The 72,089-nt window shown below is 41.5% G+C and overlaps 2 protein-coding genes across 6 annotated transcripts; one reads left to right on the forward strand and one right to left on the reverse strand.

The window, feature by feature from the left end:
* The first annotated feature begins 14,038 nt into the window (after positions 1 to 14,038).
* On the forward strand, positions 14,039 to 25,083 carry LOC108699629. 3 transcript variants are annotated; one of them, XM_041573808.1, is made up of 5 exons: positions 14,039 to 14,281; positions 15,985 to 16,551; positions 20,815 to 21,387; positions 22,061 to 22,621; positions 24,302 to 25,083. In XM_041573808.1, exons 2-5 carry the CDS (start codon positions 15,987 to 15,989, stop codon positions 24,847 to 24,849), a joined length of 2,247 nt encoding a protein of 748 aa, XP_041429742.1. In that variant the 5' UTR covers positions 14,039 to 14,281; positions 15,985 to 15,986; the 3' UTR covers positions 24,850 to 25,083. The 3 variants fall into 3 exon arrangements, with proteins under 3 accessions (XP_041429742.1, XP_041429743.1, XP_018087207.1); XM_041573809.1 differs by lacking the exon at positions 14,039 to 14,281 and adding an exon at positions 14,307 to 14,461; XM_018231718.2 differs by lacking the exon at positions 14,039 to 14,281 and having other exon boundaries at positions 15,689 to 16,551.
* A 32,829-nt stretch (positions 25,084 to 57,912) lies between these two features.
* LOC108699634 (proline-rich extensin-like protein EPR1) lies at positions 57,913 to 63,187 on the reverse strand. 3 transcript variants are annotated; one of them, XM_041573812.1, is made up of 4 exons: positions 63,106 to 63,187; positions 60,682 to 60,838; positions 59,579 to 60,265; positions 57,913 to 59,503 (listed from the first exon to the last, which is right to left on the reverse strand). In XM_041573812.1, exons 2-4 carry the CDS (start codon positions 60,817 to 60,819, stop codon positions 58,034 to 58,036), a joined length of 2,295 nt encoding a protein of 764 aa, XP_041429746.1. In that variant the 5' UTR covers positions 60,820 to 60,838; positions 63,106 to 63,187; the 3' UTR covers positions 57,913 to 58,033. The 3 variants fall into 3 exon arrangements, with proteins under 3 accessions (XP_041429746.1, XP_041429747.1, XP_041429745.1); XM_041573813.1 differs by having other exon boundaries at positions 57,913 to 58,087; positions 58,223 to 60,265; positions 63,106 to 63,186; XM_041573811.1 differs by having other exon boundaries at positions 57,913 to 60,265.
* Positions 63,188 to 72,089: the final 8,902 nt, after the last annotated feature.

Genomic DNA, 72,089 nt, shown 5'->3' on the forward strand with positions numbered 1-72,089 from the left:
CTTATTCCTGAACAGAAAAATGAAATTTTTTAGCTGTAATATTGATGAGTAGGTGCATCTCAGGTAAGTGTGCCTGGTCATGTGCTTTTACAAAGAGCCAGAACTGCTTTCAGATAAGCATTGTTCCTCCTAATGTAATTGGAGAAGTCAAGATTTGGGTTAGCTGGACTTGGATTTTACTATTGAGTGCTGATCTACCATGGGTGGGGGGAAGAGAGGGGATGATATCACTTCAACTTGCAGCACAGCAGTAAAGAGTGACTGAAGCTTATCAGAGAAGAAATCACATGACACCAGGGCACCTGGGAAACTAAGATGTCTAGCCCCAGGTCAGATTTCAAAATTAAGTTTAAAAAAATCTGTTTGCTCTTTTCAAAAGCGGAGTTCAGTAGCAGTAGCACTATTAACTGATGCGTTTTGAAAAAAACATGTTTTCCCATGACAATATCCCTTTAAGGAAACAGTCACCAATATCCAATCACAATGCTTCTATTGAACTATTCAGATAGGTGTTGGCTGAAACTCACAGAGGTGTGAAAGTGGTATCTAGTCACAATGGTTCCATAATGACTGCCACACTTTTTGGCAGTTTCAGCTAAAACCTACCTGAATAGTTCAATGGAACTACAATTGACCACTGATGGTCTTTCTTTTTTTGTACCATTAACCCCTTGCAATAACTCCTGCCAAAACCACTTATCCAGGATGAGTTGAGATGCAATGTAAGTCGCACATACCAGACAAACAGGCAAATAGGTTTGGGGATGCTTAGCCTTAGTTGTGAGTCCCTCCAAAAACAGTCAAGATTTTTTTAAAAAAATGCAAAAATATTTATTAGGACATAGTATAAACCGGCCTAACGCGTTTCTGTTTTTGATGCTTAGCCTTACCAAGCCTTAATGAAAATCCGCACATGACACCGAGGGGCTGATTCACTAAGGGTCGAATATCGAGGGTTAATTAACCCTCGATATTCGACTAGGAATTAAAATCCTTCGACTTCGAATATCGAAGTCGAAGGATTTAGCGCAAATACTGCGATCGTACGATCGAAGGATTATTCCTTCGATCGAACAATTAAATCCAACGATTTTAATCCAACGATCGAAGGAATATCCTTCGTTCAAAGGGAGTGGGTCTATAAGGGGAGACATTACAGGGTGACACAGGGGAGAGGTGGGAGTGGATCAGTCTATAAGGGGAGACATTACAGGGTGACACAGGGGAGAGGAGGTGGGAGTGGATCAGTCTATAAGGGGAGACATTACAGGGTGACACAGGGGAGAGGAGGTGGGAGTGGGTCAGTCTATAAGGGGAGACATTACAGGGTGACACAGGGGAGAGGAGGTGGGAGTGGGTCTATAAGGGGAGACATTACAGGGTGACACAGGGGAGAGGAGGTGGGAGTGGGTCTATAAGGGGAGACATTACAGGGTGACACAGGGGAGAGGAGGTGGGAGTGGGTCTATAAGGGGAGACATTACAGGGTGACACAGGGGAGAGGAGGTGGGAGTGGGTCTATAAGGGGAGACAGACATTACAGGGTGACACAGGGGAGAGGAGGTGGGAGTGGAACAGTCTATAAGGGGAGACATTACAGAGTGGCACAGGGGAGAGGAGGTGGGAGTGGGTCAGTCTATAAGGGGAGACATTACAGGGTGACACAGGCGAGAGGTGGGAGTGGGTCAGTCTATAAGGGGAGACATTACAGGGTGACACAGGGGAGAGGAGGTGGGAGTGGGTCAGTCTATAAGGGGAGACATTACAGGGTGACACAGGCGAGAGGTGGGAGTGGGTCAGTCTATAAGGGGAGACATTACAGGGTGACACAGGGGAGAGGAGGTGGGAGTGGGTCAGTCTATAAGGGGAGACATTACAGAGTGGCACAGGGGAGAGGAGGTGGGAGTGGATCAGTCTATAAGGGGAGACATTACAGGGTGACACAGGGGAGAGGAGGTGGGAGTGGGTCTATAAGGGGAGACATTACAGGGTGACACAGGGGAGAGGAGGTGGGAGTGGATCAGTCTATAAGGGGAGACATTACAGGGTGACACAGGGGAGAGGTGGGAGTGGATCAGTCTATAAGGGGAGACATTACAGGGTGACACAGGGGAGAGGAGGTGGGAGTGGGTCAGTCTATAAGGGGAGACATTACAGGGTGACACGGGAGAGGAGGTGGGAGTGGGTCTATAAGGGGAGACATTTCAGGGTGACACAGGGGAGAGGTGGGAGTGGGTCTATAAGGGGAGACATTACAGGGTGACACAGGCGAGAGGTGGGAGTGGGTCAGTCTATAAGGGGAGACATTACAGGGTGACACAGGCGAGAGGAGGTGGGAGTGGGTCTATAAGGGGAGACATTACAGGGTGACACAGGGGAGAGGAGGTGGGAGTGGGTCAGTCTATAAGGGGAGACATTACAGGGTGACACAGGGGAGAGAGGGGAGAAGAGGTGGGAGTGGGTCTATAAGGGGAGACATTACAGGGTGACACAGGGGAGAGGAGGTGGGAGTGGGTCTATAAGGGGAGACATTACAGGGTGACACAGGGGAGAGGAGGTGGGAGTGGGTCAGTCTATAAGGGGAGACATTACAGGGTGACACAGGGGAGAGGAGGTGGGAGTGGATCAGTCTATAAGGGGAGACATTACAGGGTGACACAGGGGAGAGGAGGTGGGAGTGGATCAGTCTATAAGGGGAGACATTACAGGGTGACACAGGGGAGAGGAGGTGGGAGCTATGAGCATAATGCTGCACAGAAACCTATAGTATAAAAATGAATCAGATACTGTAGAATCTCAGCACAGTTACATAGTTACATAGTTACACAGTTATATAGTTAAATTGGGTTGAAAAAAGACAAAGTCCATCAAGTTCAACCCCTCCAAAACCCAGCCCCATACACACACCCCTCCCTACTGTCACATAAATGATATATATGTCAGCATGTCCTCTCCCGGTTTTCAAGATGGCAGCACCCATTCAGGCGACGTGGGTGCTGGGACGCCGTTGCAATTAAGCCGGCGCGGATGCCGGCACAGACACCGTTGCGACAATGTCTGCGCGGACACAGGTGTAATGATGCCGACGCGATGATGTCACCGGTTGGCGCGGAAATTCGTAACAAAAGGGCGTCCTGAACCCCGAGACGCTGCCCATTTATTGGTATCAATTCCTGCATTGTACCTGGGTGTTTTCCTGTTTGATGCCTGATCTTGATCCCTGCTTGTCCTGGACTTTGACCCTTCGCTGCCTGCCTTAAGAACTTTGCCTGTGACCTGACTATTCTCTTGTTTTATCCCTCCGATACCTCGATCTTGGACCCTTGCTCCTAGTTTCCTCCTTGGTCCGGACTACTCCCTTTGGGAGCCACTAGGCCCCCTGAGAATATACCATATCTATACTAACTATAGAGTTTAGTATCACAATAGCCTTTGTATTATGTCTGTCCAAGAAATCATCCAAGTCCCTCTTATAGTCATTAACTGAATCATCACCCGGCAGTGCATTCCCCAACCTCACTGTCCTCACTGTGATGAACCCCCTACTCTGTTCCTTTAAATGAAACTTCTTTTCCTCTAGTCTGAAGGGGAGGCCTCTGGTACGTGATTCTCTTTATGGGTAAAAAGGTCCCCTGCTATTTGTCTATAATGTCCTCTAATGTACTTGTAAAGTCTAATCATGTCCCCTCACAAGCGCCTTTTTTCCCCCAGAGAAAACAACCCCAACCTTGTCAGTCTCCCCTCATAATTTAACTCTTCCCTCCCTCTAACCAGTTTAGTTGCACTTAGTCTCTGCACTCTCTCCAGCTCATTTATATCCCTCTTAAGGACTGGAGTCCAAAACTGCCCCCATACTCCAGATGAGGCCTCACCAGGGACCTATAAAGAGACACAATTATGTTTCATCCCTTGAGTTAATGCCCTTTTTTATACAAGAACTTTATTTGCTTTAGTAGCCACAGAATGACACTGCCCAGAATTAGACAACTTGTTATCTACAAAGACCCCAAGATCCTTCTCATTTAAGGAAACTCCCAACACACTGCCATTTAGTGTAGAACTTGCATTTATATTATTTTTGCCAAAGTGCATAACCTGCATTTATCAACATTGAACCTCACTGTTATATAAATAAATACACTGACCCTGCTGTGCCCATAAATCCTCATTGTTGAAATGTTTCTGTATCTGCTGATATGGGATAAACTGGTGTTTTGGGGACAGGAGAGGCGCCTGATATTATTATTAGAGTATCACCTTTATCTGGCGGCATCCAGGAACGCACCTCTAGTCAGTAAGTAATAAATATTCACTATCCTGTAAGATGCCATCTTTGTAAATCCTCGCACTCTCTCCCTGGCCTCTGGAACCTTCTCTCTCCATTTCCTGGCTTCTCTGCCACATTCTCCAACTTCCTTCCCTTTGCTCCCAGGATGCTTTGCAACTTCCTGCAACCCTTTGATTGATAAGCTGCTGGTTGCTAGGTAACTACTGGCTCCTTGCCTGCTTAGCTACAGAGAAACTGCTGCAGTTCCCCAGCACAACATCTTACATTCTGCTACTGTCTGAAAGGTCAATGTCCCCCATTTCTTTTCCCCATCATTCCTATCACTATCCTCTGCATCTCAGGGGGAATCTTCCAGCAGGTGGTTGTTCCTCCAGTCAGGATTCCTCAGAAAACATCAGACTTTCCAGTCTCAGCTTTGTACCAAGGGATCATTTCTGCTGGGGCCTTCCAGCTCTCTGGGCTCAAATGCAGCTTCTTTGTCTCTGGAACCTTTGTCAGCCTTTCCAGCTTCCACTTCCTTCTTATTTCTCCCATGCTGCTTTGCAACTTCCTGCAGTCTAGACCTGGTGTTTGCTAGTTGCTAGGCAACCAATGACCATAAATATATTGGCACCGGTAGGAAGACAGTGGCTGTTCCATTACAGGGGATTAGAGTTCCAATCTTTTCTGGGCAACACTTGAAATCTCAAGGCTGAAACTGCACAAAATGGAAACACGTTAGGGCTCATTCACAAAGTGGCCACAAAATGGCATTTTTGTAGTTTTTCACCCTGGAGGGCAGATCTTTGTGAAATGTGCTTCTCCTGTATATCGACTAATCTGTATATTTCAGTGCTGTGTGTTCATGAGGGGCAGGGTAGGGTGAGACATTTAGACACACAAGAAGTGCCAGTGAAAGTAAGTCTAGCAAAAGGGTTTCAGGGCAAAAATTTACTTTATGTTTTGTTTTCTCTCCTCTCAGTGCTACGACATTCAGATCTGAAATACCACCTGACCTGCTCCGTGTGCCGGGAGATTTATACAGAGCCTGTAATACTGCTGTGTGGCCATAACTTCTGCCTGACATGTATTGAGAGAACATGGGACTGGGAGAAGGGAATAAAGAAAGATCCTTCCTGCCTTGAATACAGACGGACACACAGGAGACACCCTAATCTGAATTAAAACCTAATCTGATCTTCAGGTTGACAAAGCCAAAGGTCACTTCTCCGTCTTTCTCCTCCTTGACCTATCATCTGCATTTGATATAGTTGATCACTCTCTCCTGATGCAGGTTCTCTATTCGCTTGGCATCCGTAAACAGGCTGCACCTTGTCTCTCTTCTTACCTTTCTAACCGATCATTCACTGTCTCCTATGATAACAAAACCTCATCTCCAGTTCCACTTAATGTGGGGGTGCCGCAAGGCTCTGTACTTGGTCCACTGTTGTTCTCCCTGTACACTCTGTCTTTGGGAGATCTCATCCGATCATTTGGCTTTAATTATCATCTGTATACCCAAATCTATTTATCCACCCCTTCATTAACAGCTGAAACAGAGGCTCAGATCTCTAACTGCCTCCTGGTTATCTCAAATTGGATGAACCAGCGCCACCTCAAACTCAACCTAACAAACACTGAACTTATCATCTTTCCACCTAAGCCTGGTCCTACTCCCCTATTTACTATCTCTATTGATGGCTCATTAATCCTGTCAACTCAGCTCGCTGTCTGGGAGAATCTTTGACTCCTCTCTCTCCTTCTCTGATCATATTAACACCACTGTCAAAACCTGTCACTTTTTCTTACGTAATATTGCCAAAATCCATCCCTTCCTTTCACCTGATACATCTAAGACACTCATGCATGCTCTCATCCTATCCAGACATAGAGGTGAGTGTGGGGTAACTCAGCAGAATGAGAAAGGAAAGGGTAAAAGATGAGAGTGAGGACATGGATAGGTGGGGGATTCAATGGAGCAGCAGGGCAAGGAACAGTAGGGGTTAATGTGCTTTGTGGCAAATTATCCATTATTTGAAGGGGTGCTGACCATAAGATTTAAGCCTTTTATAAGCTTATTGCAGGTTCTTAATAGTAATTTTAAGAAATGTCTTCATATAAAAAAGAACAAAACAATATATGTATACATATGGCAAGAGAGTATCCTTTATTATAAAGTACAAGTCCAGTGCCCCACCTTGCCCCATCTGTGGATGTCCATGATGAGAATCTTTTACAGACTATTTCTCTTTATTTTTCTATTTAGAATTTGAATCTGCATTTCTCCAGGTTGGAATTTCAGCAGCTATATGGTTGCTAGGGCCCAATTTAACTTACCAACCAGGCAGTGGTTTGAAAATAAAGACAGATATATGTCTAGAGGAGGGTCTAAATAGAAAGATAAGAAATACAAAGTAACAATACAATTATAGCCTTACAGAGCATTTGTTTTTAGATGGTGCCAGTAACCACCATTTGAAAGCTGGAAAGAGTCAGAAGAAGAAGGCAAATAATTCAAAAACTATAAACATAAAATGTGCAGACCAACTGTAAATTTACTAGGAATTGGCAATTTTATACCATACTGAAAGTTACCTGAAGGTGGACTACCCCTTTAAAAGACACGTGGGAAGGGACATATTGCATACAGAATGATGGAAATGCAGGTCGTTCGCTCCCTCACCTGATGGGATTTTTAAAACGACCTGTGTTTTACCGGCCTAGCCGGTAAAACACCTGACAAGGCCAGGGCTGATATTACAAATTTACTGGCAATGTAGCTGCTGGCAATTTGTAATACCCCTAACAAAAAAAGCCCTTGGCCCACCCTCAATCAGCTCAAAATGTACCTTAACTCCGCCTTCTCGCCATCGCGCACAGTGGCCCCACCCCCTTTCCCATCACGGTCCGCTCCTTTTACTTCACAGTCTGCCCCTTTTGTTCCCCACCGCCGGCCGCTGGAAATTTTATGAAAAGGTGGCCACCCTATAGTATCTACAGGGCAGGGGTCTCATACTTACTGTCTCTCTCTTACAACATGGCACGTAAGCTCATATTTATTGTATTTATAAAGATATTTGTCCTCCCTGTGTTTACTTTTATATATATATTGTACAGGGCTGCTCTTCCTTGCAGCTGTTTATAAATAAAACTACACTGCACATCTTGCAAACTTGCAATCTGTAAGAGGGGTCATTTACAACCACAAGTTGTTGTCCTGCAAATGTTCCCCAATTAGACTATGAAGATTTTCATTCATCCAGGTCATGGTATATCTAGTATAGGTCAATCTAAAAATTAACTGGACTTGCTGAGTAATCAATGAAGACGTTTCACTACTCATCCGAGCAGCTTCTTCAGTACAACTGACTGGTGTGGGAAATTCTCGGCATATAAACTCTTAAAACTAATCCAATCACAATGGCAAGTGTAACTCTTCAAAGAGGTGACATCTGAAGAAATTCACAGAGGTGTTCATTCTGTGTAGTTACTGTGATAGGATTATCCAATACAATGCTGTTCTAACATCTGTACCCCGGTGGTTTCAGAACACGTCACACATCCATTCATGCAACTCTCACAAGTAACACCTCTTTCTAGGAGTTGCATGACACATTGGATAAAACTATCACAGTAACTACACAGAATCTACACCTCTGTGAATTTCTTCAGATGTCACCTCTTTGAAGAGTTACAATGTGCCATTGTGATTGGATTAGTGGCAGAGTTTATATGCTGAGAATTTCCCACACCAGTCAGTTGTACTGAAGAAGCGGCTCGGATGAGTAGTGAAATGTCTTCATTGATTACTCAGCAAGTCCAGTTGTTTTTTAGATTTACCTATACTAGATGTTCCCCAATTAGTTACAAATAAAACCACAGTTAACTGGCTTTATATAGACTGTAAAGATCAGTTACTCTGTTACTCATTAATATGCATGTGAATTCATACCCCCAGTGGCGTAACTACCAGGGGTGTAGAAGGTGCAACTGCACCATGGACCGTGGTCCCTGCACCCTTGGTGGGGGGCCATCTGGAAAATACGGGCTCCAGAATCTGCAGAATCGTCAGGCTATTGCACAGCCGCCTAAGGAGGTAAGAAGGACTTCAGTGTGCAAATTGGCCAATTAGGGAGCTTTAAGCAGCAACACTTTCAATTTGCTGTAAAACCTGGAGCGCCCCCTGATTGGCCAGTTTGTACATTGAAGTACTTTGTGACAGAGAAGTTTTTTTTCCCCTGGTCACTATGGCAGCCTTCACACCAAGGGTTATTTCCCACCTCTCAGGTCGATAGGACAGGTTAACACAAAACTCCTCCCCAAAAAAGAAACAACAACACCCCTTAACCCTATATACACCCCTACTTCCTTCTTACTCTTGTCTTTTTTCCTGTCCTCGCTGGAGATAGGACGAAAAAAAATTTTTTTAGGGCTTTGAATGCTCTATAGAATATTTTATTTTATGGCTCACCAGGAACCCAACATGGGATCCATTAACCTAGGGAGTTTTTGCGCCTCTCTCCCTGGAAGGGTTATGCAAAAGTGTTGCCTCACAGAGGAACAAGCTAACCATAGCCCCGTTATTAGGCAGCCCGGGGTATATATGCAAGATGGCTTTGTATTCCTGCATTTAGCAAAGAACAGGAATCTAGAAAATTACCTGCGTGTTACACCAGGTTGCGGGCGGCACCAGGGAACTGTCTCTCTTCTCTTTTGCGCATAGTAGAGTGAAGAGGCGGACGGCGCCATTTTCTTTGTGGGCACTAGCGCAGGACGTGCGCATACTTCAGGCGCTTACCGATGACGTCAGTTTCAGCGCGAAACAAACTTTCTATGCGCTGGAAAGTCAGGCGCGTCCTGTGCTGCACGCAAAGAATTTGGAGCGTTTGCTACTGAATGGGTAAGAGAATAGGCTTGTGGTTTAGTGAGCGTTTTATTTTTAAAAAACTCTCATGATTGTTTCCTTTCGTGTGTTTATTAGATTGCTCAATGATGGAGCCACAGGTGCCTAGTAGCCCAGAAAATGCTGCCCAGAGTATTAGGAGGTGAGCCATGTAAAAAGGTAGGTTTGTGTTCTAAAAAGGGTAAAAGAGTGCAGCTATTGTAATGATATTTTTTTGGTTTTTTCACTTGTCAGTGTGCCTACGCCTAGGAAGAGGAGTGGCAAGGAGAAGAACAGAGTCTGCGTAGCATGCCAGAATACAGCACAAAAACACTCAAAACTCTGTGATCGTTGCTCAAGAAGGCTGGCTGGGGATTCAGCAGCAGATACAGCAGACATCTTAAGATGGATAAAGGAAGCTGTTTCAGAAGGAGTGCAAGAAGCCAGAAAGAGATCCAGAGCTGATCTGGAAACAGAAGTAGAGAGACCTTTACATAGTGGTGAAAGGCAACACGTAAGAGAGCTGATGTCGGACGATTCATCAGAAGAGGGGTCAGAGGAGGAAGAGGTTAAGTCTTCATTTGATCTCTCACTAGTAGAACCATTGATAAAGGCAGTCAGAACGCAGTTAGAATTGCCAGAACCACAGGAGGCGCATACATCTTCATTTAATCCTTTTAAGTCTTTAAAAAAGGAAAAAGCAACTTTTCCAGTGCATGAAGTGATAAAAGAGATTATATCAAAGGAATGGGAGAAGACAGAAGGAAGATATCCAATTCCAACCAAGATATTTAAAAAATATCCTTTTTCTCTGCAAGAAGAACAAGTACTAAACAAACCCCCTAAAGTAGATGCTGCAGTAGCTCGTTTGTCAAGAAGAACAGCATTACCAGTGGAAGATGTGGTAGCTTTTCAGAATCCCATGGATAGGAAAATTGAAACATCATTACGAAAATCGCATGTGGCGTTAGGGGCGACTACAAAGCCAGCACTAGCATTAACATCGGTTTCGAGAGCATTGCAATGTTGGATTCAAAATATAGAAAAGGCTCTAAAGGAGGGAGTAAATAGAGCATATATTGTTGATTCCTTGGAGGAAGTAAAGCTTGCGACGGATTTCATCGCAGAAGCGTCAGTCGATTTGGTCAAGGCATCATCCAGAGCAATGGCGTTATCTGTAGCAGCACGAAGAGCGTTGTGGCTGAGATCGTGGACAGCGGATAAAGCGTCAAAGATAAGCCTTTGCAATTTACCTTTTGAAGGTACAATGCTGTTCGGAGAAAAATTGGAAGAAATAATCAAGAAGGTTACAGGAGGTAAGAGTGTGTTTCTTCCACAAGAGAGGGTATCAATGAGAGGAGAAGGGAATAAGAAGAAACAGTTTTTTCAGGAGAGAAAATTCCCTAGGGATCAGAGGTTTAACAGAACGACAACAAAAAACTCCACATCCAGTCAGTGGAGGGGAGGTCAGAGTTCTCTTTTTAGACAACAGAGACGAAGAGGAACAAGAGTTGCAGGACAAGACAGAAAGATGTATTGAGGATTCGGCAGTCCAAACTTCGTTGATACCCAGAAGATTAGAACGTTTTGTGGAGGTTTGGACAAAGTCTACAAAAGATCAGTGGGTATTACAGATAATAAGAAGAGGATACTACCTGGAGTTCGACAGAATGCCGAAAAACAGTTATTTTACAATATCAAATATTCCAGTGGAGAAAGAAAAGAGAGAGATTATGTTGAGTTATGTGCAACAACTATTGATGGATGGGGCCATTGTTCCAGTACCTCAGGAAGAGAGAGAGACGGGGTTTTACTCTACAATGTTCCTGTTGGAAAAGAAGACGGGGGACTACCGGCCAGTCTTGGATTTGAGGCCCATAAATGTCTACCTGAAGGTAAAGAAATTCAGGATGGAGTCAATTCAGACAATTATTGCGGAGATACAACCAACAGATTGGATGTTGTCGTTAGACCTAAAAGATGCATATTTGCACATACCGATCGCAAAAAGTCATCAGAGGTTTCTTCGATTTGCGATAGGGGCAGACAAGCATTTCCAGTTCACATGCCTGCCGTTTGGATTAGCGACGTCTCCTTGAGTGTTCACAAAAGTCTTGCAAGCTCTGATAGCAGAAATCAGAAAGAGAGGTATTCTAATATACCACTATTTAGACGACATTTTGCTAAAGGCGGAAGATTCAAGAATATTAGAAATTCATCGAGATATAGTGATAGATATCCTTCAGAGTCATGGATGGAGGCTGAATATGGAAAAGAGTCATTTTTGGCCTACACAGGATCTGGTATATCTAGGGGCAAGGTTCTTGACAGAACAAGCCTTAGTAACTTTACCAGAGGACAAGAAGATTAAGGTAAAGATGGTCATGACACAATTTCTTCAAAAATCCACTTGGCCAGCAAGGAAGATAGCCAGTGTCTTGGGGCTGTTGAATTCAACAATTCCAATGGTAAGATGGGCGAGATGGCATATAAGACCACTGCAACAAAGTTTCATTCGACAGTGGAGACGATCAAATCAGTCGTGGAGTCAAAGATTTCTGATTGCGAATCAGATTCAAGAGGAAATGAGATGGTGGCTATCACAAGAAAATCTGACCAGGGGAAAATCCCTAGTAGAGGTGCATTGGACGGTGTTGACAACAGACTCAAGCCCGTGGGGCTGGGGAGCACACCTAAATCAAATTTATGTTCAAGGGAGATGGAGCACAGAAGAAAAGCACCTATCATCCAACATTTTGGAACTAAGAGCTGTCAGGAAGGCAATCCAAACTCTAAATCAGCAATTGTACGGAACTTCTTTGATGGTGAAGATGGACAATCTAGCAGCAGTGATGCACATCAGGAAACAGGGGGGTACTCACAGCAAGGATTTGATGGAGGAACTAAAACCCATTATGAGATGGGGAGAGAAATACCTTCAAGATCTGTCAGCATTACAAATCCCAGGAAAACTCAATCAGGTAGCAGACTTTTTGAGTCGTACGACAATCAACAAGCACGAGTGGGAGCTGAGTCAGGAAATATTCCTGAAGATTGTACAGAGATGGGGGCAACCAGTTGTGGACCTAATGGCAACAGCAAAAAATCGAAAGGTAAAGCAATTTTATGCGAGGACGCATTGTTATCAAGCACTAGCGACGGATGCTCTGGTGCAAGATTGGAGTCGAGGTCTGTTATACATCTTTCCTCCATACCCATTAATTCCGAGGGTACTCAGGAAAATAAAGAGGGAGAGGGCCAATGTGATAGCAATCCTTCCAAATTGGCCCAGGAGAGTCTGGTATCCGTTGCTAATATCAATGCTGATAGACAATCCATGGACGCTTCCAATGAGGACAGACCTACTTCTTCAAGGTCCAATGATACATCCAGACCCGCAAGGATTATCTCTGAAGGCTTGGAGATTGAAAGGAGTAGGCTAAGAAAAGAAGGATTCTCAGAGGCAGTAATTGAGACAATGTTGGCCGCAAGAAAACCTTCAACTAATAAAACTTATCAAAGAGTATGGAAGGTGTTTTTGCCGTGGTTGCTTAAGAAAGGAGTCACTCCTGAACAAGTAACAGTGTCCCATGTATTGGACTTTCTCCAAGCAGGATTTGAGAAAAACCTGAGTGTGAGGACTCTAAAATTACAGACATCAGCAATTTCTGTATTAACAGAAAAGCAGTGGGCGAAAGACAAAAAGATAGTAAAGTTCTTAACAGGAGTACTACATCTGAGGCCGCCAGTTAAAAAACTCTCAGCAACATGGAGTTTACCTCTAGTCTTGAGAGCATTAACAAAGGAACCATTCGAACCACTAGACACAGTGGCAGAGATGTTGTTAACTCTAAAGACAACCTTTTTAATTGCAGTCACTTCAGCTAGAAGAGTAAGTGACCTGCAGGCACTTTCATCAGAGGAACCATATACAGTCCTGCAAGCAGATAAGGTGGTGATGAGAACGGTGCCGGAATTCTTACCAAAAGTGGTAAGAGAGCATCATTTAAACAAGGAGATCATCTTACCAGCGTTCTATCCAGAGCCAATATCTGAAAAGGAAACAGAATGGCATACTTTGGACGTAGTAAGATGTTTGTCGATATATCTTAAGAGAACAAGGATATGGAGAAAAGAGAAAAAGTTGTTAATTATTCCAGCTGGGAATAAAAAAGGCAGAGCAGCGTCCACGACTACAATAAGTAGGTGGATAGTAAATTGCATTAAAATGGCCTATCAGGAAGCCGGGGTTTGTTTTCCAAGAGGAGTAAAGGCACAATCCACAAGGGCAATCAGTGCTTCATGGGCTTTTCAGGCAGAAGCTTCAATGGGAGAAGTATGCAAGGCAGCATCATGGAGCTCTGCAAATACTTTTTTGAAGCACTATCATTTAGATGTGCGTTCCACTCAAGAGGCTAATGTTGCGTTGAAGATTTTGGAATCAGTGTGTGAATAAAGATTTTTTTCGTTCAGCAAGATAAAGAGTTTTTTGATTTTTTCCCTCCCTAAAATATTGCTCATGTATATCACCCTTGGTGTGAAGGCTGCCATAGTGACCAGGGGAAAGAAGAAAATTTAAATTTATACTTACCGAAATTTTCTTTTCCTGGTTACTATGGGCAGCCTTTACACTAACTTCAGCCAAACGAAATGCAGATGCACACCTGGTCCCTCTTTCAACGTTCACGGTGCATGGATCATAGGAGGACGGCACCCCCAACACAAGGTACGTAATAATTAATCCAGCACACGAAATTTGCTCAAGGGTTATTACCCGTGTTTAATGTCAAGCCAAACAGGTTACAACATTTTGGGGGCGTACCCCTTCGTCAGGGGTCGACCTGACGAAGGGGTACGCCCCCGAAACGTTGTAACCTGTTTGGCTTGACATTAAACACGATAATAACCCTTGAGCAAATTTCGTGTGCAGCCTTTACACTAAACCCTCCCTTACTATGAGCTCGACTATAAGACAAGAGTAAGAAGGAAGTAGGGGTGTATATAGGGTTAAGGGGTGTTGTTGTTTCTTTTTTGGGGAGGAGTTTTGTGTTAACCTGTCCTATCGACCTGAGAGGTGGGAAATAACCCTTGGTGTAAAGGCTGCCCATAGTAACCAGGAAAAGAAAATTTCGGTAAGTATGAATTTAAATTTTCTTCTTTTCTTCGTCGCTGGTTCCTGTCTGTGTCTCCTGCTGTGTAACCTGATCCCCATCACCCCCCCCCCCTCCTGCACGGAACACGCAGCTAAGGCAGCAGAGGAAAGGAATCAGCAGCGAGGAACTTGAACTTCTTACTGACCTGCTGCTTCCCCTGTAAGTTTCTCTAACTCATAATATTTTACTTAGTCAAATGTGCATCACAATGGGAATCTGTGGCTGGGGTTATTATACATGTTATATCCACATATCTTCTGGGGGTATTTATACATGGTATTACCTTTATGCCATCCCACTATTTATTGGGTATTTATACATAGAATTGCCATCGTACCATCTTGCACAATGCCTTGTAAGGCTATACGTTTACTGCTACTTTTTTTTTTATTCAGGCTCTCTACAATTCATTCAAATCAATTTATAGTTGCTAGGGGAATTTGGACCCTAGCAACAAGATTGCTAAACTGGAGAGCTGCTGAATAAAAAGCTAAATAACGCAAACCGCAAATAAAAAAATGAAAAAAACAATTGCAAAGTCTTTCAGAAAATCCCTCTCTACACCATATTAAAGTTAATGTAAAGGTGAATGACCCCTGTAATGCTGCACTGATTAACCCTTGCCATTAACACAGTAAAAATATATTTCAGACTCATGCTTAGATCCTTTGAGAACAGGCATGGGACCTGTTATGCAGAATGCTCCAGATAATGGATCTTTCTGTGATTTGGATCTTCATACGTTAAGTTTACTAGAAAATCATGTAAACATTAAATGACCCCTCAATAAGGATTAATTATATCTTAGTTGGGATCAAGTACAAGCTACTGTTTTATTATTAAGTGAAAAGGGAAATAATTTTTAAAAAGTTGGATTATTTGTTTATAATTTAGTCTATAGGAGACAACCTTTCCGTAATTCAGAGCTTTCTGGATAACAGGTTTCCGAATCCCCCTGTACTAAAAGACAAGTTATCTATCTCAGATTGATTTCTTTTTCTCTGTCCCTATAAACCAGCAGCATTATTCATATACAGTATATATGTGTGTGTGTATATTGTAGCCAGAACAGGTACATGATTCATACATATTATAGCCAGATATATTATTGTGTCATCCACGGGTGCCACTATTTACTGTCCAAAGCTGCATTCTTTTCATAAGAGTAATGTTGCTGTGGACTTAAATGATTGAGAACATACATGAACTAGTATTCTGAATTGGTATATATGTATGTCATGAGCAACCATATTGATCATATTAGTGTTAGCTTTACTGGAACAATTTAACTGCTCCTACGACATTAGGTCAGTAATGCTGTGTTCCAGCCCAATACACGTGTGTGTGTGTGTGTGGGGGGGGGGGTAGGGGGTAGGGGGGCCCACTTGTAAATTTATGTACCAGGGCCCTTAGGGGTCTAGTTACACCACTGCATACCCCCAACTATCCCGCTTTTGGTGGGACAGTTCTACTTTCGTCAGCCCACCCGCTGTCCCGGATCGACAGCTTAATGTCCTTCTGGTCTACTGTTTCTTTACACTGACACTTACCAGGAAGGTACTCGTGAGAAGAGACTATGACTCTTTTTTTTTGTCTGTTGGGAGGTATGGTTTTCCTTGTAATTCAAGAACAGACTTGGTGACAAATGACAATTCCACTTTCATTTCACTTCCTGTTCCCAGTGATGGCGGCTGCTGGAGTGAGAGAGGAGTTGACCTGCTGTGCATGCTGGGAGATTTATACAGACCCTGTAACCCTGCCATGTGGCCATAACTTCTGTCTGGTCTGTATTAGGAGAATATTGGAACGAATGAGGAATATAGAGGAAGATATTTTCTGCCCTGTGTGCCAAAGGAAATATAGCAAAAAGAATCAGCCTGAACAGAATATAAATGTTAATCTGTGTAACATAGCAGAGCGATTCCATGTGACTGACCCACATCATGGCTGGACTGGGGTCTCCTGCACTTACTGTGACTCCCCTGTACCCGCTGCTAAATCCTGTCTGTTGTGTGAGGCTTCTCTATGTGTTACACACTTGCGGGTACATAGCAAGTCACCAGAACATGTATTAACTGAACCTACAGTTTTATTTGGAGACCGAAAATGCTCCTCACACAGGGAACTGCTGAGATATCACTGCATTGATGATGGTGACCGTGTCTGTGTGTCCTGCTGTCTGGCTGGGAAGCACCGGGGACACAGGGTGGAGCTGCTGAATGAGACCCAAGAGAAGATACAAGTTCAAGGTAAATTAATCCTAAACATACATGTAGAGCAAGAGAGAAGAGGATAACAGACAGGCTGGTTTTCAGGCATCTCAGGCACCTGAGGCCCAACGTGTAGTCGGAGCCAGTAAAGTTGGTTCTACATTCCTAAGTTTTATCAGGTGGTTTGGCCGGTCTTGACCATTTTTCCTGACACCCATAGCATCTGGGGGGGGGGGGAGTTTGAACAGATGGCAGTTATGAGATATGCAGTTTGTACAGAATTTTATATAATGTGCCCCCAGTGCAGAGAATGACTTGTGATGGGAAGGAAAATGATGCATTATACAGGATTCATTCTCAGTGCCACATTACAGATACTTTCCCGGAAATTTGGGGAACAATTGGAGGAATCACAGTTTATTAAGGAAATGGAGATTGATTGGAGGTAAAATTGGTGTGACTTTGTTTTTCTTCTTTTTTTTTTTTCTTTATCCTCTCATAGGAAATATTAGGTCAGGGCCAGGGGTGTGACTGCAGAGGAATCAGACCGCCTGCAAGGGGGCCCAGTAATTAATGAGCAATTTAAATGTATCTTGGTAGAATAGGCAGGGCAGCTCCTACCTGAGGGGGTGGTGGCAGCAGACCCTGGAGTGCCACTGAGAATAGGTCAACTTACCAATGTTTTGGCACCCTAAACTGAATTTGCTGTGGGGCTCAATACCATCTAGTTACCACTGGCCAGGCTGTTATTGAAAGCATATATGTGCCTGCATGAGGTCTATGGAAATGGAAATCCACTGCACGGTACCAAATTGTTAGGAAAGCTAGTGGATCCAGTCTTCAGCTCCTTCACTAGGCATGTGCTCCTCTTTGGAATGAAATGCACAAGTCTGGGTTTCTCTCTAGCTGGGCTCTGTGCACCCATGTTACCTGCTTCTCTATAGATCTCTGTCTCCAGCAATGCAAATGAAAAATGGCAATGCAAAGTTCATATAGAAAGGGCCTTTGACTGGTTCAGGTGTCCAGCAGAAAATATAAAGATTTCTTCACTAAGGTGTGCCAAAAAATTGTTTCCTTGTCCTTGTTGGGTGTCTACATATAAAAAATCTGTCAGCATAAGTAGTACATCAAATCCCTCATATTAGCAACTTCTCCTGTCTGGATATATTAGCTTCTCACTAGATCATAACTCATCAGATATTGACACCATCACTGCTCCCACTAACAGTCACACTTGTCCAGTTAAAACCCAATTTTGGTGTCTCATCTCAGCCTTCTGTTTCAGAAGATGTTTATGATTAGGTCAATGATAGAAAGTCACTTCAAGTTCATGCTTTCCTGCTATAACCAAACTCTCTCATTGACTCAACCACTGTATCTTTTTATTTTTCTATTGTCTAAATCAGTCAACTTGTTTTTTAATAATTAACTCAGTCCTGTGCCCCGCAGGACCTCATTTACCCACTACTGTCACAGCTCAAGACCTTCATCACTTCTTTTAAGACAAATAAGACATCATTGGCCTTTGCAACTGTGACTTAGCAGGAAAATTGATTCTGTAATCAAAACAACTCCCCAATACACAGTGTATAACACATAAATATGCATAAGGCCACAATATATATATATATTATATACAGTATAATGCATAATGGCACCCAAAAGACAGTTTCCTACAGGCTTCCCAAGCAATGTTTGGCTGAGTGTTGATTATAAAGATAAGCGCTGCTGCACTGCACCCAGTAACACGTGTTCTTTGTTAAAAGATGGTGAGATATGTATTTAGGGAATAGGCGGAACCCTAAGCTTTATATAAGCTGCCAAACTTGCTGTATTTATAATGAGAGTGAGTACAGAACTCTCTGTTTTACTAAAACATGTCAATCAGAAACAGGAACAAACAAATACAAAGATTGTCAGTAAAGGACAAAGTAATCCAGTAATTAATCATTTATTAACCCCTGTGGCACAGCACATATATATATATATTGTGACAACTAGACCTGTAGGGGTACCTGGGTCAGTGTCTTGAGGCCGCTTTCCACAGTCTTTTAGGGTAAAAGCAGTCACAGTAGTCGCTCCTCTTAAAGGCAAGTGCCTGCAGTTTATTCTGTTACACAGTCTTTAGTAACAAGCACACAAAGTAATCAAAACAAGGAAAAATAAACCCTTGCACCAGAGCGCTGGCTAAACACAGTTGGCAGCCTAACTACAGTTGGGTGGCTTGCCCAACAAACTTAAAAACAAAAGAATCAAAATATAACACAAACACTGGTATTATTATTATTATTATTAACATGTATTTATATAGCGCCAACATATTGCGTTGCACTGTTACTGGTAACAGTAACTTCCCTGTGCAGTGCGGCTCCTGCTCTTTCTCACTCTCTCTCTCTCACTCTCAGGTGGGAGGGGCCCCCCCTCCCAAGTGGAGTTGCCACCCGGCCGGTATTTTACCGACCTAGCCAGTAAAACACCTGCCAAGGCCGGGGAATGCAGTTGCCGGTAATTTGTAATACCCCTTAAAAAAAAGCCCATGGCCTGCCCCCCATTCGCGCAGAACTTACCTTTTTTCCAGCGCTGTGGACTTTGCTCCGCCCCTTTTTACATCACAGACCGCCCCCTTTTTGGGCCCGCCCCCCCACTGGCCGGTAACCTTTTTCAGTAAAGGTGGCAACTATAACAAACAAGGGAAAGTTGTGCTCACCACTATTTTTTAAAAACCATTAGGCGGGGGTGCAATGAGGGTGTGACCACAAAATACATATAGACAAATACAAGATTCCTCTGCACTCAACCCATTATCAATATATTTAAGACAGAGACATTTTGTGCTACTGCTAATGAAAAATGTCTTACCCTTTAAACAACACAGGGATTGTTTGTCCATATATTGCAATATATTTAAGCTGAACAACTACGTCACACTCATCCCATATCTGGCCAGTCCTACGCTTAATTTTCATCTGATTCATTAAGAATTCAATTGCTTAATTATACATTTTACAAAGGGACTAAGTTTTACCTGCAACTTACTTGCTGCTTTCAAAGTAAAACTCCCCAGCTTAAATATATTGCAAAATATGGACAAACAATCCCTGTGTTGTTTAAAGGGTAAGGCATTTTTTAGCAGCAGTAGCACAAAATGTCTCTGTCTTAAATATATTGATAAGGGGTTGAGTGCAGAGGACCTCAGTAAAGGTGGCAACCCTACTCCCAAGGTCAGTCAGGTACTTTAGCTGCAGCAATTACCTTGCAGCTTTGGTCTGTATTAATTAATCCATGTTCCAGGGTGTTGTATTATATAACACCCTGGGAGAAACATATCGCCCATCTATAACTAACCCAGCTGCTTTGTTACAATATATAGACACACACATATATATATATACACATATACATACACATACATATACATATATACACATAAGAGTTCAGGCTGCTTGTTGTGGACACTTTACATTGGTGCCATTTATCTGTAATATATATATATACACATATACATACACATACATATACATATATACACATAAGAGTTCAGGCTGCTTGTTGTGGACACTTTACATTGGTGCCATTTATCTGTAATCTCTGGTGTTACATCCATGCAAAATGGCACACTTGTAATCCTTTTATGGATATTCATGTGGTATTCCCAGGGGCTGCAATGTCCCATAGTTAGTTCTGGTTCAGCTGGACCAGTAACTAAACTGGAGTGACTGACCCTAATGGCTGCTGGAACCTGGGGTCTAACCTACTCTGCTCAGAGAAGGGACCTGACTAATGAACCTTCTGCTTCTTATGGAACAATGAATTCGCTGAGTCCATAACTGGGCCCGAGATCTGCACCAGCTACAGTGAAGGCCTGTTGGAACCTGAGGGGACTAAATTGCAAGGAGAGGGAAGTCCTTCCATGACTGACACTTACTGACATGCTAATTGGAACTGGCAGTTGGCACAGCCTTTCCTGCACTTTCCCAACTTTATATCCCAGGGGATCTCAGTCTCCTGCTACTGCCAGACCTGTACCTGCTCTCTCCAGAAAGTGTCATCAGTGATTTTGATTTGTAAAGAAACCGAAGAACCAAGAGTAGGGTAAAACAAACACAAATCAGACATTTATGAATATGTACATTTTTATTTGTATAGTGCTCCCTGAGGGCAAAGCAATGTACAGCAGTACAATAAATTAGGAGAAGAAACAGGAGGTCACTGCAATAATAACAACAATAAGTACATTACAAAAATACAATTCACATAAATATACAAATCATCTCTGGTTTTATTCCTTATTTTTGCTTATAGTGATGGCGGCTGCTGATGTGAGATCTGAGCTGACCTGCTCCGTGTGCCGGGAGATTTATACAGACCCCGTAACCCTCCCGTGTGGCCATAACTTCTGTCTGAGATGTATTGAGAGAACATGGGATACTCAGCAGGAATTATTTCTTGAAAATCCTTCCTGTCCTGTCTGCAGACAAAGATACACAAGAAGACCTGAAGTCAGAATAGACAAGACTCTGATAAATATATTTGGAAAAGTATTTGTACCTTACCCAGAGCAGGAGGGTGCTGGGATTCTCTGCACTTATTGTGACTCCTGTGTTCCTGCTGCTAAATGCTGTCTGCACTGTGAGGCCTCTCTGTGTGACAGACATGTGAGGATGCACAGCAAGTCAGTAGGACACATATTGATAGAACCCAGCATGTTATTTAATAATAAAGTCTGTTCCACTCACCAAAAGCCCCTGGGGTATTACTGCCGGGAGGATGAAGCCTCTATCTGTGAGGTTTGTGTCCCGGAGCACAGGGGGCACAGACTGGAGAAGCTGAACAAGGGATTTGAGAAGGTTAAAGAGAAACTGAGAATTCTACAAGGTAAACTCTTCACTTTTATAACAATACAGTGAGGTACAAGGTAGGGGCAATTTACATATATTTGGTGCTATTTTGCCCAAATATGTACCTGCAACATAGATGCATAAATCATGTATAGTTATACTTGTCTCTGGTGCATCTGTCCTGCCTTCTGCTGGGGAACCTCTAAAGTGACAGTAGCTGCAATGTTCCCTCATGAGGCTCAATCAATATATAGACTCACATCTAAACAAGCATATGTCCTTCTGAAACCAGAAACCTATGGAAAATATGCCTGGATGGAACTTAAACCAATACCAATAAACCAATATATGGGGTTTACCTCAACATGATATAGTGACAGTTTTATAATCATAAATTTGCAACTAACCCCCCCCCCCAGTTTTTCAAATGTACACAGTTACACTGATACTTAATTAATAAGGGGGGGCCACGGCATATGCACTGATGAATTCCATTTTTGTATGTTTACCAATAACTAAAGGGGAGACATTACAGGGTGACACAGGGGAGATTTGCCTTTTAGTAAATTTGCCCCAATGTCTCTTCTCTATTCTTTTCATGTCTATTTGGCTCTGCACTGTTTCCCATCTCCCCGCGCCATTCCCAATGGAAACCTCCATTCTGTGCCTTTTCCTACATCTATTTGTAGCTTTGTTTCTTCTTGATCCAGTGATGCGCCATTCGAACCCGAAAGACCAACTGAGCTGCTCCGTGTGCCGGGAGATTTATACAGAGCCAGTAACCCTGCCGTGTGGCCATAACTTCTGCCTGAGATGTATTAAGAGAAGATGGGACTGGCAGGATGAGATAAAGGAGGATCTGTCCTGCCCTGAATGCAGACAGACATACATGAGACGCCCTGATCTGAATAGAAACCAGATGCTGAGTAACATTGTGCAGAGGTTTATTGTTACTCACCCAGAGCTCAGTGGCCCCAGGGACTTCTGCACTTACTGTCTCCACTCAGTTGTCCCCTCAGCTGTACCAGCAACTAAATCCTGCCTGCACTGTGCCGCCTCTCTGTGTGAGCGTCATGTGACTCAGCACAGCCAATCACCAGAACATGAATTAACTGACCCCGCCACAAGATGCTCCGCCCACCAGGAGCTGCTGAGATATTTCTGCACTGAGGACGGGGCCCGTGTCTGTGTGTCCTGCTGTCTGGCTGGGGAGCACCGGGGCCACAGGGTGGAGCTGCTGAATGAGGCCACAGAGATAAGAAATATTCAAGGTAAATAAAAGTACATAACTGTTTTTACATGTGCAAAGGTGGCCCTACACGGGCAGATTTAAGATGACAATTTGGGTCCTTTAGACTAATTCAGCATCTTATCTATCAGTGTATAGGGCCCTCCAATAGGCCCCCCAGTCCCAGATTGATATCTGGCCAAAAATTGACCATATCTTGATTGGGCAGGCTTGATCTTTCTTTCGGATCCAGGACTGTATTTCCTTCATTATTTATAGGGCTGACAGTTGCATTACCCCGATATCACCCACCCAAGGTGGGCCTGTCGGAGGAATGATTCGCTCGTTTGGGGAACCTTGGCCACCTAAACACTATTGAGGAGATGTAGTTCTCCCACTCTGAATAAACTTCCAATCTTGAACCTCACACTTGGCCAGACAACTCCCTGCAAGTATGGGGCCTATTTATCATGCTATGTTAACACAACTGCTAATGTTACCCATTGCAGCCAATCAGCAATTAGAACTGTAACCTACAAGTTAGAAAACAAAAGCAAAGATCTGTTTCGTTGCTCAGAGAATCATCCTGGTGATTTCTTTTCTCCACTGTTTTACACAGCATGATAAATATGCCCCTATGTATTGGATGGTACTTTTTCTCTCAGGTGGGCCCTTGCTATTATTCCTCACTGAATTAGTACATGGAAAAATGAGGCCTAACGCACTTCATGCCTATTGGAACACTTACTAATAAACCTATTAGTAAGAACCCCAATAGGAACAAAAAATGTTAGGCTTTTTTTTTCCATTTCCTGATAAATTATTATGTGTTTTTAATTATTTTTTTTTCTATTTGTTTTGGGGTTTCTCACATTTCATCTTCGTTGTTCATACCCTTAGATAAATTATAAATTATAAGGTCAATTATAAGATCCTCCCTTATTTCTACCTTCTGGCTTTGATGTACATATATTTTGTGTGGTGCCAATATTTTTTACTATTTTAGGCATCATTTCCCTTTTTTTAATCACTTTTTTTTTGACGGTACTGCTAGATGTTACGGTCATCACTCATTTCATAGATAGTCCAGACAGTGTTATCTAGTCTTAGCAACGCCTATAGTTCTTACCTACAGATTAGTAAACTAGTCCCTAGTCCTAAACAAAGCTCATAGTGGTGCTTCAACCCCTGCACTGGTGAGTGACACTATGGGTTACTTTTCTGGTCTCCTATGTGGAGCCTCTAGCTCCTTTTCTAACTACCCCGATCTTGCCTCTTAGTCCTAGAGTGAGATATTACAGAAACTGTCCTAACATTGTCTTATCTTACTAAGGCCTACCTCCACCTCAGGCTCATAAGCAAGTGGGATCCAAAGAGAATGAGCACATGGAACCTTCCCCTTTTATTAGGCAAGGAATCCTGAAAACCCTGGGCAACTATTGAACTATCAGGGACACCTCCTACATTTGTGTACTCACTAACTGAGGGTTCCTAAATCCCCTCTAACCAGTCCCACAGTAGATAATTAGCTAAAAGACCCTACATCGATATGGTCCTATAAAGGATCTTCATCATATAGGGGAACCCAAGCTCTTCTGTTACCTTCTAACCCTGTCATGTTGACAGCTGTAGGGGTACCTGATATGCAATGGGATTTATGAAAATGCTCTGATATAATAAGACTTTTAAGAGTTTATTTTTTTTGCATTTTTCATGCCTTTAGGGTGTTTGGGTGCAGGTCTGAGAGACAAACTTAGCTGCTCCATGTGCCGGGGGATTTATAAAGAGCCTGTAACCCTGCAGTGTGGCCATAACTTCTGCCAGGACTGTATTGAGAGAACATGGGACTATCAGGAGGGGATAGAAGAAGAAGAACCCTCTTGTCCTGAATGTGGAGTGAGATGCAGGAGAGAGATGAAACTAAGAAAGAATAACACATTGTGTGACATAGTGCAGTTACTTGTGTCTGAGCAGCATCATGGTGGCACCTCCTGTACCTACTGTATTCACTCCCTGGTACCCGCTGCCAAATCCTGTCTTATGTGTGAGGCTTCTCTGTGCCATTCTCATTTGCTCAAGCACAGCAAGTCAGCAGAACATGTCTCATCTGAACCCAGCGCTTCCCACACAAACTGCTCCGCACACAGGGAACTGCTCCGATATCTCTGCACTGAGGATGGGGCCCGTGTCTGTGTGTCCTGCTGTCTGGCTGGGGAGCACCGGGGCCACAGGGTGCAAATGTTCCATCAGGAGCAGGAGGAAAGTAGATAGTTGTCATTTGAAGCCACTGTGTATTTGTTCTAAAGAATGTAGTGAGTTGTAGGCAGATCAGTGTAATAAAGTGGCAGAAAGACGCCTGAGGGAATCAGTTGTAAAGCAACTAAAATGTAATTATAATCTTGCCAAGTGATAGAGAATGGCTTTATATTATCCTTAAAGGGCACCAATCATAACTAAAATCATTACTAAATAAAATACACTATGTGAAAGTTCAAGAAATCTGGTTTTTACAAACAGAATTATTTGTATAAAGTAAATGATCAGCTCACTATTCCTTCTGCAAGATCTCCCCTATCTCTACTGCAGTTCTAGCTCAGGCAGCCATCTTGGATTTCACTGGCTCCTCCTACCTATATCTTCCCAGCCAACTGCAGCTCTGAAATCTCGCACATGCTCAGTTGAAATTCCTTGTTGCTTATCAACCCTTCTAAGCTCTGTGTTAGCTGCTGTTCAGTAGTGCTGCCCCCTGCTGGAGGTTAGTGTGTGCCCTTCATTTGCATAATGACATCACCAGCAGGGGACAAGATAGGGAAATCTCCTGATACTTCTAGTGGAGGAGTTTACTAAAACAAGGCATTGTGGGTAGAATACTCAAAGCAGTGCTACAATCTGAGCATGCTCCTGAAATTTGCATATTATAGTCTCTGTTATAGTCTCAGTATGGCCTCCCTCAGTGAAAGAACCCATTTGACAATGTAATGGATTTTTTAAAACCTGCACTTTTTTTCAAAAAACGATATATGTAGTTTGATTAAAAGTGTTTAGCTTGTACTGGTCAGATTGTTAATATGTGTTTGATTTTGGCGGTGATAAGTGCACTTTAAATAAAAAACATATGAGGGTTTACGGTGGCCGGTCAGAGAAGATGGCCTCATTTCAGATATCTACTCAATCCTCCAATTTAAATCGGCTCCCATCAGCTACAAAAATACCCATATCAGAGGCAATCAGGTACCGGCTGTATGGTTCAGAGACTGGTGAACGCAGTGAGGTTTGAATCCCCGCTTATAAGCCCCCGGAACCCATAGCATATGAGATTAGAGTGCTATCCACAGAAGCTGAGGCCCCAGCCAATCTCGCTCCCCCACACCTACAAACTTTGTGAGCAGCCCCAGTCACTACCACTATATAAGCCGCACTACCTCTACTTCACAGTGGAACTCATAAGGCTGGACTGCGACCCCCTCAGCATCGCTGCTTACTACAGGCCACACACTACCACCTACTGTAGGCCTTGTGACCAGACTGGAACCCTAAGCCTGGAACCTCCGAGCATGAAGGACACAATGAGTACTGACCACCCCACAAGCACCAAAAGGGGGCAGAAAGAAGGAGGGGAAGAGGGCAGAGAGAGGGGGAAGGAGGGGGACAAAAAGGAAAAAAAAAAGAGAAAACCCAAGTGCTACAGCCAATCCAAGCTCTGTAACACAAAAGCCACTTAACTCCCTAGAGGCCAACAAAGAGGCAAACCAAAAGTTTAGGTCGGTAATGTTCAATCAAGTTTTAGACATTCGAGAGTTTTTTCTATTTGAGTTTCAAGGTCATTCTAGTTCAATCGAGGTAAAAAAAAACTAAAAATCAGCTCCTTAGGCTACAAGTTACAGTATCTTATTTACAAAATGCTGATGGGTCAATATATTCCTTCTGCCCTAAGTGTAAAGAAAACAACATATTACCTATGGCATTGCCCTAAAATAAGAAGCTATGTGAAAGGAAGTTGAAGAAAAAGAAAATATTCCAAATTAAAATAAAGGTCTCCCCACATTTAGGGGGTTATGTATCAAAATCAGAATTTATCTGATTATTTTCTAAAATATACTCCGACCAAATCCTTTCGGGTTACTACCCCTTATTTATTTATCCATTTTCCCAAAAAATTCCAGTTCGGAAAAAACTGTGAAAATCAGAAAGCGTACAAATTTTGGGCCCAAAAAATCTGATTCTTTTGGATTTTTGACTGAAAACCTCCGAATCTTCTGATTATTGCAAGAAACCCATCACAGATCAGGATATCTTCGGGGCTTTTCCAATTAACTTATCTACAACCTCTGCAGGTCTGAGATGCTGGATTCTGGGATTCTGACTTTTTCCATCATCAGGGAATAATAAATACCAAAAAATTTCAGGGTTTTTTTTTCACAAAAAATTCGGATTTTATAGTAAAAAAAAAACAAACTAGAATTTTTTGAGTTTTTGCCATTCGGACTTCAGAATATGGATTCATACAAAGAAGGTAAAATGAATCGTGGTTCCAAAGGAAAACACATTAAAAAAAACTCCAAGAATATTTTTTTGTGTTAGCAGCAGCTCATAAAAATCCATTATGGAAAGAAATTCTTTCATTGCTGAGATCTCTTTGCCTCCAGTGAGAGATTAGATTTAGATATGGTGATGTAAAAATGAGAAAATGCTTTTTAGATAGTCGGCCTATATACCTAGATTATCTACACCCTGCTAATAGCAAAGACATTTTAGGGGCAGATCTATCAAGGGTCGAATGTTAGTTTTTTTAAAAAAAAAAATGTTAAATTCGAATGATCTCGAAATTCAAATAGTATCTTATTTAAGAAAAAACTTGAATAGCTAAACGTCAAATGAATATTACCAACCCAAGAATTTGAATCGAATTGAATTAGACTAAACTGGAATCGATTTTTTTGTCAGGAAGGCTATTAGCATCTTCAAATGGGTCACTGGACTGGACTTCTACATGAATTCGACAGGTTTTAGGTGGCGAATAGTCAAATTCAAGTTGTTCCCAGGGTCCAGGAATGATACATTTTAATTTCAAATTTGATTTGGATTATTCTCAACTCGAATTTGTGAGTTTTGACCAAAAATCCAACTCGGAAATTGGAATTCGAATTTACAATTTGAACCTTAATAACTCTGCCCCTTAATGTACAATTTTTTATGACCTCTAGTTTTTTGTGATTATATTGCTATCCTTTCAACTTTCCACATATATAATACTCTGGTATGTTGTTTTTATTCAAAGCAGAGAGAAAAGTTATTAACTAATTAACTAATTAATTATCTAAATATGGTTACTATGTTTTTTTTTTTGTTATCATCCATTCGTTTGAATATCTGTATTGATTCTTTTGTCAATAATATTGATCTTTTGTGATATATCTAAATATCTATGTTAACACTTCAATAAAAACAATTGAAAAAAAAAGAAAAATTTTAAAAGCCTCTTACTTCTTCTACTGCTTCTTCTACCAAATAAATGTTATATTTATTTCTTATTGTTGTTTTTCTTTTTTTTCAGGACTTTTTTTTCTGCAATACAGGTATGGGATCCATTATCTGAAAACCTGTTATCCAGAAAGTTGCAAATTACGGAAAAAACTCAGTTTTAGCCACATTTTTAAAAATGATTTCCTTTTTCTGTGTAATAATAAAACAGTAGCTTGTATTTAATCCAAACTAAGAAATAACATTCTTATTGGAAGCAAAACCAGCCTATGGGTTCATTTAATGTTTATATGATTTTCTAGTAGACTTAAGGTATGAAAATCCAAGCTATGGAAAGATCTATTATCCGGAAAAACCCAGGTCCCGAACATTCTGGATAACAGGTCCCATCCCGTACACAATTCTTTATATCCATTTAGACCCGGTAGGAAGATTTATTGTACTAGATTTGACCATTGTCAGACTGGGATACCAGAAGACCTTAGGCTTAGGGTCCAAACTATTATTCCTCCTCTCCTCACTCAATCTCTTTATTCTCCTAGGGGCTGATTCACTAAGGGTCGAATATCGAGGGTTAATTAACCCTCGATATTCGACTGGGAATTGAAATCCTTCGACTTCGAATATCGAAGTCGAAGGATTTAGCGCAAATAGTGCGATCGAAGGATTATTCTTTCGATAGAACGATTAAATCCTTCGAATCGAACGATTCGAAGGATTTAAATCCAACGATCGAAGGAATATCCTTCGATCAAAAAAAGTTAGCCAAGCCTATGGGGACCTTCCCCAGAGGCTAACATTGACTTCGGTAGCTTTTAGATGGCGAACTAGGGGGTCGAAGTTTTTTTTAAAGAGACAGTACTTCGACTATCGAATGGTCGAATAGTCGAACGATTTTTAGTTCGAATCCTTCGATTCGAAGTCGTAGTCGAAGGTCGAAGTAGCCCATTCGATGGTCGTAAATTCGAAGTTTTTTTACTTCGAATCCTTCACTCGAAGTTAGTGAATCGGCCCCCTAGTCTCTTTTCTCTACGTACTATACTCTAGTCTTCCATTATTAAGCCTCATGTTCCCATAAAGAAATAGAGAATGACCATTAAATAGGCCAAATGTTTAGAAGCAAGAGGTCCACTGATACCTGGGCCCACCGGAAGTTTTCCTGGTTTTCCGGTGGGCCAGTCCGACACTGGATTTGACAATAGCTAATAGGAGCGACCCTGGCTAGATAGACTCCCCACCCTCGCATCTAGTGACATACAAAAAACAAAAAGTATAGCAACACTCCAAGAAACCCGAGAAGTTATAGACCCCTGGAGAACGCAGAACCCAGTAATCGAGAATAGATTTCTTCTTGATTCAAGAAAATGCAATCCCACGAATATTCCTCACTAAAATTCATCCAATCTTGATGTCGGACCATGTCCCAGTCCAGGTCACGCTGGGCAGGCCCGGACTGGCAATAGGTCAGTTCGGGCAATTGCCCGAAAGGCCGCATTATGGTTTGTCCAAGTGGGCCGCTTCTAATCCTGATTAGAAACTATGCTGCAGCCGCAGCGTCTCTCACTAATGACTTCCGGCTGTTTCTGGAAGGCAGCCTGACACAGTGGGACAAGGAGTCCGAATAGTTAGCTTGGGGGAGGACATTGTATCTACTTAGCCATCTCCCCCTCCTGCAGGCAGTGTGCGATCATTTCACTATCGCTCTTGTGACCTGCTGCAGCTCCCGCCTCCCACCAATACTAACTTCAAGAAGAGATCCGCAGTCGGAAGAACAAGTGCGGGAGGGAGAGGCCTCTGAATTTCTGTGCAGCTCTGGTGAGCCAACGAGGGGCGAAAGAAGGGTGGATAATGAGCAATGTCAGGGTGTGGAGGAGGAGGATGACGGAAGCAGCTAATGCAGGTGGGCCTTGCCTGCTAGCTTTGACTACCCCATAACCGACACAAACTGCATGTTCCTGACTATCCAGCTGCCTCCTTCTCTGCACCCTTCACAGGCAACTTACACATTCTCTGACAGCCCCCCCCCCCCATTACTTCATTGACTGCTGCTGAATTGGCTACTACCTCCAATCAGACACCCCCAAGAAAGTTTTTTCCATGCCCCCCCCCAAGCAATAAAGTTTGCTTGGTGTCACCAGTTACATACAGGCTATGTGGGTTATTCTCTTATTTCCCCATTTCTTTTTATTTTACTGCTGGAACTCCCCCCCCTCCTCTGCCCTCCTCACAGTCATTTATCTTGTCTGTACACTAATTTTTTTGTTGTACTTAGGCTGGGGTGCATATAGTGATTAAATTAAATAAATCAAATGCAGGCTATTGTATTATCAATAGATTCATAAAATACATTAAATATTATTATTTATTAATATTAATGAATTGATTAAATAAATTAAATGGAGTACTGGTGTTTATAAAATGTGTGTGTCTGTGTATAAAGTAGAACACCAATTTACGTTTTTCAGGGGACCAGAAAAACAAATGTAAAATCAGGGAAATGTGTTAAAGTGACTTTTTCTTCAAGTACTGGTAGCTTTTGTGAATAAAGGAAGGCCCTCAAGCTCAGGTTTTCTGGTGGGCCCCAGGTGCCCCAGTCCGACACTGGTGCCATTGGTGCAACTAGTCTTCTTGGTGGCCCTAGCATTCGTCTGCTGCGCAGGACTACAAAAAGGGATGTTAGTCCTGGGTACTTGGGCAAACACCTCTGCCTAGACTGGAAGCAGGGCAGACAAGTCACTTCTGAGCACCCCCCCCCATACTTGACCCTAAGGCTAATGTCACACTTAGGTGATTTGTGTTGTTTGAAGTACATATCCAGCACTTCTTGCTCCTGTTCTTCTCTGGTTTATGTGCTGTAAACCGTATCTTTTTTAGTACTATATGTTCAGGATCCAACTAATGACCTGCATGATTTTTTTGCAGTTTTACCCCAATATATGAGTGAATGTGTACAAGACCATTGCGTGTTTACATGTGGGCTGCTTTGATTTTTTTGCCCGGGCTGCTTTTTACCCCCAGTCCGGCCCTGACGCTGGGGCTAATCAACCTACACAAAACCTCTCACCATTGGTGCTTCCCAGATTACCTGAAAGAATCAGAAATTTTTAAAGCATTCTTAGAACAAACATGGATGAATTTTATGAATGACAATCAGTCTCATTGGGATGACGAGTTGATCCTCTGTTAACTTCAAAGCAGTGATCCTACAAAGCCAAAAAGAAAAAAGAATACCTCACTAAATACACAACACTCAATGGCAGTGCAAAAGGCATACCGGCAACACCTACAACAAAAAACCCTTCAGCAATATACAGAGAAAACATGTATTTGACTCTTTCCTACAGGTAAAAGTGAAAATGTGGGTCAATTACACAAAAGAAAAACACCATAGATAGGTCAACAAACATGGCAATCGTCTCGCTTTCATGGTGAAACCACCTTAGCGACAATCCATAATAACACAAATAAAACACTCAAGCACTGGCCACCTGTTGACCGCCGGGCAAGCGATAGCCCAACGATTTTTGCAATATTTTTAAAACTTTTACAAAGACCCAAGATTTAACGCTAAAATCACAAATGATATACTCCACCAAGGCAAACTTCCAACCCTCACAACACAACAGAGAGACATACTTAATGCCCCCATTACAATACAGAACTTAGCGCAGCAATAAAAAACCTAAAACAAAATAAAGCCTGGGGCCCAGACGGATTTACAGGGACCTACTATAAACTGCTTAGAAATCATCTAACACCCATCTTACTACCCCTATATACCAAAATTTGGACCGAACAAACCCCTTGCCTGCGATTCAATGACGCCCGAATGATTGTCCTCCCAAAACCAGGCAAAGACCCAACAAACATAGAAGCTTATCGACCAATATCACTGCTAAATGTAGACTTCAAAATGTTAATATCTATAATAGCCACGCGACTACCAATGATCTTACCCTCACTCCTGACTCAACTAGGATTCACTCGTAATTGACACTCAACTAAAGGCATTTTTACAGCCATACCGAAAACCTCTCTGTACAACACTGATTGCTCCAAATCCTCCATAATCCATTCTAGATGCTACCAAGGCATTTGACAGTGTCCTCTGGCCATAACTCAATACTCTTTAACAAGAACAACGATTTGGCTTCCACTTCATGAACTTCATTCAAAACATTTACACCAATCCACACAATGTTCTGTCCATCAATGAACTGGATCAACCTCCATTCTGCTTACAGAGGGGGACCCGCCCTGGCTGCCCCCTCTCCCAACTTATTATTTAACTGAGCACTAGATCCCCTGCTAAGAATCCAAGATTCTTCCACTTACTTCAAGGGAATCAAAGTCAGGAATATAAAAACCAAATTGATAGCCTTTGCCGATAACCTTTTAGTCTTCATAGACAAGCACAGACTACCCTCCCCCAAATTTTATAACCTTCAACCTTTGGGCAAGCATCATTATTCAATTAATTGGACCTAATCTGTAGCATTGACCCTAACACAAGAACACATCCTGAAATGGGGTACAGGTTTCCAATTTCAATGGGCCAAACACTCGGTCCCCTACCTAGGAATCCTCCTTCCAAAAACCCTCATAAATTATACAATCTCATACAGTCCCAGGTCAACAATTCATAAGGACCTCCAGAACTGTAAACGGCTCAAACTATCCTACTTGGGCAGAGACAAACTAATTAAAGTGACGCTATTCCCAAAATGATTATATCCTGCCACTACTTTTGAAACTAAAAGATGAGAAATTTCTCAGAACGCAATATATGGAGTAGCAAAAGATCAGCCATAGACCTACAGAAGTTAAGTCAACCCAGGGAAATGGAGGCAGATGTCAATTTGTACAACTTAGGCATATCAAAGATTGGCTTCACAATAATGAGACTTTCACTAACACAGCCCTGGGCTGGACCAACAACTCATACCACATATCAACTTGGCTACATTACTACACGCACTACAACATAATTTGCCAGAAGAAACACAACACAACCTCATCTACACAGCCTGGAAGACTTGGAGGCAATCCCTGGCCACGCATTTGCAGAATATATAGGCAAACGTGTCAGACAGTGTATCAGTGGCAGGTGCATTCTCTGAGGATGTAGTGAAGGCAGTGCAGCACTTCCAGGCAGAAATACTCACACATGGTCTGGATCTCACCCAGTGGAGGGGTCAGGGAGGAGAAGCTAAAGCCTGATACCCTATCCACTGTGTCCCTTCACTGTAGGCAAATCTCTAAGCAGAAGAACATCAGCCTCTTTCTTTCTCCTGACTACTTCCTTGACTACTTGCTGGTCAGACTGGTGGGAAACTGACCAGCAGGTGGCGCTGTTGTAACAAAATTCATTCATATTAACAGCACATGTATCCCTTAATATCTTGGAATAAAAACAAAATAAAAAGTGCTTAGAATAGCCCCCTCATCAATTTTACATTCACTTATTTTGAAGGTTGACTTATCCTTTAAACATAGGTGTTGCTGCGCTGCTGCTGCTGTGTATCAGGGACATCTATGTAACTATGGCAGTCAGGGGGGCACAGGGGTACTCCTGTACTGGGCCCAGGCCTAAAGGGGGGTTATTACCAGGCCCCCCTTGACAATGCCAAAGACCGTGCTGCCTCTTCCGAAATCCCAAAGAGCCGAAAAGCAGAAGTGCAGAACTGCCGATGTCCTGAAGCCGCGAAAAGACCCGAAGTCACGAAAGGAGTCAAAGTGGAAATCCTGAAGCCACAAGTTCAATTCTACTGACACCAGTTTGTGTGGTTTTTGGCCACCAATGTATTATTTTAATATTCTATAGGCCCCTGCCACCAATCTTTTTTTAAAACATTTTTTTGGGGACCCCAATTTTATGTAACTTGTAAGGGGCCCCTTGCCACTAATGCTTAAATTTTTTTATTTTAATTTTTTTTTGTTGGGGCCCCAATTTTTTTTAACCTGTAAGGGGGCCCCTGCCACCAATGTTTTGTTTTGTTTTTTCAAAAAAAAAATTTTTTTTTTAATTTTTTTTGGGGCCCCAATTTGTTTTTTACTTATAAGGGGGCCCCTGCCACCAATGTGTGTTTTTTTTAATTTTTATTGGGGCCCAAATTTTTTTTAACTTGTAAGGGGGCCCCTGCCACCAATGTTTTTTATTTATTTTTTTTCAAAAAATTTTTGGGGCCCAATTTGTTTTTAACTTATAAGGGGGCCCCTGCCACCAATGTTTTATTTTTTTGTTATTGTTTTTTTTTTTAATTTTTTTTTTGTTGGGGCCCCAAGTTTTTTAAACTTGTAAGGGGGCCACTGCCACCAATGTTTTTTCTATTTTTTTTCTATTTTTTTTGGGGCCCCAATTTGTTTTTAGCTTATAAGGGGGCCCCTGCCACCAATGTTTTATTTATTTTTTTTAAAAATTTTTTTTGTTGGGGCCCCAAGTTTTTTTAACTTATAAGGGGGCCCCTGCCACCAATGGGTTTTTTTAAAAAAAGCTTTTTATAACTTGTGTGGGGGGGTTACTTTTTTAGCGCTGATGTCTGTGTGGTCTTTTAACTGCGATGTGGAGTGGGCGGGATATGGGGTGGAGCTGGGGCGTTAGTGTGGGCGGGGCCCAGGGGGCCCCAAAAATTTTGTTGTACGGGGCCCTGTGATTTCTAATGGCGGCCCTGATGGTTGTGCTTCCATTTGCTTAATTTTTACCCCAGGCTGGCTCTGCACTGCTCAAAGAAAGAAAAATGCACCAGCCCATGGTATTTCCCATCAGATTTCTTCTTTAAGTCTCCCAGGGTGGGATCCCTTGCTGGATTCATGGCCAATCAGACAAATGACTATACTGTACATTCCCCCACCCAGGGTGACACAAGGGAGCCCGGAGAGATTGAAAGGTGGCACAGTGCACTGAATTGAGAAAAACCCTACACAGGGGTGTTTTGTAGAGAAGAAAAGCACCAGCCAGGGGCAGTAACAATTCAATTGCTGGCAGAAGAGGCAAATGTCTAGGGTGGAGGAGGCACTTGGCATGTATCACTTCTATTTGTTTCCCCCTAGTTTGGGCCCTGGGTAACCGGGTGAACCAGCAAAAGATTATTTTGTCTACTGTCTATTTTTAGGGTTGCCACCTAGTTGCTAAAATACCAGCCAAGGCCAGGGTGGGTATTATACATTTACCAGCAATTTATTACATTTATAGTAACTTGTCAGTCTTCCTCCAATTTCTTCCCTTTTTTAGCTTTCACACTCACCAAATCCTCTTGGGACTCCGAATCTGATGCTGGGATTCAGCTTTTGATGCTGAGAACTCGAGGAACCTTAAAGGGATTCTGTCATGATTTATGTGGCTTACTTTTATTTCTAAATTACACTGTTTGCAAATAATTCACTCTACTATTTAAAATGTTATTCTTGAACCAACAAATGTAATTTTTAGCTGTAATATTGGTGTGAAGGTGCATCTCAGTGCATTGTGCTGATCCGCAGCTTTGAGAAGGAGCCAGCGCTCCAGGGTGGAACTCCTTTGAGACAGCTATTGTTTCTTCCCTTCCCATTGTAGTATACAATAATTTGGGTCGTAGCTCCACCTAGTGGTTGACATGAGAATAGCACCCAAGCAGGAAAAAAGCAGGGGTTTTCCACTTTGGTGCTATTCTCATGTCTACCACTGGGGAGCAATTTTAGCAATACAAAGAAATCCTTCATCAGAGGTGATAGGGAGCTGCTATCTGGTTACCTTCCCATTGTTCTGTTGTTAAAAAGTGACTGAAGTTTATCAGAGCACAAGTCACATGACTGGGGGCACCTGGGAAACTGACAATATGTCCAGCCCTATGCCAAATTTCAAAAATAAATATAAAAAACTCTGTTTGCTCCTTTAAAAAAAGGATTTCAGTGCAGAATTTTTCTGGAGCACCACTGATGTGTTTTAAAAAAACACATAAAGTATTTTTCTAAATCTCTCTGGGTATGTAGGTAACCTTGGTCCATATCAGGAGGTAGTTTTCTCATCCCGTGATACAACTACATTAGAACCCGCTGTGTTTCTATCCAGTAACGTGCCTGTAACCTTCTGGACATGGATTGTCTTCTTCACAATGATCACAATCCCAGTAAAGTCTGCAACAATGACCTCTGAGATCAAACCCACATCTCCATCAGCCGATATAAATTATAAACCTCTCTCATTTGAGAACATTTATTGGTGTGGCTACTAAAGACCACTTTTATATTAGTCATGAAATCAACAATCAATCTGACTAAATCCCTTTGGTCCTTCCTATTACAAACTTGACATTCTGTATGGAGCTGCTCCCTGTCTTTCTGTATCTCATAAACGTTATCCTTGAGTAATTCCCTCTGGTGTAAAACAACAAGTGGATCTTTCATGCTCCACGCTCTTCTATTTGACAGATCTTTTGGGACAAGTTGTCTCTGTGAGAATATCTGGTGGGCCGGTGGGGACGCTCGCAGCTCTAGTCTCCTCTGGTTCTTGGTTTGATGCTCGTGTCTACGCTCATTCATTCTTTCTCTTTCGCGCGCCTCGTGACGTCATTGCGGTTGCCTGGAAATTCAAATATTTAAAAGGGGGAACAGGCAGTAACCCATTGCTCAATGTAGGTCTATTTCAATAGTTCCTGGATGCTATTTCTGAGTGTTCTGATCTGTTCCTGACCTTGTCTAGTCTGCTGCCTGCCCTGACCCATTGCCCGTGTATTGACTAGTCTCTTGGATCCTGCTTTGTACTATGATATTGGTGTGTTAGACCTCGACTACTCTCTCGTCTCTTGTATTTGTTCTGCTTCACCAGATTGGTATCGACCCGGTTACAACAGTCGGTTCCTTTGCCTGCCCAGAACTCTTTCCTTGGTTCTCTCACATTAAGACCTGGCGGCATCAGAGCTCCTACTGAAGTGAAAGGCGGCTGTTATAGGGGAAGAGTGAGCCATGACTGGGACCTTGCCAGACTAACTTAATTTCTTTTTATGAGAAGGTAAGTAGAGACCTTGATTCTGGGATGGCAGTGGATGTGATTTACTTAGACTTTGCTAAAGCATTTGATACAGTGCCACACAGAAGGTTACTGGTTAATGAAGGAATGTTGGCCTGGAACATAGTATTTGTACCTGGATAGAGAACTGGCTAAAAGATAGACTACAAAGAGTGGTGGTAAATGGAACATTTTCTAATTGGACCAGTGTTGTTAGTGGAGTACCGCAGGGCTCTGTACTAGGTCCCTTGCTTTTCAACTTGTTTATTAATGACCTGGAGGTGGCCATTGAAAGTACTGTTTCTATTTGTGCAGATGAGACTAAATTGTGCAGAACTATAGGTTCCATGCAGGATGCTGCCACTTTGCACAGTGATTTGTCTAAACTGGAAAACTGGGCAGCAAACTGGAAAATGAGGTTCAATGTTGATAAATGCAGGTTATGCACTTTGGCAAAAATAATATAAATGCAAGTTATACACTAAATGGCAGTGTGTTGGGAGTTTCCTTAAATGAGAAGGACCTTGGGGTCTTTGTAGATAACAAGTTGTCTAATTCTGGGCAGTGTCATTCTGTGGCTACTAAAGCAAATAAAGTTCTTGTATAAAAAAGGGCATTAACTCAAGGGATGAAACATAATTGTGTCTCTTTATAGGTCCCTGGTGAGGCCTCATCTGGAGTATGGGGGCAGTTTTGGGGTCCAGTCCTTAAGAGGGATATAAATGAGCTGGAGAGAGTGCAGAGACTAAGTGCAACTAAACTGGTTAGAGGGAGGGAAGAGTTAAATTATGAGGGGAGACTGACAAGGTTGGGGTTGTTTTCTCTGGGGGAAAAAAGGCGCTTGTGAGGGACATGATTAGACTTTACAAGTACATTAGAGGACATTATAGACAAATAGCAGGGGACCTTTTTACCCATAAAGAGAATCACGTACCAGAGGCCTCCCCTTCAGACTAGAGGAAAAGAAGTTTCATTTAAAGGAACAGAGTAGGGGGTTCATCACAGTCAGGACAGTGAGGTTGGGGAATGCACTGCCGGGTGATGATTCAGTTAATGACTATAAGAGGGACTTGGATGATTTCTTGGACAGACATAATACAAAGGCTATTGTGATACTAAACTCTATAGTTAGTATAGATATGGGGATATATCATTTATGTGACAGTAGGGAGGGGTGTGTGTATGGGGCTGGGTTTTCATTTGGAGGGGTTGGACTTGATGGACTTTGTCTTTTTTCAACCCAATTTAACTATGTAACTATGTAACTATGATAATTCTGGGTTTGGTACCCATTCGTAACAGATTTTTTTATTTTGCACAGACTATCTATTTACCCAGATTTTTATTTTTACATTGAACAATTCCTTCAAATATCAATTTTGTGTCAGAAAGAATAGATTTTTTGTCCAGTGATAACATTTATTTTTGCACTGTTGTTATGTCACTGATAAGGCATTAGCCTATAATCCAATTTTTAATAAACATAATCCATCCAAAGCCTTCAATTGCCCCTTCAATCTTCTTCTTTACGTCTTTTTCTTGCTCAGGGGACAAAAACATTTGAAGGAGAGACTTGACTTTTTCACTTGATGTTATGTATCCGCCCACTGTGGCCCCTAGAGATAAAGACATACAGATCAGTGTAGCAATTAGGGATGCACCGAACCCCCGAATCCTTCGTGAAAGATTCGGCCGAATACCGAACCGAATCTGAACCCTAATTTGCATATGCAAATTAGGGGTGGGAAGGGGGAAACATTTTTTACTTCCTTGTTTTGTGACAAAAAGTCACGAGATTTCCCTCCCACCCCTAATTTGCATATGCAAATTAGGATTCGGATTCGGTTCGGCCGGGCAGAAGGATTCGGCCGAATCCGAATCCTTCTGAAAAAGGCCGAATCCTGGCCGAATCCCGAACCGAATCCTGGATTCGGTGCATCCCTAGTAGCAATGAACATTATTTCTGCCCCAGATGTAATCCAATCAGTGTGAAGTTCAGTACTGGGTCAGCAGTTTTCATACAAGGACACTGGACTGGTCTGTCCAACATGAGATCCAATATGGCTGCTACTGGAAAATATTTGCAGGTAAAAAAGAGTGCCTGTAGTACTCTTCTCCCTTCTTGGATGATACTATAATTTGTAGCTATATGTATTTAGTAGTATGTTCTATTGCAGCATTCATTGGTCCATTGATCTTTAACAGTCAATATAAAGTTATGACCAGTACTCGTAAATATTTTACCCCAGCCACAAAGCTCCCTTATAAATATGAACATAATTCTGTATAATTCTTATAGTCCATGTACCTGTATAGTAGAACACACTGGGGCTTATTTATCAACACTGGGCAAATTTGCCCATGGGCAGTTACCTATAGCAACCAATCAGTGATTAGCTTTTTGAAACCAGCTGCAAGTAGGACAATGAATGCAGCAATCTGATTGGTTGCCTTTGGTTACTGCCCATGGGCAAATTTGCCCAGTGTTGATAAATGACCCCCAATGACTTAAAGTAGACAAATCTGCTCCTGGGCAGTTACCCGTAGCAACCAATCAGTGCTCAGCTTTTTTTCAGTCACCTGCAGTTTGAAAACACTGAAAGCAGACATCTCATTTGTTGCTATGGGTTACTGCCCAGGAGAAACAAACTTGCCCAGTGTTAATACATGAGCTCCAGCTTGACCTAAAACTGTCACAAATTCATATCGAAAGGTATAACACGTCAGGTTAAAGGAGAATAAAATTGTTTTAAAGCTCAAGGCCCCATCACCTTAACTGTACAACATTGGACCTCAGTGATGCCCCAAATCTAAAAACAAAGATCTTTCCCCCACCAGGAACCAGTTTGGCATATTCAAAGAAATTCATACGTATCACGCTGAATGGGGGCGGAGGGGGGTGGCCACCTACTCTAGTAGTTTCCAAGTTTTCCTGCTGGTTCAAAAAGCAGAGTATTGGAGCCTTCACCAACACTGAACACTTTTATAAGAGCAAACACAAAGAAGATCCAGCCTTCAATGGACCTTTAGAAGGACGTTAGTCGTAGTCGTGTCTCACTTCCTTCGCTGTAAAGAACTATAATTCATTGTGTTCTGGTTAAATGTATATTTCTCAGATCTAAAGTACTCGGTGTTGGTGAAGGCTTGGAAGTGAAGATGACGTGGTGTGAAGTGGTACCTGCCAACTTGACTGCAATACTCTTAGAGCTCTCCTTGATTGAGAAAGCTTTGGGGGGTTTGTGGTCTAAAAACTTGACAATATACATCTGAAAACCATAGCACCTTACTATGTAGTCCTAAGTTATACTTACTGACTGGCACTGCCTAGAGTTGTAAAGTCTGTTATCCGCAAACCCCTCCAAAGCTTTCTCAATCAAGGAGACCCTCAAGGGTCGGCAGGTACCATCTCACACCACTTAATCTTCACTTCCAAGCCTTCACCAACACTCAGCATTTTGTAAGATCCATCAGTGTATTAGGGTGTATTACTTCCTTCACTGTAAATAACCATTTGTGTTTTTCTGGTAAAAGTTGCATTTCTCAAATATAAGGGATGTGTGAGGGTCTTTTGTTCTTTGAAAACCGTAGTACCATGCTATGTGGCCATACATTATCTGTATCGACTGACACTGCCTAGAGTTGCAAAGCCTGTTATCCACAAATCTTCCCCCCAAAGCTTTCTAAGTCTTCGAGAAACTCAAAATTTGTTTAGCCAGGTTGGCAGGTACCATCTCACACCACTTAATCTTCACTTCCAAATCTTCACCAACACTGAGCCTCCACAATTGAAGCCAGGTCCTGATTGGCTGCTACTGGCAACTCTACCTGTGCAGCTTAGCACTCCTGTTAGGCATTAAATTAGAGACGGAGAAAAAGAGGTCCCTTCCATAGGAACTGCCCATTACCTAAGGGTAATCCCAACGGACCAAACAGCAGCACCGAAACAAAGGCCACGCCTCCTGCTTTTGCAGCATATTTAAATATTCCCCTCACATCTTCATCTTTAGCCAAATGCTTGATATTGTTGATAACGGACTCCATAGTGCTCTCTAAATGAGAAATTGACACAAACATGAATCACAAGCATATATTCAGTATTATATACTAAGTATTTATACCCTCGAGTGTTTATAATGCAAAGGAAATGAAAACCATTAGAGGCTACTTTACCTTTAGATGCCCCTGACCTTGCCAGTCCAGTTATTAATGAAAGCTGAGCCTGTGAAGAAATAGAGAGAGTAACATAAGCCTTTGCTGCAGCCCAGCTACATGAAACAGCCGCCTTAGTGGCCCATATCAGGGCAAGAACTAGTGTTGGGCAGCAGAGCCTCATGTCTAAGGTGCAACAGAGATGAACATTAGGATCCTACACAGATGCCCCAGTGTGAGTTGAGAAGTTTTCAAGCTGAGGGGAGTAGTGATTGGGTCAGTCGAAGTGCCTGCCCCATATGAAGACATATAATTAATACGGAGGAACAAAATTATAGAAGGAAGCAAGATGCTCACGGGTTTAAGCTGTTACTATCAATATAAAGGATAGTTATGTAAACAGCAGCTCTCGTTGATACTAATATGCACCAAAACTGACTAAGCCTTTTGATTGTTTTTCTTATAATTTTTGAAGGCTTATGAGCCTCAGCCTGACATTATTTCTCTGCTGCAAACCACCCAACCCTGCTGTGTGTCAGTAGTCCCATGCTGGGCCAGTCAGAGCACAGGAAATTCTTTCAGTGACTCACAGCATGTGCGTTTGTTGCTTGCGGCTAGAAATAAAGTTAGGTTGAGGGACTTATTACTGCATTTTTTACATAAAAAACAACTTTAAGGGTTGTTAAATGTGTTTAATCAGTCATTTTCCTTGATGTATGCAATACAGCAGTGGCATACCTATAGGGAATAAAGAGAGAAGGCGCACACCCTTAAATTGAGATTTTTTTTGTTTATTATTTTTGCTTATTTTTTCTTCTTTTTGTAATAAATGTATTTGTTTTTCAAATCGGGTGTGCTATCCATTGTTTTTAATATTTGCAGACCCTATACAAGGGGCCAGCAAGGGCGGAGTCACAGGTGACCCATAATTTTGTGTATATTTGGGTGGAATTAAACATTTTGTTGGTGTGGACTAGGGGCACATATATGTGACTCTGAGTCAGATCCATGATCTGCGGTCTGTGAAATGTTGAGCTGTTACTTTGTGACGGGGCCCACCAGCCAGTTGTCCAACTGTCCAACTTTAAGCAATCCATAATTACTTAGAGAGCTTAGTTCTATGTTAGCTAGGCCTCTTTTTCTGATTTTCTCAGACTCATTATCATCAGGACCTATGGACTGGAGAAAAGCTAATGTAATTGCAATATTTAAAGAGGAATCACAATCTTAGCCTGGTAATGACAAGCCTGTAAGTCTGATATCTGTGGTGGACAAGGGATTTGAAGGTTTGTTAAGCAAACCTGATGGAAACACACCTTGTTTTTTCCACCAACTCTTTTCATGGGTCGTGTTTAGATGATAACTATTAATATAAAAGATATAATCTTACCACGCAAGGAGCCATCTGAGCCATTAGCACCATAGTGATCAGAGCCACTGAGCAGGAGTAAAGCCCCGGGAAAGGTGTTGATAAGAGAAGAAAGAAAGGTGTTAGTATCCTAAATATATAGAACATTTGATTTAATGAAATAGTAATAAACAGAATCTGATAACTGTTCCCTCAATGTCATTTATATCCTCTCTATTTTATCTTCTCTACACCCTTCCCTTGTTTTATTCTGGAAATACTGTCACTTTTAATCTTTAAAAATAATCGAGTGAGTATTTAGGCCATTACAGGGCCACCTGATGATATCAGAAAATTTGGGCACAGAACATGATGGATACAAGGGTAAGTAAGGCCATTAGGGATGCACCGAAATCCAGGATTCTGTTTGGGATTCGGCCTTTTTCAGCAGGATTCGGATTCGGCCGAATCCTTGTGCCTGGCCGAACCAAATCTGAATCCTAATTTGGATATGCAAATTGTGGGGAGGGCGGGATTTCACTTGACTTTTTGTTACAAAATAAGGAAGTAAACCAATTTTTTTCCACTTTTTCCCTTTCCAGCCCCTAATTTGCATATGCAAATTAGGATTCGGATTGGTATAAGGCCGAATCTTCCAAGATGGATTCGGCCGAATCCAAAATTGTGGATTCGGTGCATCCCTAAAGACCATAAAGGAAATTTGCATCTTTTAGTCCGGCACCTTCATGTAAAATATAAAGATGAATGAAGAGCCATGAATGGCCCCAACCATTGTATTCTACACCACTGTTATTTGTTATGTGGGTGATACAGAACTACTGGAACTAGAATGGCAGCCCCATGGCATCGTAGCATCATAATCAGATAAACCCAATATGGGATTCTAAAGCCAACACACTATTTTGCTGTTTCATGGTGAAATCAATTTATATTTATCATGTAAGAACCCTTCAATATTTGGCTAAGCTACTGGCCCTTTAAAACTGTCCCAATGCCAACCACAAGGAGATCTGGGTATTTCCCCATGACATAATTAGTTATCAGGCTCATGGGTTATGACACATGGCTTTTAGCAAACGCAAAACTCCCACAATCACCACATTTAGGGGCCGATTCATCAAGGGTTGAATATCGAGGGTTAATTAACCCTCGATATTCGACTAGGAACTAAAATCCTTCGACTTCCAATATCGAAGTCGAAGGATTTAGCGCAGATAGTGCGATGGAACGATCGAAGGATTATTCCTTCGATCGAACGATTAAATCCTTCGAATCGAACGATTCGAAGGATTTAAATCCAACGATCGAAGGAATATCCTTCGATCAAAAAAAGTTAGCCAAGCCTATGGGGACCTTCCCCATAGGCTAACATTGACTTCGGTAGCTTTTAGGTGGCGATCTAGGGGGTCGAAGTTTTTTTTAAAGAGACAGTACTTCGACTATCGAATAGTTGAATAGTCGAACGATTTTTAGTTCGAATCCTTCGTTTCGAAGTCGTAGTCGAAGGTCGAAGTAGCCCATTCGGTGGTCGAAGTAGCCCAAAAAACTTCCGAAATTCGAAGTTTTTTTACTTCGAATCCTTCACTCGAAGTTAGTGAATCGGCCCCTTACTGTTACCATAATCGGCTACTTTACCTGCAACTTTTGGTGACTTTGCCATTTTGGATAACGGAGCCTGTAAATAGATAAAAAGAGCGATATAAGCCATTGCTACACCCCGGCTACATTCAGCAGCCATCAGGGCACCATATGGAGAAACACCAAAGAAACAGAAATAAAGGGAGTAAATGCCCACTGTTAAAGGGGACTTGTCATCTTAAGAAATAATTTCAAATCCTATTTTATAGTGTTAGTGAAGCAAAATAAACTTTATTTACACTATTAAAATCATTTAAATCTTGTTTTTTTTAGTCTTGGAGTTCACAATTACAGCAAGAGGGCAGCAGCCATTTTGCAGGCACTATTATTAAGGCAAGCAAAATCCAATTTATTCACCAGAATAGGAGGCCTGGCGTCCATGCCCGTGCACTGGCTACACAATTAGATGGTGACAAGGGAGAGGGAATGTCAGGAGGGCACTGACATCCAGGAAGTGTAGAAAGGAAAGTGAAAGTCATTGGCTGCCCCACCCACATGCAAAGTATGATTGACAGCTGAGACTGTTAAATGAGTTTATAACTGGTATGAATGGTTTAATATCAAAAATAATTTGGATTTCATGTTTAATTTAAAAATGACTTTTATTATACAGCTTTTAATTTCTGGATGACAGGTACAGTGGCGGATTAAGGACACGTGAGGCCCCTCGGCTACACTTTCCACAGGGTCCCCTTCCAGGGCAGGACCTTATTTCGGTGCGGTACGCGCCACTTTTTTATTTATTTTTTTAAAAAAAGCCACCGCTATGTAAATACACCAGCGGTTTAAAGCTTTGGCAATGGCACATGACGCTAGCGTATCATTATTAGTAATAGGGGCACCTGCAGCAGGGGAGAGGGACACAATAGACAATATCCTGGTCTAAATGGTAAATATGGGGGGGACCTTTACAGCCTCTAAAGCCAGTTCTTTAGTGCAGGCAGAGGCAGGTATGAGAGGGCTGAAATATGCGCCAGTGACTCACTTTCTTTTTTATTTTAGTCAGGGTCACGGTGCAGCTGGAGACAATTTCTTTTAATTATTAGTTGTCTATTCTTTGCTTTTAAATTTTCTTCAATATTTTTTCTGTGTTGTGCCCTGGACCTAGTCAGGTGCAGTACAAACCTGCATGAGTACTAGTACCGCTTATTTTACTTTCCTTAAAATATATATATATATATTTTACTGTCTGCTGAAATTATTTCACTGTCTGCAGGCTACAAAAATCATTACAATGTCTGCAGGCTGCAAATTTTCTCTGGCTGCAGTGCAGGCTGACAGCAAAAATTATTTCCCAGACAGACTTTCTGTTTCAGGTGCAGGCCGGCTCTATTTATTATTAACATCATGTATTTATATAGCGCCGACATATAGCGTATCACAGCTCTAAAGCTGTTGCTGGGCCCGGCCGGTTGGTGCTGCCCGACCCCTGGCTGAGCCTGAAGTTTTTAATTTAAAAAAAAAAAATTCTCTGCCCACTGACTATATCCAGTACAGGTCAATCTAAAAACAACTGGACTTGCTGAGTAATCAATGAAGACGTTTCACTACTCATCCGAGCAGCTTCTTCAGTACAACTGACTGGTGTCGGATGTTCTCGGAATAACGTTCTTGGAAACGTCTTCATTGATTACTCAGCAAGTCCAGTTGTTTTTAGATTGACCTATAGTAGATATACCATGACTTGGATGAATGAAAATCTTCATAGTCCTATGGCCAGTGACTGCTGCAGGCCCGGGGGTGCTGGCTGCTCCCAGACAGTTGGGCAGGATTGAAGGAAGGTGCAGACAGGGCTACAGCCTAAGCAGCTTAATCTAATATTAGGCAGGCAAATAGAATTGGCAGAAGAAGAGAGCGTGTCTGTGACTGACACTGAGCAGGGTCGGACTATGTGTGTGCCAGAGAGCTCAACTCTATTAAGCCGCGGTCACTGGTGTGTGCGACGCGTCAATTCAACCCCGGCTCAGAGAGATTGTTGGTCTCATGATACAAACTTCTTGCCTTCAGTCAGTGCCTTCCTTACCTAAATTGTCTCCCAGTCCTCCCAAGGCCATACAAAACCCATGGGCCCCTACCACTAATGGGCCCCTAGGCTATAAGTAAAGTTAGCCTAGTCATTAATCCGGCCCTGGACAGGTCCCCTTTAACTATTGCAGATGATGTGAGGGTTAATATATTATTTGAGATAATTTATTTAATGCAACAAATAAGACTCTAACATCAGAATGATATAACAGTGGCCTAGAGTAGAGTAAAAGTCTTTTTTTTTGTCTTGGCATATGGATGGATGGACGTTTTTATGTCCTTCAATGAAACAAGTTCTTTTCTTCATAGTCAGCGTTTCAGTGACTTCCCTGTAGCAGCGCAGAGGCCTCGGCTCAATAACATCAATGAGTGACACACAATATGGCCCTATAGAATATATATATATATAAGTGCAGCTCAAACACGATCGTGATCACTACAGCAGGACTATACAATGATGATACATTATATAATATGGTGAGTTGGGAAATGTTGACCTTTACTGTAGTCTCTGGTGTGAGGTTCAAAGGCATTGCCTTGGGCAGACGTGCCCCACTTGGAGGGGTAGCGAATACTTATCATAGTGACCATGGCATATCACATAGAGCTGTTATATCAGGGGCGTAACTACAGAGGAAGCAGGGGGGAAGCGGCTGCAGGGGGGCCCAGGAGGTACAGGGGGCCCCATGAGGCTCTCGTTGATGAGCAATTTGAACATATATTGGTAAAACAGGACAAACACTGGATATGTTGGGGGCCCTAAAATTAATTTGCTGTGGGGCCCAGTAACATCTAGTTACATCACTGCGTTATATAGACGCACCGCATGGGATAAGAAGGAGGGTTTAATACACGTGACACAATAAATGAACACACTGACACATCTGGAGCTGGAGGTGTAAAGGCCAAAACTCTTATTTCATTTCCTTGAAATCAAATCCTCAAATGACTCTTATACCTGAGTTTGTTAAACTGAACATAAATAATTCTTTGTTCATTATAATCCTAATTATAATAATGTTTTATATAACCAAAACCCTACTCTAACCCTAATAACCCTCATCCTAACTCTAATCCTAACCCTAATAACCCTAATCTTACATCTAACCCTAATAACCCTCATCCTAACCCTAATCCTAAATCTAACCCTAATAACCCTAATCTTACCTCTAACCCTAATAACGCTCATCCTAACCCTAATCCAAACTCTAACCCTAATTACCATAATCTTACTCTAACCCTAATAACCCTCATCCTAGCTCTAGCCTTAATAACCCTAATCTTACCTCTAACCCTCATAATAATCCCAATCTTACCTCTAACCCTACTAACACTAATATTACCTCTAACCCTAATAACTCTCATCCTATGCTGTAACGCTAACCCTAATCCTAACTCTAACACTAACCCTAACAACCCTCATCCTAATCCTAATAACCCTGATAACCCTAATCTTACATCTAACCCTAATGTTACCTCTAACCCTAAAAACTCTCATCCTACGATGTTGTGCTAACCCTAATCGTAATTTTAACACTAATCCTAACCTCTAACCCTAATAACTCTCATCCTAACCCTAATCCTAATAACAATAATCTTAACTCTAACCCTAATAACTCTCATCCTAACGCTGTAACACTAACCCTGATCCTAACTCTAACACTAACCCTATTAACCCTCATCCTAACCCTAACTCTAACCCTAATAACCTTAATCTTACCTCTAACTCTAATAACTCTCATCCTAACCCTAATCCTAACTCTAACCCTAATAACCCTAATCTTACCTCTAACCCTAATAACTCTCATCCTTACCCTAATCCTAATAACAATAATCTTAACTCTTACCCTAATAACTCATCCTAACTCTGTAACACTAATGCTAAGCCTGACCCTAACACTAATAACACTTGTATAGAATCACCCTGATCTGTGTCTTGAGGTTCTGCTCTGCTGTGAAACATTCATTTTACATCCCCTGATTTTAGTGTATTTAATGTTTATTTTAAAACCTCATAAACACTTTTTGAAAACTACAAGTAGAGATGCCCTAGTGATTTCTAGTGTGTTCAAGCTGCACATACATTACTAATATGTTTTGTTACTCAGCATCATTATGTTGTGCCACTAGAGCTGCTCTCCTAATGTATTTTATTACACAATCCCAAACATGAGAGTTAACACAAAGAAAGTGCAGAATTCTGGCAGTGAAACGGTCAAGCAGTGAGAGAGGAGAACATCTGTTGCTGTAGGGGTTACACTAATGTGCAACTGTTGCACCAACACAAATACTGAATAGGGATGAAAATAAAGAAGAGTATCGAGTATCACTTTTAACACTTGCAGAGCCTGTTCTATTACAGTTACAGATATTTACAGTCAGTTAACAGAAGGTTAAAAAGAAGAGACAGGAGGGCCCCAGTAAGGAATAGGTAGAAATAAAAGCTACAGAAGTGATCACAACAACAGTCAGGAATGTAATAAATGTATGAGGGTAATAAATAGAATATAACCTGCAATATCTCTCATGGGGAAGTCACAAGGTCCTATAGAAAACAATAAGAGGTTAAGGTCATGGGAAATAGATGGTTGTAGCCAAAATAGGTTTATACCTACCTGTGTGTATGTGGACTAGTCTGACCAACTGCAAGTTGCCTGTACCAGCTTGACACTATATAGAATGAGAAGCACTGGAGAGATACAGTATATATTTGTCTTTCCTTAACTATAGAGATGTGTCTATCAGAGAGATCACTATCCAATGGCTGCTGCCCCCTGCTGCTATACTATAAGGATATGTACTGGACCAATGACAGGCCAAGAACAGATCACCTGATCTCCTATTAGGCACAGTCTCATAGGAGAAATACAAGACAATAGTTTTTTGCATTGAAAGTTCTGCATCATTTCGGGGAAAAGTAAAGAAAGGGGCGGCCCCTGGTGAGAAATGAAACTGAAACTGAGAAATTCTGAGAATTTTCAAGGAAAGAAAAAAAGGGAAACTTTACTGGAATGGGAATTAGATTGAACTTTGCGCAGATGCAACTAGTGGATTCACAAAACTAAATGGGGATTCTGCCCCAGAAAGGAAATGTAAGAATAAAACAGTATGTGCTTCCCATATTAAATAGTCTCCCACCATCAAAGTTCTTTTCCTCACAACACTTTCAGCATACCTCCCAACATTTTGGAAGTAAAAAAAAAAAAAATTTTCCCGCACGCAGCGCAGCAATTTTTTGACCACACCCCTTTCTGTGGCCACACCCCCTAATTTAAATTTAAAACAAAAGTTATTACAAAGTGAAAGTTATTGGATTTGGTTGTTACAAACACAAATGCCAAGGGGATTGAATGAAGAGTTTAATTTATCCTGTTACCTATAACAACCACTTTCGCTACTTTTTAAATCTGAAATTTGCCACTGTGTTTAGAATTATCCAGGTTCACCACCTAAAACTTAAGTAACAATTTGCTATGGTGGTTAGAATTGTTTCAGTTTGCAGGAGATTGATAACTTACTTTGTATCTTTTTACCTTTCAGATAAACTTCTGTGCATGATTATTCTCCAAGGGAAAGGTAATACCCCAGTAGGGAAAGTATAATCTCCTTATGTGCCTCATTCCTTGATTTGTTCGTTTCAATTTTTTGTATTTCGTTTTTTCTTCTTATTAATTTACCAAGTTTGGATTATCATTGTGATTGGACATTTCTCTCAATGGACAATTGTTTCAAATAATGTTTTTTGGAGCCATAATTTTTCTTTTTCTTTTTTCTTTTTTCGTAAGAACAAAAAAGGTTTTTTTTGAGTAAAGTTTTATGACTTTTTTTTCTGGTGGTGGGAGGGCCGACAGGCTATTTAAGGGCTGTTTGTAATTAGCTTGCCATATCACCTGACGAAGGGGCCTGCCCCCGAAACGTTGTGCTGTTTGACACAATAAATCCATAGGGGTATATCCCCTTTTGCATTCTATTCTGTGTGCCGTTTCCTCATTCTTCGTTTCCTGTGAACCCAGGGGAGTGCCGTCTCCCTAGAGGACTGAGCACCAGATTATAGAATACGAGAAGGCCTGGGAGTGCATACAATTTCTACTTTGACACACCCCCTAATTACCATGTTTGTTTTACAAAATTTGGCAGGTTATGAAAGTTTGAAAATATTTCTCCTTATCTAAACTGTGTTTTTGTGTCTCAAAATTGTTACAAAAGTATCTTATTTGCACCTGTTGGCTGTTCTGGGCTCTCTGCTAAAAGCCAATTAAGAGAGAAACTTTGTTTCTTTTTCTGGCTGTTCAGTGCAGAGAAAAGAGGGACTTTCCAGTACAAATGAGGGACTGCGGGTGGAGCTGTCAAAAGAGGGACTGTCCCTCCGAACAAAAGGACAGTTGGGAGGTATGACTTGACTTTTGACAAAAAACAGTTGCGTAAAGATCTTTAAATAGAGGAAAGTACGTGTTGATTAATTCTCCTGTTTGTCACACAGTGTCCCCTTCGTGCTCCACCTCAAATAACAAACAGAAGAAGAGAGAGGCCAATGAGCACTTCCATATACTAAACCTCCGGACCCTGATACATTTATACTTACAGGATCTCCAGTGTTCCGCTCACATGTACTTACGGTGACTTTGATGTAGATTACAGTCCCGTCTCTCAAACGATTACAGCGAAGTTTGTCTTAGTCTTGTCAGTGTCATCAATCACACGCTCCTCTTATCATTTCCTCACACTGAAGCTATAGAGACTGAGGTTAATCTTATCTGCGTCCTCATCTTCCACTCGCTCACACGCTCCTCTTATCATCTCCTCGCACTGAACCTATAGAGACTGAGGTTAATCTTATCTGCGTCCTCATCTTCCACTCGCTCACACCCTCCTCTTATCATCTCCTCGCACTGAATCTATAGAGACTGGCACTGCTGCCTGGGAAATCAGTTGCACAGCAAAACAAAGGCTCAAATGATAGGATTTTTATTTATATAATTCAGCAGTATAAACTCACACTTCAAATACTTAGTCCACGGCCCAGAATCACTTCATCAGCGGCAGTCTGGAAAATGTTTTTTTAACAAAAATAAGAGAGAAGTTTTCCCTTCTGCCACTTTGTGTATATTTCTATATAATACACAAAAGCCACGAATATCTTGTAAATTATATCCTTATAAACGGTGAGTAGTGATGTCATCAGTTATAAACGGTGAGTTCTGATGTCATTTCTGTCACATGACTCACTAAAATTTGTGTATTATAATTAATAAAGTACCCCCAGTTGTAAAATATGAGGATATTAGAAGTTACCTTGGAGTTCCATGACCTGTATAAAAACACTCGGCCTTCGGCCTCGTACTTTTATATGGTCATGAAACTCCTCGGTAACTTATAATATCCTTATATTTTATAAGAGGGGGTACTTTATTCACTATATATCTGTAACCTTGTTATGAGCTAAGGGGGCCCAGTCTGAAGGCCAGTTAGGGGGAGATTTGGGGTGTTTATTTGTGCCCTGGGTACCCCTGGAACTATAGCAGGGTGACACCCCAATGTTTCTATATATCTGTAACCTTGTTATGAGCTAAGGGGGCCCAGTCTGAAGGTCAGTTAGGGGGAGATTTGGGGTGAGTGCTTATTTGTACCCTGGGTACCCCTGGAACTATAGCAGGATGACACCCCAATGTTTCTATATATCTGTAACCTTGTTATGAGCTAAGGGGGCCCAGTCTGAAGGCCAGTTAGGGGGAGATTTGGGGTGAGTGATTATTTGTACCCTGGGTACCCCTGGAACTATAGCAGGGTGACACCCCAATGTTTCTATATATCTGTAACCTTGTTATGAGCTAAGGGGTCCCAGTCTGAAGGTCAGTTAGGGGGAGATTTGGGGTGAGTGATTATTTGTACCCTGGGTACCCCTGGAACTATAGCAGGGTGACACCCCAATGTTTCTATATATCTGTAACCTTGTTATGAGCTAAGGGGGCCCAGTCTGAAGGTCAGTTAGGGGGAGATTTGGGGTGAGTATTTATTTGTACCCTGGGTACCCCTGGAACTATAGCAGGGTGACACCCCAATGTTTCTATATATCTGTAACCTTGTTATGAGCTAAGGGGGCCCAGTCTGAAGGTCAGTTAGGGGGAGATTTGGGGTGAGTGTTTATTTGTACCCTGGGTACCCCTGGAACTATAGCAGGGTGACACCCCAATGTTTCTATATATCTGTAACCTTGTTATGAGCTAAGGGGGCCCAGTCTGAAGGTCAGTTAGGGGGAGATTTGGGGTGAGTGTTTATTTGTACCCTGGGTACCCCTGGAACTATAGCAGGGTGACACCCCAATGTTTCTATATATCTGTAACCTTGTTATGAGCTAAGGGGCCCCAGTCTGAAGGTCAGTTAGGGGGAGATTTGGGGTGAGTGTTTATTTGTACCCTGGGTACCCCTGGAACTATAGCAGGGTGACACCCCAATGTTTCTATATATCTGTAACCTTGTTATGAGCTAAGGGGGCCCAGTCTGAAGGTCAGTTAGGGGGAGATTTGGGGTGAGTGTTTATTTGTACCCTGGGTACCCCTGAGACTATTCCATTTTTGCAGCCCTTGTACAGCTCCCTCATTCACCAGAACCAGGGCCGCCATCAGGGGGGGACAGGGGGGAGTGTTGTACCGGGCCCGGAGGGTTTTAAGACTGGAGGGGGGCCCGGCTGTGCTGCCTGGATAGCTGGCCGCGCTGTCACTAAGCTGGAGACTACGGAAGGGAGAGTGGGCGGGAGCCTGTATCTTCTAACTGCTCTGATTTGTCAATGAATTGTAAGTCCCGGTTTAGCCACATGGTGATTGGATGGGTGAAATTTGAACCTCCCCTCCAGCTTATCCAATCACCATACAAAATTACCGGGACTTACATTTCACTGGCAAATCGTAGCACAGGAAAGCTAAAGACACAGACACCGGAGTTTCCCTGAACTCTGCAGCTGAAGTAAGGACTTATTTTTTTTTTAATAACTTACAGGGGCCCTGGCCACCAATTTTTTTCACATTACTTGTTGGGGCCCTGGCCACCAATTTTTATATATAACAGATAGGGGCCCTGTCCACCATTTTTTTAATGTAACCTGTAGTGGCCGTGGCCACTTATTTTCTATTTAACTTGTAGGGGCCCTGACCACCATTTTTTTAATATAACTTATTGGGGCCCTTGCCACCAGTTTTTTTTAATATAACTTGTAGGTGCCTTGCCCAGGAATTTCATTTATATTGCTTTGTTATACTATGTTTTTATTTTTTTCAATAATTTGTAGGGGACCCAGGCACTAATGTTTTTTTATAACTTGTAGGGGGGTCCTAGCCACTGTTTTAATAAGTTGTAGGGGGTGCTCCGTGGCCACCAATTTTTTTTATTTAACTTGAAGGTGGGCCTTAAATGTTTAGCACTTGTGCCTGTGTGTTTGGGGAAGGGGGGCCCTAAAAATTTTTGTTGTGCGGGGCCCCGCAATTTCTGATGGCAGCTCTGACCAGAACACTATATATTGTTGGTACAGTTTAGCTCTGCTGCCCCAAAATCAAGTGCTTTTTGCTTATCCAGCTCAGTAAGTGCCACATGGCTTCTCTGTCTGTCAGCTCCGGACTGAACCATGCTATTTTCTAAGAACTTGCAGAACAGGTTTTTGGTTAAACAAGACACTGTATTTATACTGCCATTTATTTAATATATTTCACCTGGGCACTCAACGCGCCATTACAGATTTTACAGATAAAATGGAATTTGATTGCAACCACTATATGGAAATAAAATGACATTGGCTTTGATTGAAAGTGGGTGTGGTTAAAGGGGGAGTGGCTAAAGTATACGTAGACTTTATACCGTCCCTACATCTCACTTCTATAATCAATAATTCTAATACTGACTGTACTCTGCATTCCCCACCCAAGGGATTCCTGAGAATGAAAGAAAACTGGATCATTGTGTTTTGACTGAATGTACCACCGGCAACTCTTAGGGGGTTATTTACTAAACTCAAATTTTTCTAGTTGGGCTTTTAAAGGGGAAACTTGAACCCAAAGCTGCTAAAAATCTGAATTCAAAAATACTCCATGTCAAACCTGTTGAGGTCATGTATAAACGAATGGCAGGTGGCCTATTTCCAATTTGAAGATATCATGGTCTGCGCGGGTTTTTTACTATAATCCAAAGAATTCCGGCTTTTCGACCATCATCGAGCATTTCGTTCATCAAATTCAGGTTTGTCGTGCGACAATCCAAAACGTGAATTCTGGAATTTTTTCGAGAGTATTCTCGATCTGAAATTTTCAAGTGTGTTTAATAATAAATAAGGACTACCGTATATACTCGAGTTTAAGCTGAGTTTTTCCGCCCCCAAAATATGCTGAAAAACTCTACCTTGGCTTATACTCGGGTCAAGCACAAAAACAGTCGCCGGCGTCCAAGAATAGTCTCTAGGAATATTCGCCGGCGTCCAAGAATGGTCGCCGGCATCCAAAAACGAGACGTCGTCACCTCCAATGGGAGCAGAAACCCTCAATTTTTTGATTGAAACTTACCAGAAGCTGCTGCATTTCTCACCCTCGGCTTATACTCGAGTCAATAAGCTTTCCCAGTTTTTGGAGGTAAAATTAGGTACCTCGGCTTATACTCGGGACGGCTTATACTCGAGTATATACGGTAAATGTGAACGGGAATTTGGTTGAGCTTTTTTTAATTAAAATAATGAGATAAATTCTGATTTTAGTAAAAAAACAAAACCATTAATCTTTGGGAATTGACTTTTAAAGGGATACTGTCATGGGGAAAAAATTTTTTCAAAATGAATCAGTTAATAGTGCTGCTCCAGCAGAATTCTGCACTGAAATCCATTTCTCAAAAGAGCAAACAGATTGTTTTATATTCAATTTTGAAATCTGACATGGGGCTAGACATACTGTCAGTTTCCCAGCTGCCCCTGGTCATGTGACTTGTGCTTGCACTTTAGGAGAGAAATGCTTTCTGGCAGGCTGCTGTTTTTCCAACTCAATGTAACTGAATGTGTCTCAGTGGGACATGGATTTTACTATTGAGTGTTGTTCTTAGATCCACCAGGCAGCTGTTATCTTGTGTTAGGGAGCTGCTATCTGGTTACCTTCCCATTGTTCTGTTGTTAGGCTGCTGGGGGGGGGGAAGGGAGGGGTGATATCACTCCAACTTGCAGTACAGCAGTAAAGAGTGATTAAAGTTTATCAGAACACAAGTCACATGACTGGGGGCAGCTGGGAAATTGACAATATGTCTAGCCCCATGTCAGATTTCAAAAGTGAATATAAAAAAAACTGTTTGCTCTTTTGAGAAATGGATTTCAGTGCAGAATTCTGCTGGAGCAGCACTATTAACTGATTCATTTTGAAATTTTTTTTTCCCCATGACAGTATCCCTTTAAGACAGAGACATTTTGTGCATACAGCTACTGAAAAATGCCTTACCCTTTAAACAACACAGGGATTGTTTGTCCATATATTGCAATATATTTAAGCTGAACAACTACGTCACACTCATCCCATATCTGGCCAGTCCTACGCTTAATTTACATCTGATTCATTAAGAATTCTATTGCTTCATTATACATTTTACAAAGGGACTAAGTTTTACCTGCAACTTACTCGCTGCTTTCAAAGTAAAACTCCCAAACTTGGCTGCCCTTTTATTGGCCACCAGTGGGATCACCTGACTATAGGACTAAATGCTTGCTTTTAATCTCTCCATGGAACCTTTTTGCCTAACTATTTTTACTTGTCTAGTCTAGTCCTCTTCACCTGTTCATTCTCCGTTGGTCTGCCCCTAGTGCTATTAAAGGGGTAGTTCACCTTTCAGTGATAGGATTTTATGAATGACCAGTTCTTAGCAATGTTGCCGCCTTCTGATTATTTACAGCTTTTAAAGATTGCAATTGTATTATTATTGATACTTTTTATTCCTTACACTTTTATTCAGACCCTCTCCTATTCATATTCCAGTCTCCCATGAACACCACTCCCTGGTTGCTAGGGTAATTTAGACCCTAGATAGGTGCTGAGATTCCAAACTGAAGCGCTGATGAACAAAAAATCTAATTTGATTTCAGTTTTTTCACCAAAAAAAAAACTTTTTTTTTTTAAAATTTGATTTTCAAAAGTCCACCAAACGACTCCAAATTGATTGTATGAAGTCTCCATAGCCTAAAACACCAATTAGGCAGGTTTTAGATGGCGAATGGTCAAATTTGAATTTCTTAAAGGGACAGTACATGATAAATTTAAAAAAAAAAAATATTTAAACTCAATTCGAATGAAGCATGAACGGTTCTCCTTTCACCATTTGGCATTTCCTTGACCACCACTCTAAATCCAATCTAAATCCAATCCAATGTAGAATGTTCCTTCTCCTGCTCAGCCTCTTCGTATGGATCCTTGGCCAGGATATACCAGGTCTTTTGCAAAAATGAAGTACTGTTCCCATCTACCTATACTCTCCAGGAGAGACTTCTGCAACATATTAAAGCTGGTCTTCCAGATTTTCATAGAGAAAGAGAAAGGGATTGATCGATGCACATTTCCTGGTCCCCTGACTCATAAGTAATTGAGTATAAATGCAAGTGCATGTGTTTACAAAAACAGGGGTTTTAGTTACAAAGTGAAGATCATAAAATTGATAAGGCACCAAACCACGTCAAGGTAAACCCCATATGGCGGTCCCTAACAATTTACCTCTGGTCATAGTATAAAGGCTGGCACCTCCTTGCATGGGGCATTTCTTGGGATAAGTGTCTCCTGACCTGGGCATTGGTTTCAATGAGGGCTTAGTCCTCCCCCACCATTAGCCTTTAAAAGAGAGTGATTGCCTAGACCACAGTATTGGTTCTACAGGCATAATCCTCCCCCGCTTGCGGCTTTTTTTTGGGGCTTTTGCTTGCCCAAACCAACACCTATATTTAAAGGCATGGGACCAGCATTTAAAGAGATTGGTGGGAGGAGCTAGAACCACACGGAAGCTTGGCCTTCAGCATAACTGCTAGACCTTGGGCAGAATAAATCTGCTACAATATAAAATGCAAAAAAGGAGGGTTGTGGGAACACTCCAAGGCTAAGTAAAAATAGATTTAAATACAATGGACGTGCTGCTGATCTGGCCAATTAACTACAAACATAGAGAAAAAGAAGGGGGATTGACGTTTACCTTAACGTGGTGCCTTACCAAATACATGCACTTGCATAGACACTGGATTAATTATGGGGATTAATTCAATGCATTGTGCATTGGAATGTGCATTGATCAATCCCCCTTTTCTGTTTGCAGTTTATTGGCCAGATCAGAAGCACTTCCATTGTATTTAAGTATATATTTACTTAGCCTGTAGTACTCCCACAACCCCCTTTTTTGCATTTTATTGTAGCAGAGTTATCTGCCAAAAATCTAGCAGTTATGCTGCAGGCCAAGCTTCCATGTGGTTGTGGCACCCCAACACCCATCCCTTTAAATGGCTGGCACACACAGAAGAACCTGCCCTAATACTGCCCCAGGTCTCTCGAAAAGATGGTACAAAACTGTATGGTTTATATTCCTTACACTCTTTATTATACTGTGATATATTACATTCTGAGCCTGAATGCCTATTGGCTTGCACTAATAATATGATGGTGATCCCTAAAGGCAAAAGATGAAACACAAGAAACAGAGGAGACACGGGGAAATTGTTGCTTTATTGTGCAACAAAGAGAAACAAGCTCTGCAGTAAAAGCACATACTGTATTAGTACATTGACTTCTAGTAGAACACATGGATCCTTCCCAGTTTGTATGACCTCAGTGGTTCTTCTTCTGGGTGGAAAAGTGGGACTGGTATTGGTGCCCAGGCTGCTGAGGCTGCTGATACATCTGAGGGGCTTGGGGCTGTTGATACATCTGAGGGGCTTGGGGCTGTTGATACATCTGAGGGGCTTGGGGCTGTTGATACATCTGAGGGGCTTGGGGCTGTTGATACATCTGAGGGGCTTGGGGCTGCTGATACATTGGAGGGGCTTGGGGCTGTTGATACATCTGAGGGGCTTGGGGCTGCTGATACATTGGAGGGGCTTGGGGCTGTTGATACATTTGGGGCATCTGAGGAATGTGAGGCATTTGGGGGATTTGGTGCTGCTGATACATTGGAGGGTGTGGCTGCTGCTGATTTATGGAGCATTCTGTTTGAGTACCAGTAGGCACTGTTTGAGGTGGAGTGGTGGGTTTGTGTGGTTGTGGTACAGGGGTCGGGGTCACTGGTTTCACTGGATTTGGTACCTGATCCTTCTTATCCTTGTCCTGTTGGATTTGTGTAACTGGGGTCGGGGTCACTGGTTTCACTGGATTTGGTACCTGATCCTTCTTATCTTTGTCCTGTTGGATTTGTGTAACAGGGGTCGGGGTCACTGGTTTCACTGGATTTGGTACCTGATCCTTCTTATCCTTGTCCTGTTGGATTTGTGTAACAGGGGTCGGGGTCACTGGTTTCACTGGATTTGGTACCTGATCCTTCTTATCCTTGTCCTGTTGGATTTGTGTAACTGGGGTCGGGGTCACTGGTTTCACTGGATTTGGTACCTGATCCTTCTTATCCTTGTCCTCTTGGATTTGTGTAACAGGGGTCGGGGTCACTGGTTTCACTGGATTTGGTACCTGATCCTTCTTATCCTTGTCCTGTTGGATTTGTGTAACTGGGGTCGGGGTCACTGGTTTCACTGGATTTGGTACCTGATCCTTCTTATCCTTGTCCTCTTGGATTTGTGTAACAGGGGTCGGGGTCACTGGTTTCACTGGATTTGGTACCTGATCCTTCTTATCCTTGTCCTGTTGGATTTGTGTAACAGGGGTCGGGGTCACTGGTTTCACTGGATTTGGTACCTGATCCTTCTTATCCTTGTCCTGCTGGATTTGTGTAACAGGGGTCGGGGTCACTGGTTTCACTGGATTTGGTACCTGATCCTTCTTATCCTTGTCCTGCTGGATTTGTGTAACAGGGGTCGGGGTCACTGGTTTCACTGGATTTGGTACCTGATCCTTCTTATCCTTGTCCTGTTGGATTTGTGTAACAGGGGTCGGGGTCACTGGTTTCACTGGATTTGGTACCTGATCCTTCTTATCCTTGTCCTGCTGGATTTGTGTAACAGGGGTCGGGGTCACTGGTTTCACTGGATTTGGTACCTGATCCTTCTTATCCTTGTCCTGTTCGATTTGTGTAACTGGGGTTGGGGTCACTGGTTTCACTGGATTTGGTACTTGATCCTTCTTATCCTTGTCCTCTTGGATTTGTGTAACAGGGGTCGGGGTCACTGGTTTCACTGGATTAGTTACTTGATCCTTCTTATCCTTGTCCTGTTGGATTTGTGTAACTGGTTTGTCTTGTTGGGTTTCTTGATCCTTTTCTTTCTGAACAGTTGGGGTCACTGGTTTGACTGGATTTGGCACCTGATCCTTCTTATCCTTGTCCTGTTGGGTTTGTGTAACTGTTTTGTCTTGTTGTGATACCTGATCTTTTTTGTCCTGGGTAATCTGGACAGTCTGGGTGACTGGTTTCACTGGTTCAGTTACTTGAGTTGGCTTTTGGTCAGCTTTCTGGTTGTCTTTAGGGGGTTCTTGCTTTTCTCCAGTTACTGTTGTTGTTGCCGCTTGCCCTGCTGAGAAGGTGCCAATTTTGAACTTTTCTTCTGTTGACTGGACCTTGGTGGTTGGTGTATTTCCTTGGTCTTTCTGCTCCCCCTCTTTAGCCTTATCAAGAACAGGGTACACCACTGGATCCTGGTAGTATTTAATAGGGGACTCTGGTTTGCCTGCACCAGGCTTTGATTGGTGGTGCTCATCATGAGTTACTTGTGTTTTGAGGGTTTCCTCATGAGTCTTCTGGACTGGCACTTTCTTAGGGCATTCTTTCTCCATAGCACGGTAGACGGCTTTAAGAACCTTACACAGCAGGTCAGAGAACTCGTCAAAGTCAACTTCTTCATCTTTATTCTGATCAAGGATTTTTATCAGAGCCTCAACTGTCTTTGGATCCTTTGGGTTCTACAAACAGAATTAAGAACATTAGTTATGAACAGCGTTAGACTAAGCCTTTAAACTACATATATAAAAGGTGTCTGACTGGAGAGATGCCAAGATCACTACTGTATCTTTAAGGTATAGGTTAGGCAACAGTCGGCAATATATGGTGCCCATCTAAACAAAAGTAAAATGGTAAAAGTGCAACCAAATTAAGTAAAGGAATAGTAGGCTAATATGCAGGGAACACAATTGATTGTGCGTTGATTCCTTAGGAACCTTACAGGAAAGATGGCCAAGAGGCACAAATGTCTACAAGATCATGGTCTAATGAACATTCCCTTCCATAGGTCAGTGCAGAAGACAAGAGGACACCAACTAAGGCTGAAGAAAGAGATGTCCTACTGGCAGTGATAAATTTTATAGTTGACTCAACCTACCTTGATGACATCAGAGAACTCATTCTGAATCAGCTTGTTCATCTCATTCTTGTTCAGCTTGTGGGGGCCACATTCCACCCCAGAATAGCTTAAGAATATTTCAATGATCTCATGGATGACTCCTGTGAGCCTGGACATTATGATTGATCAGCCAAGGCTAAAGAGAGAGAAATGTAACATTGTCAGTACAAATTCATGGAAACTACCCACCACGAGGCAATAGAGCATAAAGGTGTAGCTTTTCTGTATATCTGAATGTGAGTAGGAGCTGCCATAGCACTCCTTTAGACACTACAGTGTGAGGTTTTTACAGGTTATTGTGATCATCAGAATGATATATACCTGTCCACATCCAAGGGAGGTCCCTGCCATTGCCGATGCTGTTATTACACAAGCGTCAGGAGTATTCAACTCCCAGCAACTCCCAGCACCGCACCCACATTGTCAGTGCAGGACTCACAAAATGTAACAATTGCCACAACTTGTTCTTGATAATAAATCACCTATCATTATGCTAATAAGCCACTGATAACACAATGTGATGTCTCTCCCTATTGAGTTGGGACCTGGACGCATATTGGTCAATTAAATGAGCCCCAATGTTTGGGGAGGGGGCAGATTTCTAGCAGAATGCTGATATGAGGCACGTGTATCTCTTACATGCTAAAATACAGCAATACATGCAATAATTACTATTATTATATTAGTAATAACTAATACAATATGTGGGGGTCCTGCAAGAAATCATCTGCCCTCTGTTCTGCATAAGCCCAATATTCATGGGATAAAAACGATTTGACCCCCCAATTCTATAACCCTGGGACCCCTTTCCAGCTTTTCGTCTCCATCAGCTCCAGTCTCTTCAAAACTTCTCCCCCCGGTCACCTCTCATTCCCGTAAACTGAGCCCCCTTATTCCCATGTGGGGTGGTGCCAATGTAATGGCTTCTGATAATGGAATTTAAAGGAGAACCAAACCCTTGCTAATAAAAACCCCTACCCTACATAGACCCCCCCTCCATGCTGCCAGCCTAGGTGGTACCTTTGGTAAATGCCCCTAACTCTTTACTTACCACTCGTTGCAGATTCAGGGCATCAAAGTTTACTGGCGCCATCTTCTTCTCTTCGGTAATCTTCGGGACTTCTTCCGGTGCTTTGGCAATTTCCGTGACTTTTGGCGCAGTTGTTGCAAAACTGTGCCGTTACACCGCTCTATTCCCGAAGATTATCGAAGAGAAGAAGATGGCGCCCATGAACTCCGATGCCCTGAATCTGCACCCAGGGGTAAGGCCTATGTAGGGTAGGGGTTTTTCATTAGCAAGGGTTTGTTTCTCCTTTAAAGACTCGTAGACTTCACTTATCATCTACTGTTACTCACTGTAGTCAACGTCAAACCTTCTCCAGTTAAAGCCCTACTTGAAGGTCTAACCTTCGCCCTGGGTCCCCCATGAAGGTCCAGTGATTGTTTATTGACCCCAGCTCATGAAATAAATACAGATATAGCAAAATATTGGTATATCAGACATTCAACCAGAGTTTCAAGAACATATAGGGCAGCAAACACATATTTACCCCAAATCTCACCCTAATCATCAAGCTTAGCCTTCAGGTGCCTATAGGAGAATTTATGGCCAATCCTTCCATTTCTCATGCTAATTTGCCTTTAAATTGTAATTTGTACCATAACCACTAGAGGAGTAAACTTGCCTCTTCCATTGCTGTAGACAGCTAAGACAGGACAGGGTTTTCTTTACCCCTAGAGTATGTTGTGCCTATGGCACCTCATTAATTTTTAGGGTACCCCCACCCAAGTTGCTTACATCCTTTTTTATGAATCCTGATTGGTTCCTAATTAGGAATCCTGCCTATTTGTAGCATCGCTAGACTCCATTTCCCACAATGCCATGCATGTTCTCTTTCTTGATCACATGAATCCCAGACCATTCAATGTATTGTGGGAAATTGAGCCCATTTCTGTTCCTGACTAGAATCCCTGCCACAAAGCAATGCAGGACTGCTGTATTGTGCGAAACAGGAAGTAGCAAGGAATATACAGCAACTAATGTATCGGATTGTTTCCAGGTACCAGTGAGGTCCTTTACTTACAATTACATTTTCTTCAATATGAAAAACAGTTTTTTGTTTCCCCTTTAACGAAAGAACCTACCATTTTAACCCCCCGCTCCTAAACGTACTTTTAATTTGTTTCAGTGAATCTGTAATCCAAATTAATTGCAAGCTCTTTGCACCAAATGTCTCCTCCCACTTCAGTTGCTACAGAACCTCTGCTGTATAAATGCATCATTAAAGGGTACAATAACAGTAACAAACAAACATAATTAAAGGAAATAGATGCCCCCAATAGTTATAAGAGTTAACCCTTTCTATACCAATGGCATTTCCCAAGACAAAGCTTTGCACTCACCAAGTCCACAATATTCGCACTGGAGGAGCTGGAAGAACTGCGAGTGACCGGCACGACTGGGGATTTATAGTGATGCGCTGCCCTAATTTCCACATAGGAGACTCCCCATATCCACAAGTTTCTGTCTCAACCTAAACCAGTCCAACCAGCAGAATCCAGTATAACTGCCCTGTATCACTGTCACACCTTCTGCATTATCGCAACATATTAAGCAGGGCTATAAATGAATGGGCATGTACACTGAAATACAGATTATATATTAAAATATATGTCTTCTTCTCCAGTGTAACCAAACCCAACTTGCTTTTCCCCATAACTGATCCCTTCCATTCCCTTTATCAGTTTAGTCGCTCTTCTCTGTACTTTCTCTATTTCATTACTGTCCCCTCTTATATATTTATATATAGTGATCATATCCCCTTATATATTTATATATATTGATCATATCCCCCTTATATATTTATATATAGTGATCATATACCCATATATATTTATATATAGTGATCATATCCCCTTGTATATTTATATATAGTGATCATATCCCCTTATTTATATATAGTGATCATATCCCCTTATATATTTATATAGTGATCATATCCCCTTATATATTTATATATAGTGATCATATCCCCTTATATATTTATATATAGTGATCATATCCCCCTTATATATTTATATATAGTGATCATATCCCCTTATATATTTATATATAGTGATCATATCCCCTTATATATTTATATATAGTGATCATATCCCCTTATATATTTATATATAGTGATCATATCCCCTTAATATATTTATATATCGTGATCATATCCCCCTTATATATTTATATATAGTGATCATATCCCCTTATATATATTTATATACAGTGATCATATCCCCTTATATATTTATATATAGTGATCATAATCCCCCTTATATATTTATATATAGTGATCATATCCCCTTATATATTTATATATTAGTGATCATGATTCCCCTTAACTGTCTCTTCTCCAGTGTAACCAATCACAACTTGTCTTTCCCATAACTGATCCATTCCATTTCCCTTTATCAGCTTAGTCGCTCTTCTCCTGTACTTTCTCTATTTCATTACTGTCCCCTCTTATATATTTATATATAGTGATCATATCCCCTTATATATTTATATATATTGATCATATCCCCTTATATACTATATATATAGTGATCATATCCCCCTTATATATTATATATGTGATCATATCCCCTTATATATTATATAGTGATCATATCCCTTATATATTTATATAAAGTGATCATATCCCCCTTATATATTTATATATAGTCATCACATCCCCTTATATATTTATATATAGTGATCATATCTCCTTGTATATTTATATATAGTCATCATATCCCCCTTATATATTTATATATAGTCATCATATCCCCCTTATATATTTATATATAGTCATCATATCCCCTTATATATTTATATATAGTGATCATATCCCCTTATATATTTATATATAGTCATCATATTCCCCTTAACTGTCTCTTCTTCCAGTGTAACCATCACAACTTGTCTTTTTCCCATAACTGATCCCTTCCATTCCCTTTATCAGCTTAGTCGCTCTTCTCTGTACTTTCTCTATTTCATTACTGTCCCTTATATATTTTATTATAAAAGTGATCATATCCCCCTTATATATTTATATATAGTCATCATATCCCCTTATATATTTATATATAGTGATCATATCCCTGTATATATAGATCCTGTATGATAGTGATTCATCCCCTATTTTATACATTGTATAGTCCATATATTGTATATAAAGTGATCACCCTCATTCATATATGTATATCATATAGTTTAGTACAAATCATATCCACACTATATATCATTTATGACAATATATTTATGATCATTCAGTATCCTTATATGATTATTGCAGTATATAGTGATGTCCTTATTAGGTGAGGATCAAGTATCATAAATGTCCCTTTATATGGTATTTGATATATATCTCATTCCCTTATCCCTTGATCCAGCTTATATGTTCATATGTCCTTTAATATAGTGAATCATATCCCTTATATATTTATATATTTCATCACATATCTTATATTAATTTATATATAGGTCGAATCATATCCCTTATATATTTATATATAGTGATCATATCCCCTTATATATTTATATATAGTAATCATATCCCCTTATATATTTATATATAGTGATCATATCCCTTATATATTTTATATATAGTGATCATATCCCCTTATATATTATATAAAGTGATCATATCCCCCTTATATATTATATATATGTGATCATATCCCCTTGTTATATTTATATATAGTTCGATCATATCCCTTGTATATTTATATATAGTGATCATACCTTATCTAATTATATATAGTGATCATATCCCCCTTATATATTATATAAAGTGATCATATCCCCTTATAATATTTATATATAGTCATCATAGTCATCATAATCCCCTTATTTTTATATTAGTGATCATATCCCTTCATATTATTTTATTATAGGCATCATTCTCCTTGTATATTTATTATAATAGTCATCATATCCCCTTATCAATTTATATATAGTGATCATATTCCCCTTTTATATATGTTTATATATAGTCTCATAATCCGCCTTATATATTTTATATAGAAGTGGAATAAATTCCCTTATTATCTTATAATAGTGATCATATCCTCTTATATATTTATATATAGTACATCATATCCCCCTTATATATTTTAGTATATGATCCTAACCCCTTATATATATTGATACATACCCCTTATATATTTTATATATAGTGATGCAATATCCCCCTTATATATTTATATATAGTGATCATATCCCTTATAATATTTATATATGTTCATCATATCCCCTATACGATCTATGAAAGATGCTATATAGTGACTTGTCATCATGGTATCATTGGTATAATAAGTTTTAATTATGCTCGATAGTTACAGCCGTGATCGATAGCCCCTATTAACTGTACATAATATGTAATATATCACTGAGTAATCTGGATTCTGCATCACGTCCCCGTTATATATTCGTGGTCGTCGTAGTATATGCATGTCATGGGATTACGTTATATTTATATCATATAGTATAGTTTAGGATATGAATGCGTGTATACTTGATAGTATATAGGGTATAATTGATTTCGTAGAGTGCGCCGATAGTTGTTTACTGAACTGTTCAGTGGCATGATCCCCTTATAGAGTATCAGAATAATAGGCCACGGTGTGTACCATTCCGTCATGATAGTAGCTCATTTCGTAGATTAAACTTGATGAGATGATCAGATGGCAGGCCACACTTGATTCTAGATCCTAAAGTGATCGATATCTCCTTATATATTTTATATTAGTGATCATATCTCTTATATATAGTTTATAATTGTATCATAATCCCTTTATATATTTATATTAGTGATCATAATCCCCTTATATACTTATATATAGTAGATCTATATCCCCTTAATAGTATTATATAAAAGTGATCATACCCTTATACTATTTAGCTATATAGTCTATATCGCCCCTTATTATTGTATATATAGTCCATCATATCCCCTTAACTGTCTCTTCTCCAGTGTAACCAATCCCAATATAGTCTTTCCCCATAACTGATCCCTTCCATTCCCTTTTCAGCTGTCGCTCTTCTCTGTACTTTCTCTATTTCATTACTGTCCCCTTATATTTTATGATATAGGTCATCATATCCCCTTATATATTTATATATAGTGATCATATTCCCCTTATATTATTATGATATAATAATGTATCATATCCCCCTTAACTGTCTCTTCTCCAGTGTAACCAATCCCAACTTGTCTTTCCCCATAACTGATCCCTTCCATTCCCTTTATCAGCTTAGTCGCTCTTCTCTGTACTTTCTCTGTTTCATTACTTGTCCAGCCTTTGCTCATAACTGAGGAAAACACTTGTCCTGCCAGGTGGGCTCCTATTCATCTAACAACTAGGAGAACTAACCTGGCATGAGACCACCATAGATGGACTTCTGCAGGAGTTGCCATGTTAGTTACCCCTGTGCCTGATATACAAAAGCTTGTTATCCCTTCTGAGCATTGTGTAATGAATCCAAATGTTAGTTACAGCAGCACGTAGACTTTTTTGGGATTTTATGAGCATATAAAACTTTTTATTAACTCTGAACAACATTTCAATCTACGTCTGTGACACGTCTGCCTCCCTAACAGCACTATGTTTGGTTGGGTCTGTAGTTTGTTCTGGCAACAGCTGGGAGTGATCTCCCAAAATTTAGAAATCCCTCTGTTAAATAAGCAATAAACACCTTTCTGTGCAGTTCTACATTATATAATATATCCCCTCCTCTTAATATTACTTGTCTACAGAAGGGTCTGGCTTTCCTAATCTCAACAACACAGCAACTAATTCTTTAAAGTTGGTATTATGGTCTATGTTTGATCAACCCATTCACTATTTTAGCCTTCTAGGCAATATGGCAACTCCTACTTATATATATATTTCTGCAGATACATAGAGTGTGAATGTTCTATTAATATGTTCTGTACTAATCTGCTCAGAGCAGACTAAATTGAAGATATTCTATTCTTATAAATATGGTAAGTCCTCCACTCCCTACTACAGTGGTGGTTGGACTTTCTCCATTTTTCAGGTCCAACCTTTAGAAGGGGCACCATTACCTTATAACAAGTATAAAGACACAGTTCCATGAATATCCAGGACATCAAATTCGTTTTCATCCTAAATCTAAATCCAAACCAGCTGGACTTTCTTTGGGCACCAAGAAAGAAATATCTTCAAGTTTCACTCTAATTGGCCTTCATGCTATGCTTTCAGGTTTATCTAGTAGAGCAACCAGACATCACCCAAAGTCCTACCATGAATGGTCTTCAGAATGAGCCCACCTGACAGTTTGGGAACCATTGCCCAAATATTCAAATAACTTGTGTAATAGTCATGAAGTCAAATGTCTTGTTGCCCTTGTTCTACAATTCATCCAAGTTATTATCATGAATACATTTCAAGGAGAAGGAATGATCAGGTTTGAGGTGCATCTACATAAGTATTGCCCGAGCCAGTCTATTATAGATGAGGCCATAATTAATAACACAAATGGAACGTTAATCCATATTATACATTGATAATAAAGTGGTTAGTTGATTTATTGGCAGCTATTGAATTGAAGATTATCTCAGATCATTAACAATCATATCCAGTTTTTGGAAGGTAATTATGAAGCAAATGTAGGTTATGTGATCCCTTATTTAGAATGATCAGGACTTGATGTATTCTGAATAAGGGACCTTTTCATAATTTAGATCTCCATATCTTAAATCTGCTGAAAAAAACATTTAAACATTACATAAACCCAGCAGAATAATTATTTGCTTAGAACAGACTCTATGAGAGATGCCTTTCTGAACTTTGGAGCTTTCTGGATGAGGGGTAACTTTGTGTAGAATCCCATGGGTACTTTGAGGATGCAAGTGTATTGCAGTATTTGTTTATTTCCCCTTTTACAATGTATATAAAGAACTTTACTGGATACAGAGGTGAAATGAGTGTCACTTCACTGTATTCAATTGCCATTGGATCCCACCAATATTCTCTAACAAGTTGGCATTCATGCTATTGACCCTGGAAGATGCAGGCTACCCCTAAACTCTTCCCTACCTGATGCAAATCCCATGTTAATTAAAAAGGAGTCAATGACTAAACATACATTTGTGAAACACCCAAGGATGAAGGGTGGGGAGAGATTGTACCGACTGAGCCATAGAGGGTGGGGGAGGTCAAGGAATCAACATGTAATGGAAAATTTCTCATAGGACTGATCCATAACTTTATATTACTGAGGATGAGAATATATTTGCAGTTGTACAGATATGGAAAGGATCTGTGATAACTTACCCTGGTGGTCTAGTGGGAGGAGGTCTGCAGGGACGCCTGCAGCCTCCTAGGCGGGGACGTCGCTCCTCTAAAAGTTCTGTGCCTTAGGTTTGTGTGCAGCGCGCAGCTTCCTTCTTTATTGGCGCATGTGCGCTAGCATGATGACGCCAGCGCGCAGTGGTGCGAAGTTTAAAAGTATTTAAAGCCAGAGATGATCATTTGCATTGCCCGTTATAGGATCTTGTTCCTGAGTTTCCTGGTGCTTCTGTGCTGTTTAAGCTTTTGTATCTGATTCTCTGTTGTGACCCCGCCTGCTACTGACGATCCTGACTTCTGAATCCTGACCCTTGCCTGATTATCGACTCCGTTGTTTTCTTTACCCCTTGCCTGCCTGACTCCGTTTGTACTCTGCCTGCCCCGACCCGGTCTGATCTGACTACAACTCCTGTCTACACCTTGTACCGTGACTGTCTGCCCAAAAGACTTTGCTTTATAGTCATGCCCCTCTGCTCGTTCAGAACCCCTCACTTGGCACCTCTCTTATTAAGACCTGGTGGCATCCGATTAGCTGAGGGCTCCTCCCGAGGTGAAAGGCGGCTGTTAAAGGCGGAAGCAAGAGCCGAGAACAGGGTGCTTAGCATTGGTTCTGAATTTAGGGTGCCGACCGTGACAAGATCCCATTGCTTTCTCACAGAAGAAGGTTCTATAAACCATCTGCATCCACTGCGTTCTACAATGTATCTCTTTTCTCATATATGAATGTATTTAAGGAGGCACAGTCTACAAATACATTGGCTCCATTGTTCAAGAAGACAAGTGCTCCACCAGGAGCTATAGCGGCCAACAAAATGATAGAGATGGAGATAACCCTCAAATTCTGGGAAACCTGAAGCCATAACTCTAATGGTCCTGCCTTAGGACAAGCCCAACACTTCATTCGTCGCCTACCATGTTAAAGAAGCTTAAGTTGTTTGTTGTCTTAATAACCAAGCTGGTGCCAAGTGTTGAGGTGCCAAGGTACAGGCTCCTTATCTAGTGATGGTTTAGGAGATATCCATGTGCTTGTCCATCTCCAGCCCCACTCAGAATGAGGTGTAGCTCTTTGCTCTCCAGTCTAGGTCCACAAAGAGAGGATGCAACATGCAAACTAGATGAGGGGAAGGTGCTAAGTTCATAAAACAGGCCCCAATTTTTGTCCAATAAACCAGGAATATATAATGCAAAATATTGTTTACAACGTGGTGTTTTGTATTAACAAAGGGCTCATTCTTAAACAATCCAATACAATGAAAGGCATTTATTGTGGTCAGGCGCATTCAGTGAATAACCCTATTAATGCGCAGTAACTGCGATTCTGCAAAACTAATTGGGGCAACGGAATGCAGTTGGGTTGCCCATTAATGCAAATAATACAATAATCGCGTGAATAATGAATTAGTTCTAATCACAATTATCTATGGGTTAAGAGATTCATATCGTTGAGATATTTCTCTTTATTGACTCATCATTAGGTGGCTCATATCTGCAACTTCATTAGCAAACAATATAAGGAAATAATTATGCCTATGTTAAAACCTGCCAGACCGGATCATTTGGGAACAGGCTCACTGTATTAAATTAGGGCGCATGTACAGTTCCTGTTTGACCCCTCGGTTATCTTGGGATGTGTGTTTAGGGAGTTAGAGATTCTCTAGCAGGCTCAGGCAATGTGTTCCATAGAGGGGCAAGGGAAGGGGCGTATTGGCTGAATACTTAGAGAAGGGGTTAGACAAGTGACCATGGATGTTCACAGAAAATTTTCCAGGGGGGGAAAAGTAAGTTAATATCACATAGGGCAGCATCCCACTAAAGATAAACTGATTCACCACAATGCAGAAGATAAGCTAATTAAGGCTTGCCTTGGGTTCAGAAGTATAAAAAATATTTTGTGTAGTTGGGAATTACATTTACAAACAATTTCTTGGAACTAGCTGGAGACGTCAGGCAATTGCCCCCTCTTGCCCCCTTCTGTGGACACCCATGTAAGTGACATGTGGTTGCTCCTAGTTGCTAAGGAAGCTTGAATTTCCAAAAAGGTCAATAGATGTAGAAATCAAGAGGAGGGCTGTAAAGGATCACACATAAGATATTGGTCATTAGGGATGTCGCGGACTGTTCGCCCGCGAACTAATTCGCGCGAACATCGACTATTCGCGTTCGGCGAATGTTCGCGAACGTCGCGCGACGTTCGCCAATTTGGGTTCGCCTTAGCTGGCGCTTATTTTTGCCCTCTCACCCCAGACCAGCAGATACATGGCAGCCAATCAGGAAGCTCTCCCTCCTGGACCACCCCCACACCCCCGGACCACTCCCCTTCCATATATAAACTGAAGCCCTGCAGCGTTTTTTCATTCTGCCTGTGTGTGCTTGGAAGAGCTAGTGTAGGGAGAGAGCTGGTTAGTGATTTGAGGGACAGTTGATAGTAACTTTGCTGGCTAGTAATCTACTTGATACTGCTCTGTATTGTAGGGACAGAACTCTGCAGGGATTTGAGGGACATTTTAGGTTAGGTAGCTTTGCTGGCTAGTAATCTACCTTCTACTGCAGTGCTCTGTATGTAGCTGCTGTGGGCAGCTGTCTGTCCTGCTGCTGATCTCTCATCTGCATCTGTTCTTCAAACAACTGCCACCTAGCTGTCTAAATATCAATAATAATACCGTCTCCAGAAACACCACCCGAGTGACGTTTTTCAAGCAGCAATAATATATTCCGTATCCAACGGCTGTAGTGTATACGTTGCCCTTGCAGGCATTATTTGCCCAGTCTTTAACCAAGTGCCACCTAGCTGTGTGAGCTTTTTCACATTCCGTGTCCAGAAACATCACCTGAGTGACGTAGTGTGATTTCTGCCCTTTACAGCACAAAACGCAGCGCTGTGTCAACAATGGATTTTTCAGATACATTTTTGCCCTTGATCCCCCTCTGGCATGCCACTGTCCAGGTCGTTGCACCCTTTAAACAACTTTAAAATCATTTTTCTGGCCAGAAATGTCTTTTCTAGCTTTTAAAATTCGCCTTCCCATTGAAGTCTATGGGGT

This window comes from Xenopus laevis, chromosome 8L (genome assembly GCF_017654675.1).
Source record: "Xenopus laevis strain J_2021 chromosome 8L, Xenopus_laevis_v10.1, whole genome shotgun sequence".
NCBI lineage: Eukaryota > Metazoa > Chordata > Amphibia > Anura > Pipidae > Xenopus > Xenopus laevis.

What these genes read in the sequence shown, in the direction of transcription:
- LOC108699629 (XM_018231718.2), top strand. Translation starts at nt 15,948, where the DNA reads ATGACAATTCCACTTTCATTTCACTTCCTGTTCCCAGTGATGGCGGCT. An exon ending in GAAACTGAGAATTCTACAAG is followed by an intron (nt 21,388 to 22,060) that starts GTAAACTCTTCA and finishes TTCTTGATCCAG; the next exon opens with TGATGCGCCATTCGAACCCG. An exon ending in AGAGATAAGAAATATTCAAG is followed by an intron (nt 22,622 to 24,301) that starts GTAAATAAAAGT and finishes TCATGCCTTTAG; the next exon opens with GGTGTTTGGGTGCAGGTCTG.
- LOC108699634 (XM_041573811.1), bottom strand. Translation starts at nt 60,819, where the DNA reads ATGTCCAGGCTCACAGGAGTCATCCATGAGATCATTGAAATATTCTTA. An exon ending in AGTTCTCTGATGTCATCAAG is followed by an intron (nt 60,266 to 60,681) that starts GTAGGTTGAGTC and finishes TTCTGTTTGTAG; the next exon opens with AACCCAAAGGATCCAAAGAC.